The sequence below is a fragment of the Lathyrus oleraceus genome, chromosome 5, assembly GCF_024323335.1.
Source record: "Lathyrus oleraceus cultivar Zhongwan6 chromosome 5, CAAS_Psat_ZW6_1.0, whole genome shotgun sequence".
NCBI classification, from domain to species: domain Eukaryota; kingdom Viridiplantae; phylum Streptophyta; class Magnoliopsida; order Fabales; family Fabaceae; genus Lathyrus; species Lathyrus oleraceus.
The window spans coordinates 619,343,430-619,415,518 of record NC_066583.1 but is presented as its reverse complement, the minus strand read 5'-3'; the positions used below and the strand labels follow the sequence as shown (position 1 = coordinate 619,415,518).

The window sequence follows — 72,089 nt, the reverse complement described above, 5'->3', positions numbered from 1 at the left end:
CTTGAATACATCAGCCTTTCATCCACATGAGGGGAAACTACATCAGAGTTTGAGTTTTGCCAGGTATTATGCAGCGGAAATCATAATATAACTCAACCTATGAACACACACTTCACCATATCAGCCTCCAAGAACATACCAAGTTTGAATATGATTCAATACTAGCACAACTGTCCCACACAAAGGCCAATTGCCAATCTCCAGACACAGGTACACACAGTTCCTGTCATGAATAGTCCATCCACCTACTCCAAGGGACCATTCAGGTACATCACAGAACCTTCCATAGGTTCCAACATCAGTACTAACATAACTCCTTGCAAGATACCAGAAAGTATCACCCATGGATCTCATCCAGAAACAGAACAGGATGCCTGCTCTGATACCAATTGAAATTCTGGCGTAGTTAGAATTCAGATGTTCTACTCCAAGTCATGACATTTGATCCAACATTGTAACTAATACAACAAGACAGTTATACAAATTTAAAACCCTGTACTAAAGCACGCTTTCATAGTTGTCACGACATTTGCTACTATATTACCCTGGAATGGAAGAACACCTAGTTCTGTCCTTCTGGTACAAAGACACAACAGAGATCAAACACCACACTTACTTCTGTTGTGTTTGCACAGTTATCAGCATGATATATCAGTATTGATTTGAGCATCGCCTGTTACTGTATTCCAGTTTGCTGCCCTAGTACTCGTGTTTCCTAAACTAAAGGTCAAGCAAGTTAACATAATTTCCACATGTTAGGGAGCTAACAAATAGGCTATTTGTTAGGTTCATTAATTGTAGGTTAGTTGTTATTTTCCTGGATTTTAACTCATCAGTTGTATTCCTAAAAAGTAGCCTGAGAAAAATGCTGTAACAGAAAAACTAATTATCCTACAATTTAGCACAAGCTGTCAGGTGTGAATGTCACAACATTCAGTTTGACATCCAGAACATATACCTCATGCTGATTCTGTTATGTACCTGAAAACAGACTGTGCTAACTTTGTTGTACTGTAAAAGACTAACCAGTCTCTACTTCAGTATCAGCCTACACGAACAACTGTCAAGACATCCAGTTTGACAGTTTCACTATGATCCTTTGGCCAGGTCTATTATCCTCTTGAAGACCAGACTTAACTAAATACTGAACTGAGATCAACATGCCTATTATTCAGTATATGTTGTCAATGATGAATGTCAAAACATTCTGATTGACATTCAAACAGAAGGCTATGTACCAGGTCTGTTAGTATCTTGATAACAGACTGAAATACAAGCTAAGTTATGGCAGACAGGATTATAACATGCAGAAGGTAAACAAACACAGGAAATTGTTAACCCGGTTCGGTGCAACATCACCTACTCTGGGGGCATACCAAGCCAGGAAGAAGATCTACTATCAGCAGTATTAATTCAGAGTTAAACTCCCCCATTTACAACTCTTCACTTAATCCCTACCCAATGCAATCTATACCTAGGAACTCCTAGATAGAAACCTCCAGTTTCCATTCCTATCACTACAAATACAATGTAATGTTAAACAACTTGAACTTGCTTCACAGCTTCATTCAAGAACAAGCAACTCTTACCTACAGGCTTTGAGTTACAAATATTCTCAGCTTTGAACACTGAGAAACACATGGTAACCTTCCCACAGGTTGGGAGGTTTACCTCACACACTCCTAATTTTTCATTCTAAGAGGCTTACAAAAACTAGGTTACAAGATCCTATTTATAACCTAATCACCCAACTGGATTTGGGCCTTCAGAAATTGCAGCAAACTTCTTCTTTGCTGTTACAAAATCAGCAGAAACTTTCTGCTACAAATAAGGTCTTCAAGATTTTAGTTCCTAAAATCTCTCCATATATATCTCCATATTTAGAGCCTATATATTCTGATTGAGTCTTTAAGACCTCCACATGGAAGTTAGGATATTCACCAAATATCCTCACTAATCCCAGAATATATACTGAAATTACTTAATTCAGTTTTCTACATATGTGCGATGTCACAGGCATGATGTCGTGACATCGTACATGACATGTTGGTCCAGATGTTGAACTTCTTCAACCCAACATATTAAAACAACAGAGATTATTACATTATTTGTTTTACAAAATTAATGTCAATCCTAAGGTATTAACACTTATGGTCAGCTGGAGTCTGATTGGTGTGATTGGAGTATGTATAGGTATAACTCATAGAGTTAGTTGCCACTGGTAGGGATGGTGTATGTCATGTTGATACATTTGTGTACAATGCATGGATATGGGTGTGGAGTTTCCATGATTGTTAATTTGAGGGGGAGTTTTGATTAACCTCCTCACGTTTGGTCAGCCTAGGGTCTGATTGGCTGTTGACCTGTGTCACATGGGTTCTGGTTGTTGTGTGACACATATGCAAGGAAGGATTCATCTCTCTCATTCCTAAGGGTGAATCTAATCTGGAAGGATTCTCAAGACTGTTGAGGTGCTCACAAGCAGATGATGTTGACACAATTGGAGTATTTTCAAAGTATTCTTATGGTGGAAGTGTCTGAAAGGATAATTGGGAAAGGATTTAAGATCTATGTCTATTTGTGCCAAGTACAAGTATTTCATTGATTATCCTTGGAGCTCAAGATAACTGATGTTCTTAAAGATGTTGGAACATCTCTTCTTCAAGACCCTGTGCAGAATCCCAGGAAGGATAGTCCATTGGTTTATGATCTATCTATTTGGTGGCAGCAAAAGCATATGATCTCTGAAAAGGTTTCCTGACAAGAAACTTGTTTAGCCTTGGTGTGTACAAGAAGAAGAAGACATCATAGTCTTGATGATGGTTACTTGGATCAGTTTATTTCTGATCTAGGTAAGGAAGTGCATTGGCTAATGCACACTGTGGAGTTAAGAACAAGGGGCAGCATTCTTAACATCATGGAAACAACCTTGCCTTAGGAAGTGGAATCCTTGGTATAGCTGAAGGGGTAGTTTCTAACTGGTCCTTCTGAATACTCATGCATCAGAGTGTCTGATGTCTTTGGAGAAGAAGCAGGGATTCATCAAGGTGTGAGCTTGGATGACTTAACTGCAAACCTGCAGGATGGAGGTTGTTTACTCAAACTTGGTTCCACAATCAAGTCTATGAGAGAGTTGAACTCTTGTTCTGTGTAGGGAGGAAGTTCTTTCAAGTGGCAGAAGAAGGAGCTGACTTCAACAGCTAGATGTTAAAACACAATATTGTGACATTTGGTTCAACATCAGAATCTTAGTTGGTGAAGTGGCACATCAACTTAAGATAGAAGGGTCTACAGAGTTGTAGATTGGGTACTTCAAAAAGACCGTTCTCATTGCAGTTCTTTGGAGTTGCTGGATGGAGAAGATGTTACATGTTCATGTCTTAGAGAATCTAAGTGTTGTTTAACATGTAGCTTGAAGTTCAAGTCTCACTTGGAAGGTCAGAATATCTTTGGGAGAAGTCTGATAAACGTGGAGAGGTCAATAAGTGACATTTGACTTTTTCATATGAGGATTCATGAAGGAGGTAATCAACCAGTGGCATTTGGTCTATCTCAGAAGTGAGTTCGAAGAAGCAAGATAATCAACATATGGCAGCTGATTATTCTTGAGGAAAGTCTGAGACAAATTACTTTTGAGCAGAAAAGTAGTAAGTTGAAGGCAAAAAGAGGTGTTTTCTATTCATCTCTTGGAGCTTGTGGTAGGAGTTCTGAGCTATCTATGGAAGATTATCTCGTGTAATGGGATGAGAATGTATATGTCCCAATTTGTGTCTGGTTTCTTTTGAATCAAGCTGGTGACTCAGTGATATCTGAAGATTATCAGATGGTGTTCTTTGTTATGTTGTGAAGGATGTCCTAACTTATGTTAGAACATTTTGTGGAGTGGTTTTCTGTTCTGGTTAGAAGAGAGATTGACACAGAGTGTGGATGTATTCAGCCAAGAGGGTTGAACAAAGGGTGTGCTCTTGAAGACATGAAGATGCGTCTTATGTTTTCCATTCATCAAGTGGTTTGGGTTCTCCTTGAATCTGGAAGTTTGTAAAGGTCCAAGTTTGGGGTGTTGGATATGTTCATATGTGATCTCCATGTTTCAGGAGGAGAGTTGGTTGTTCATGACAGGGGGAGTTCTGTCGTTGCGTTGCAAGTAATCATCAAGCTTGTGGTCTATGTGCTCTCAGATAACTGGGTATGGCACCTTGTTAGTTATTAGGATGATGTGGTGTATGTCAAGGCTGAGTGAGCAGAAGAATGTCTGACCGGATGTCATGACATTGCCTTGGACAATACTGTTATTTCCTTCTGAATCTTAAAGTCATGAGGAATATGGATGTGGTGTGTCTAATTATGATAAATTAGAATAAGCCTGAGTGTTACAGTTGTGTGGTACAGGGGGAGTAACCATCTACTGGTGTTTGTGATTTTGGCTTTAATGGTGCCAGATGTCAAGTTTCTACTGGAGGTACGAAAGTGGTCTTAAGAAATGTTGATAGGAAGAATACATGAAAAATGCAGGCAAAAGCCACGTTGAATATTAAGACATCGCGTGCAACGTGTCTGACTGCATATATGGAATAGTCTCCATGCACTGGAACTGTTGTTTTGGAAAAGAAACAGTCAAGAGCTATAAAAGGTATTCAAAGATAGTCTGAGATTTTGTTGGTGATTCTCTGACTGTTTCTCAGCAAATATTAATGAATCTTGACCAAGCATTTATTCCTACCGTTAATTCCTAAGCACGGGCTGGACTATTTAAAGAATGTAACAACACTCCTCTTCTCACAAGAGAAACATTCCATTCCCTCTAAACCATGGGGTATGTTATGGTTTGGGCAAACTGCGCCTGGATCTGGTTTTGTGAAGGGTTCATTTACAAATGTTTAGCTAAAAAGGGGGAGAGAAATATTGTCCTGAGAATGTACCAGAAGCAAGCAAGCAAGCAAAATATGGTAGCAAACAGAAGTTGGCTTCAGGCACTAAAGTCACTAACTGTGTATACCTCTTGTGTCGTGTGATCTGAGTTAAGAAGACAGTTGTGTCTTGTAATCTGAGTTACATTGTCTATGTACTTAGCATTACATATTCTTCAGGAAGCCCTCCTGTTGAGGGGAAGGGTTGTGATGCAGCTGCAACTTGTACCTCTACTTCCTCATGCACACCAACTTTGGTGTTTGTGGTGGTGGAGATAATGACAAAGGCTTATTTGTTTTAGCTAAAATTTGCCAAAGGGAGAGATTGTTAATACCTTATAATTGGCATTAATTTTGTAAAACAAATAATGTAATCATCTCTGTTGTTTTAATATGTTGGGTTGAAGAAGTTCAACATCTGGACCAACATGTCATGTACGATGTCACGACATCATGCCTGTGACATCGTACATGTGTAGAAAACTGAATTAATTAATTCAGTATATATTCTGGGATTAGTGAGGATATTTGGTGAATATCCTAACTTCCTTGTGGAGGTCTTAAAGACTCAATCAGAATATATAGGCTCTAAATATGGAGATATATATGGAGAGATTTTAGGAACTAAAAGATTGAAGACCTTATTTGTAGCAGAAATTTTCTGCTGACTTTGTAACAGCAAAGAAGAAGTTTGCTGCGATTTCTGAAGGCCCAAATCCAGTTGGGTGATTAGGTTATAAATAGCATATTGTAACCTAGTTTTTGTAAGCCTCTAAGAATGAAAAATTAGGGGTGTGTGTGAGGTAAACCTCCCAACCTGTGGGAAGGTTACCATGTGTTTCTCAGTGTTCAAAGCTGAGAGTATTTGTAACTCAAAGCCTGTAGGCAAGAGTTGTTATGGTCTTGAACGAAGCTGTGAAGCAAGTTCAAGTTGTTTAACATTACATTGTTTTTGTAGTGATAGGAATGGAAACTGGAGGTTTCTATCTAAGAGTTCCTAGGTATAAATTGCATTGGGTAGGGATTAAGTGAAGAGTTGTAAACGGGGGAGTTTAACTCTGAATTAATACTGCTGATAGTGGATCTTCTTCCTGGCTTGGTATGCCCCCAGAGTAGGTGATGTTGCACCGAACTGGGTTAACAATTTCCTGTGTTTGTTTTCCTTCTGCATGTTATAATCCTGTCTGCCTTAACTTAGCTTGTATTTCAGTCTGCTTATCAAGATAATATCAGACCTGGTACATAGCCTTCTGTTTGAATGTCAATCATAATGTTTTGACATTCATCATTAACAGCACATACTGAATAATAGGCAAGTTGGTTTTTCTGCTTCAGTTCAGTATTTCAGTCTGGTCTCCAAGAGGATAACAGACCTGGCCAAAGGATCATTGTGAAACTGTCAAACTGGATGCCTTGACAGTTAGTCATGTATGCTGATACTGAAGTAGAGACTGGTTAGTCTTTTACAGTTCAACAAATTTAGCACAGACTGTTTTCAGGAACATAACTGAATCAGCATGAGGTATATGTTCTGACTGTCAAACGGAATGTTGTGACATTCATTCCTGACAGCATGTGCTGAATTGTAGGGTGATTAGTTTTTCTGTTTCAGTAATTTTCTCAGGCTATTCTTCAGGAATCCAACAGCTGAGCTAAAATCCAGGAAAATAACAACTGTACTACATTAAATGAACCTAACAAATAGCCTATTTGTTAGCACCCTACTAAGTGGAAATTAGATTAACTTGTTCAACCTTTATTTTAGGAAATACAAGTACAAGGCCAACAGACTGGAATAATGTAACAGATGATGTTCAAATCACTATTGAGATATCTTGCTAATTACTGTGTAGGAAAATAACAAAAGTTAGTGCTATGGTTGTTCTCTGCTGAGTCTTTCTACCAGATGCACAGAACTAGGCGTTCCTCCATTCTAGGGTGATATAGAAGCAGATATCGTGACATCTGTGGACGTGAGCATATTGGTACAGGGTTTAATTTGTATAATTGTCTTGCTGTATTAGTTACAATGTTGGATCAGATGTCATGACTTGGAGTAGAACATCTGAACTCTGACTACGCCAGAATTTCACTAATGATGACATTGTTTGGTATGATTCTGCATTGAGTAGTTTGGATATTATTGATAGTTGTGGTGAATTCTCTAATGTGCCTCTCATTGGTACGCAAGGAGGAATCAACTACAACCCTGCTTTGGCTCGTCGTCAACTTCGATTCCCCTTGAGACACAAACCTAATAACACCCAGTTAGAAGGTATTTTCTATCAAGAGGGTAAAGATCCCCAACACTTGAAGTAGAAGATGATTCATGCTTGGCACAATGTGCATAGGAAAGGAAGATCCGAGCTTGGTCCGTGCATCTGTGTAGCTTTAAAAGCTTACACTCTTTGGGTGAAGAAAAGAGCTTTGGAATTGAAGATGTCATATGCATGTGAAAGACCTATGTCTTTGGTTGTGGATGAACCATTAACTCTCCCTAACCAAGATGTAGAGGAGTTGGAAGACGCACTCGCCAAGATGAAGCAAGAGAGAAATATGTGGGAAGAGTGGTTCCATACTTTGAGCCGAAAGCATGAGGAGTTGAAGGTTGAGTCAAAGGACAAGGATGCACTTATTGAACTTCTTCAAGACCAAGCAATGAAGAGGCAGAGGGAGCCAGAGGGTTCATCCTCCTCTAGCATGCCTCACCCGTCCGGTGCTTCGAAGAAGATTGTTGATCAGCTTGTCCTTGAGAAAGCTCAGATGAAGACATCTTTTGAGTCCGAGATTCAACGCATCTGAAGGAAGTACGTGCCAATAGCCAGATCATCTAACACTGTTGCTAGAGGATCCTTATGATGATTAGTTTCCTTTTCTCTTGTATTTGTACTTTGGTTTATGAAATTGTACTCAATGTAATCCTCCCAAATTTTATGAATAAAAAGAGATTGTATGGTCAATCAAATTGTTATTATTATGTTTGCAAATAAAATAACATGTTCCTTGAAATTAAAACAATAAAAAACATTGCATTTCATGCATCATTTGCATAACAGGTTTTCTTCTGCCAGATGTCTTATCGATTATTCTTCTATGCTTCAGCCAAGCTGACTGACCGATACAACACTCGCACCAATCAGCCTAGAATCATGGAGCATTTAGAGCAAGAGAACAAAGAGTTGAAGGACGAGATTACAAAACTGACTACCATGATGGAGTCTGTTCTTGCTGCGCAGAGCCAGTCTTCACCAACACCTACAACTCCTCCCTAGAGGACTGTCATTTCAGAGGTTGCTACTTCAACCACTCATGTTTCTACTACTCAACCTGGTCCAACTATGCCTACTGGATTCCCATGGGGGATGCCACCAAATTTCATGCCTGAAGGGTTTGCACCCACTTTTGCTCGACATCTAGCCCGATCATGTATGTGCCGCCTCCAGTTGTTCATGCCTTACCTTGCATTGAGGATACTATTTACCATTCTAAGCCATCTGAGCGCCCAGATGTTTATGAGAAAATGGATGAAATGAAGGATCAGTTTCTTGAGTTGCGAAAGAAATTAAAGACATTGAGAGGAAATGACCTGTTTGAGAAGAGTGCTGCTGAACTCTGCTTAATACCGAATGTAAAGATCCTGATGAAGTTCAAAGTCCCTGACTTTGAAAATTATAAGGGAAACACTTGTCCACTTAGTCACCTTGTGATGTACGCCAGAAAGATGTAAACTCAAACTAATAATGACCACTTGCTGATTCACTACTTTCAAGATAGTTTGACTGGTGCTGCTCTGAGATGGTATATGGGGCTAGATAGTGCAAGTGTTTGCACTTTCAACGATTTGGGTGAAGCTTTCGTGAAACAGTACAAGTATAAGTGGACATGGCGCCTGATAGAGACCATCTGAGGTCTATGTCTCAGAAGGATAAAGAGACGTTTAAAGAGTATGCCCAGAGGTGGAGAGAGCTTGCCGCTCAAGTTAATCCTCCATTGGAAGAGAAGGAGATGAGGAAGATTTTCCTGAAGACCCTGAGTTCGTTTTATTATGAACGCATGATTTCTAGTGCCCCTAGTGACTTTACCGAAATGGTAAACATGGGGATGAGGTTAGAGGAAGGAGTCCGTGAAAGGGCGTCTGCCTAAGGAAGAGGTGTCGTCCAGTAGGAAATATGGAAGCGGTTTTGCCAAGGAAAAGGAAGGGGAAGTTAATGCAGTGTCTGTTGGGAGGCAGGGGAGGCCTCGTGTCAGAAGAAACCCTCAACCGCGTCGGCATCAACACCAAGTTTCATCAGTAACTTCAGTGTTTTGAAACAATTCTAACAATCAATTAATGCCAATTCAACAACAACGTCAATAACAACCGCAACAAAGAACCAACTACAACAACTACAATAATCAACAACAAAAATTTGAGAGGAAGAAGGTCTCTTTTGACCCTATTCCTATGTCATACGCCAAACTATACCCATCTTTGGTTCTCAAGAACCTATTTCAACCAAGAAATCCACGTCAAATTCCTGAACCACTTCCATGGTGGTATAAGCCTGACCTCCGTCATGTCTTTCATCAAGGAGCTCCTGGCCATGATATTGAGAACTGTTACCCGTTGAAGTAGAGGTCCAAAAACTTATAAAGAGTGGGATGATGTCCTTTGAGGACCGTGCGCCGAATGTGAAAGCCAATTCGTTGCTCGCTCATGGTAATTCCTCTGTCAATATGGTGGACGGCTGTCCAGGGAATTTTTGAGTGTTTGATGTACGACATGCCCGTAGGTCATTGGTGGAAATACATAAGACCTTATGTATAATCAGTGACTGTGAGCACAACCATGAGGGTTGTGCAATTTGTAGCGTGAACCCCCGAGGTTGTTTGCTTGTCAAGAGAGATATCCAGAGGTTAATGGATGAGAATGTAATCCAGATTCAACAGTCAAGGGATATAGATGATGTTAATGTAATCGTTCCAATGTTCAGAACCCCTGAGCGGGTCGTGATTCAGTTTGATAGTAGCAGCAACAACAACAACAGATCGGGATCGCCATTGGTTATACGGTTAGAGGGTCCCATCATGTATGCATCCGATAGAGTTGTGTCGTATCAGTATAATGCCACGATGGTGGAGAATGGTCAAGAGGTTCCATTTCCTATGAAAAATTCTATTGTGAATATAGCTGATATTGCAAAGGTGACCCGTAGTGGTCGTGTATTTGGTCCCGTCTTTCCGAAATAGGTGGTAGAGGCGACATTCAGTAAGAAGGTTGATGTGCCTGTAGTGAATCCGGTTAGTGCTCCAGTTTGTCAGTCTAGTGAATCCAGCAAGCTAAAGCCTAATGATGATGATGAGGTACTACGATTAATTAAGAGAAGTGAGTTCAATATGGTGGAGCAGCTGCTCTAAACCCCGTCAAAGATTTCAGTGATGTCCTTGTTGATGAATTTTGAAGCGCACAGGGAAGCATTGCAGAAAGTTTTAGAGCAAGCCTATGTGGAGCATGACGTGATTGTGGATCAATTTGGCCATATTGTGGCTAACATTACTGCTTGTAATAATCTGAGTTTTTGTGATGAAGAACTTCTCAAGGAAGGGAGAAATCACAATTTGGCACTACATATATCAATGAATTGCAAGGAGGATGCGCTATCAAATGTGTTAGTTGATACTAGTTCTTCTCTGAATGTACTCCCGAAATCAACTCTGTCCAGATTATCCTATCAAGGCGCCCCAATGAGGTATAATGGTGTGATCATTAAAGCGTTCGACGGTTCACGAAAAACCGTCATTGGCGAAGTGGACCTTCCAGTGAAGGTAGGTCCGAGTGATTTCCAAATTACCTTGTAGGTAATGTATATCCACCCTACCTATAGCTATTTATTAGGAAGGCCATGGATTCATGAGGCGGGAGCTGTAGCATCTCCTTTGCACCAGAAGTTGAAACTCGTAAAGAACGACAAGCTTGTCGTTGTTGGTGGGGAGAAGGAACTCCTGGTGAGCCATCTATCATCTTTTATATATGTTGAAGCTAAGGAGGAGGTTGGAACACCGTTCCAAGCCTTATCTATTACTGAAATGAAGAAAGTTGGGGCACCCATGTCTTCTTTCGAAGATGCTCAGAAAGCTATCGAGGCAGGTAGTACAGACCAATGGGGCCGTATGGTAGAAGTTGCAAAGAATAAGAACATGGCTGGATTGGGATTTCAACAAGGGCCATCCAACTTCAAAACTGAAGAAGTGTAACCGAGTTTCCGTATCAGAGGGTTCATCCATGGTAATGAACAACACTCAGCTGCAGTGATCGAGGGTGATGAAGATGAAGACTGCGCCAACTTTGTGACGCATGGCAAGACTTGTAACAATTGGGTTGTTGTTGATATTCCTGTTATTGTCCATCGCTCTAAGTAATTTGTTTTTCTTATTTTTAGAAAAAAAATCCTTCTTCTATGCCTAAGGGAGAAGTGGACATTGTTAGGCATTTTTCAATTATCATTAATAAAATACAATTCTATTCATCCACATCTATGATGTTTTATTTTTACTTTTTCGGGTTTGGGCCTGTGGCCCAAACAATTATGCTCCCTTGTATCAAAGCCGATACACCCTTGGGCTTCATAGTTTTTGCTTGGAGACCCATGTACCCAGTTTCATTTCAAACATTACATGTATGGGCCTGCATCCCCTAGTTTCAACTCCATTGCAGGCCCTTTTGAGTTTTTCTTTTTTAGTGCAATTAGAGTTAATCATCTTTAACTTGTTTGATTAATTTTAGAATTAAGAGTTAATTAGAGAAAATTAACTTGACTTGATTAATTAGATTTTAAGTCGATTTAATTAGAATTATAAGAAATATAATTAATTTTCTTTGAAGAATAAACATTAGTTAGATTTTTTAGAACTTAGTTGATCTTAATTAGGCCATGCTTAGGGTTTGTTTTGATTAGGGAGATTAAGGTGGTTAGACTAATTAGGATTAACATGATAATATGATTAAGCCTAATCTAGTTTGTAGTTAATTGATGATTAGTAGATATTTTCCTAATTGTTTCTTTTTTGCACATAATGACTATTTCACCCTCGGGGCTTATAATCTTGATTTTCTTATGCATGCTCCCTTATCTTAGGGCTTCACTTAAAAATATCCGATTTCATTTAGTCGGTTAATTCACTAGGTTTATATTGTACATAGTCTAACTAATATTTTAATCCCACTACTTAGTGTTGACCAAACTGACACTTTGGTCTACCAAATCCTTTGTAATTGTGTTGTAAGCCCCAAGTCTATTCAAGTAATCAAAAGACCCTTGATCACTTGATATGGCAAGTTCATTGCGTTTAAGCTATTGTGGATATGCTGAATCTCAGGAGCTCAAGACCTCAAGGTTCAAATGCAAGATCAAGACTTCCAGTCAACATCAATCAAGCATAGCTAGCAAAGTGGACTACTTCTCAAGCACTGCAAAGGTATTAACACTTGTCGATCATAATTCAAAGTGTGTGGCACGAGCCTTAAGTAATAGAGAAGGGATGAGAGTGTAGAATTCATATCCTCATTTTGAATATCCTTGGGTACAAGACGCTTGACCCAGTTTCTCATTGTATTCACCTCTATTCATAAACTTTAGAACAATTTGAATTATGTGATTGTCAAGTCTTCTTCTACAACAAGTAACACTACATCAATAAGATCAACACGCAGGATCTCCTGTCATTAACTTGTCAATTTTGATTCGAGTTGCGCGCTATGAGCCTTAAGAAGCAAAGAATGATGAGAGTGGAGAATTCCTATCCTTGTCTAGAATATCCTTGGGTATGGGACGCTTGACCCAATTGCTCAAGGTATTTGCCTTTGTTCATAGAATTTAGTGAAATTTGAATCATACAACCGACAAGTCTTCTTCTTCAAGCATCATATCATTCAATACTTCAATAGTGAAGCACCATTGCACATCAATCATTTTCTCCTCAATGAATCATTAATTACACTCTCTTTGACATTCAAATATCCGAATCAATTCACTTGTGATCAAATCTTGAAATCCTAATCAATCAACTCAATCATTGTTTGCCTTGTTAGTCCTCTTGTGCTTTGGTAAATCCCTATTCATTGTGAGCCTTATCAGGCCTCTTGTGCCTAGGCCTATTCTAGTTAATCATTATTTTCCTTATCAGTCCTCTTGTGCTTTGGCAAACACCCCAATCATTTGTTTGTCTTATAAGACCTCTTGTGCTTATACAAACCTCTTGAGATCTTTTGCCTTGTAAACCCTCTCGTGTGTTGGCAAATTATCCTTTATTCATTGTTCTCCTTTTGAGACCTCTCGTGCTTAGACGAACCATATAAGCTATTGCCTTGTAAATCCTCTCGTGTGTAGGCCAATCATTTCATAATCATTATTCGTCTTATAAGACCTCTCGTGCTTAGACAAATCTCTTTCCTTGTAAATCTTCTCGTGTGTAGGCCATCACTTCTTATTCATTACTCGTTTTATAAGACCTCTCGTGCTTAGATGACGCTCTTGCCTTATAAATCCTCTCGTGTATAGGCTGATCATATCTCATTTTCCCTGTGGTTGATTACCATCATTGGTTAGTATCACATTCCTTCTTGTTAAGAAACCTACCTTGCCTCTTGTCAAATCAATCTCGTTCCCTTTTGTTTCAGTCTTAGTAGGCTGAACTACGATTGCTCTAATTTTCTCATTGCACGATGAGAATACGCAGGCACGAGGGTTCAAATACTCCACGAGCATACTTATTCATTCATATCTTTCATGATCCATTATCTACCTTCAATCATTTGACCATTCACCCTAGTGACAATTCGTTTCTTTGAAACCAAAATATAGTTTTCTTTGGATATCCATATTGTCATACCCCAAAATTTGCCCGTTAATCTTTCAAGACATTCTTCAAGGCACTCCAACTCATTGTTCAAGGCATTGATCTTAAAAGAACAAAGACCCAGCACACAGGTGGCCAAATCCAGAAAATGGCCCAAACTGGCATGCTCGCTAGGCGAGCAACTCCTTCGCCTAGCGAACCCTTCGCTACGCCACTCGCCTAGCGAAGCTTGCGAATACCAGAAAATTCTGGGCTTCATTCTGAGCCCATCAGGTCACAAAAATTATTATAAATAGCAGAGCTTCATTCAGAAAAAGGAGGGAGGCAGACGGACAGAAACCCTAGCAAGGAAACCCTAACAGAAGCAACACAGCAAACCCTGGAGGCTAACCCAGAGAATTCAGAGCAACCCTCAAGGAAAACCTGAAGGAAACTCATCTGCACCAAGGTTACCTCCGCCCAACTCAATCCGGCGCCAACCCTAAGAGCGACTTGCCGATTCAAGGTTGCAATTCAGTTGCAAACAGGTTTGCATTACTATTACCGCTTTATGTTCTTAACTTGCATGTGGCATTATGATTGAATCTATAAAAATATCTTAAGTTTTTGCATGTGAATTTAAGTAGGTATGAATATCTTGAACGTTTAACCATGTAATTTCTGTAATGGATGCCATAGGGCTTAGAGCTTTCTGGAATTGTACTGTTACCAAAACCAGAACCCGCAGCCGCTCGCTAGCACATCGCTAAGCGAGCATGTAGCGAGTATTCGCTAAGCCTTCGCTAGGCGAGGCAGGGGCGAACGTGACAGTCGCTGATTTTTCTGTTCTGTTCTATGCTTATCTGATCTGTTTTATTCTAACCATGCGTTATTTTGCCTGACATTCCTACCGCTGTGTTTCTTTTGTGGTATAATTCTCGATTGCACCCTGATTTGGTATTCTGACCTGTTTGCTGAATTTTGTAAGGGTTCACATACTCCAGGAGAAGGTAGCTTGCTAGGTATTCCACTTTATTTGTGGGATACCCTTGTGGAGATTCACCCTAATTACCTAATTGATTATAATGTGGACCTAATTACCTAATTGATTACAACTACCTAATTGATTGTAAAATATTGCCTTTGAATATGTGATCTTGGACCTCTCTTTGTTGCCTTACGGTATTACGGTATTATGGTCATGTCCCGCGAATGTGGGGATACATTTAGCAAAGACCCTTCGATTAAATCATCATGTCCCTATAAAATAAATCATCGTCCCTCGGATGTTGCCTACGAATATATGATTTTATCCCTCGATGACCCGTTGTTGTAGCCTACGGTTAAATGATGATTGTCCCTTCGAATGCTAAAATATCCTTACAAATGTTGCCTTCAATGACCAATCGATGACCCTACGATGTCCCTTTTACATCCAAAGGATAAAATTACTTACTTCTCAATAGTAAGGACAGTTTTACCCTCATAAGGATAGGAAATACCCATAAAGACCTTGGGTAGGTATAACTCTTAATTGCTGACTCACAACCTAAAACATTTTTCATACATCACACTTTGCAAAACATCTACTAGAAAATCACCACTTGGTATACATTCATACTAGAATCATTGCCAAGTTATATTTTTCTAAACAACTTTCAAAATTAAATGAGATAAATACTTTGTATACATTCGGACAAGAATCATTACAAAGCTAAACTCTCTTTTCAAAACATTTTCTAAGCAGTTCACAAACACTTTTTCAGACAAGAAAAACATAAGTGATCCAGCAATTAAGAGCCCATGGATAACCATGGATACAAAGGGTGCTAACACCTTCCCTTTGTATAATGTACCTCCCAAACCCAAAATCTAATCAAGGTCTTTCCTGTTCTTTTCCACCTTTCCTTATTGGATAAAAGAAAAGTCGGTGGCGACTCTTGCTATCCGCGACATTTGCTTTCCAAAGCAAAAACACACCAAAAGTCCAGTTCACCGTATGACACATATACACCCTTTTGTGACCATATAGTGGCAATCTGCATTTGTACTTAGAGTTTTTTGGCTCGTACCCAAACATTTAATTCCTTATTTTTTAGCTAAGACGATGTTTCCCTCTATGGTATAAATTCCATTTCTTCTATAGATTCTAATGTATCTTGACATTTGGTTTCAAACTATACCTCTTCAGTCACTTGTTACCAAACCCTTCACTTTTGTGACTTTTGTCATTCACTCCATTCATTTCCATAATTCATCCATATTCTATCTTCATTCACTCTATGTGATATACCCTATCTTTGAGCCAAATACTATCTCTTTGAGCTCCATCTTGTGTCAACTTGTGAATCAAAAGTTGTTTGGCTCGTACCCAAACACTTAATTCTCCTTGTTTTCGGCTATACCATATAGTGACAGACGCTTCCGACTAGTCCACATATTGGTCAACACCAATTTTACTCTTGGGGTTCATATTTCACCCCTTTTTGGAGTTCAAAATACAATCCTTTGGTTCATACCATACTTTGATCAAAACTTTTTTCACCTCCCATCACTAGTTCTTTGAACTACGGAGCTCTGAATTCCTCGTTGCACTATAAGGATACATAGGCATGAGGGCCCCAATCCTCACCGAGCACTCTATCTATTTTCTTTCATTTCCCTTTATTTTTTTGCAAGTAATCTTTAGGTATAACACCTATTCGAGCTAGAACAATCAAAACGGTTCCCATGGAATACCATGGATGTAAGGGGTGTTAATACTTTCCCCTTGCATAACGACTTCCTTACCCAACATATCTCTTTCCTCCAGGTTTTATCGATGTTTTCCCTTTCCTTCGGGAATAAATAAACTTCGATGGCGACTCTGTTGTATGTTCGAGCGTGCGATACGTTCGGGTATATTTCCGCTAGCTTCACCTCAAAGGACCAATTTACCCTGAATTGGTCAAGTAGTTCTGGATTCATGTTGTAGCTTCAAAACTTTAAATCACTTCTTACATTTTGGGGCACAAGATCAACATTTCTGAGAAGTCCATAGCAAAATTTCTGGGAAGAGGTGTTTTGATATCCCAGCTAAGAGGGCTAAGTTGGATGAGATTGCTGTTATGATTTTCCAGAATAGAAAGAACTCTTTAAAGGCCAAGAATATGCACAACCATCTCAGAGTATGGTTCAATATTCTTCTGGGTTGTGTGCACTAGAGACCCTCAACAAACTCTTCTGACTACATCAACACATATCATAAGTACATGCTTTTCTATCTCTCTACTGGAACCAAGATGAACTTACCCTCAATCTTGTTCAAGCATCTAAGGGAGTTGGTCAAGGGAACCAAAGATGGAAGTCCAAAACCCAGAAAGTGGATTCCTCTGGGAAGGCTTATTTCAGGCGTTCTTTTTGAAAACAAGCGGGTTCAGACTTTGATAGATGTTGGTCTGACCAACGAAGTTAACATTAAAATTGGGAAAACCTTCGATGGGAAGAATTTGAAGAATATGTCTTTGATAACTATTGTCACCGATCCTTTAGAAGCTATGGATATGAATGGTGTTGCCTCCAGAATAATTCCTATGGAGGACTATCCAATCTTCACCAAGTAATATTCCCAAGGAGTTCTAGAGTCATAGATTGATGACTATTTAGCAACAAGTGTCGTTCTTGTAGCATACTTCTTTGAAGAGCCTCTAGAAACTACTTTTGATGTTTACTCTCTCAAGAGGAATAAGAAGTCTAAGTCAATAGGTTATGGACCCTCTGGAACAGTTAAGCCTCCATCCAAGGTGGCCAAGACTTATGATGTCTTTAAGATGTCTCTGGGATCCACACCTGAAGCTGAAGGTACAGGTTCTGGGAGTGCTAAGCTAGATAAAGTACCCACTGCTCAAAATACACCTCATGGTAAGTCTACTTTAGCTGAGATCTCTTTTACTTCTACTCAATCTATTAATACTACTTCATCTACTCCTCTACAACCTACTCCAATACCTTATGTATCCAAACCATTTGGAACCATCTCCAACCCCAAAGAAAAACAACCAATTATATTTGAAAGAATTTTAACTTTTGTACCTGAACCATCTGAAACCACTGTAGTTGAACCCCCACAAATTCCAAAAACACCTCTCTCACAAATTTTACACCAACATGTTGATATATCATATGACCATCCCATTGTTACAACCAATAAACAACCATATGAACAAACACAACCACCAGTTTCTGAAATAGTCCCCACAGAACCTCAACCAAATCAACCAAACAATTCCCCTTCTAAAAATATCCATACATCCTTCAACATTTTCATTCCTTAAGCTTGTGCCTTTCTAGAAGACACACCAAACACCACCAAACCACCAGCTGAACCTAACAAAATAGATGAACCTATTTGTTGATACATTCATGGAACACAACATAAACAATGAACCCTCAACCTATGATTCCTCATACCAAACCATTAACATATCATCTGATACTGAGAAAGAACCTAAACTTGTCATTGATCCTGAGGAAATTGATGATTTAGTTAGGTAGTTTGAGCTTGAAGAAAATGAGTGTCTACACTCTATGATACACGATTGCACATAATGTGTTAATTCTACTCAGAGTGATGCTGCTTGGGTTGAGTTTAGAAGATGGATGAACTCTAGTTCTTGGGAGCTGAGAGAACTGTGCTACAAAGCTGCTGAGAAGAGATTTCATGAAAAGATTTCTAGGGTCATGGAACCACTTATGGAGATCTTTACTCTAAAATATCCTCCCGTACAAGAAGCTGAAGAAGAGATAGTAGACACTCCTCCTCCGGAAACTTAGTTTGCAACTATTTATGGAACGAATTTAATGGTAGAAGTTGAACCCATTCCTCTTACGCTGAAGACTCTAGAAGAACTCAAGCAAGAGAATAAGGCTGCTAGGACTCTCCTGGATAAGCAAGAAGATATATTCAAGGAACATGCTCAAACTAACACGAAGATTGAAGGAATGCTTCAATTCATCTTGTCAAGACTGCCACCCCCAACCTAGAAACCAATTTTTTTAAATAAAATGTTGCTTTCTTTTCTTTTGATTATTTTTTATACTTTTTATTCTGTATATTTATCTTTCTAGATTAAATGAAATTTATTTGTCTTTATTTCTTTATCTTTATCTTTTCGATTAATGGCAAAGGGGAGAAGAGTGGAAACAATTTTGATATATTTATTTCCCTTCTAATCCTAAACATTTTTGACTTTGATACTTATTTTTAACATCTGAATCTAATTACTAATCTGGGAACTTTGATAAAGTTCACCAATGTTACTAAGGAGATCCATTTCAGTCAAGTCAACCATACGTTTCAGAAGTTTAGTTAATCAGACTATCCAGATCTTAGCTTCATGGTTTACCAGGCAATAACCATGCTTATATGGTTTTTAAACCAAGCTATGATACAAGCCAACTTTCAACCAGGATGTGATACAAGGAATTGAGAATTTCTAATCAAGCTCTGATACAAGGAATATGTCCCATCAAGATTTGATAAAATTTTAACGAAGTCTCTGATACAAGACATACTCTTGATAATCAGACTTTCTGATACAACACATTCTGATACATGAAGTCAACGAATTTCAAATCAGAAGAAATTTCAACTAGGCTTCCTCGCAAAGGGAAGTTATTACTTTCATGATGATTGAAAGATTTTGTGTATTAAAATTATTTTAGTCTTAAACTCAGAGGGAGCTTGCAATCCTAACTCTGAAGTTTTAAGTTGAGAAATATTATAACAGTATAAAAACTTGGGGGAGCTTACAAACCTCACTTTGATACTTTTATTTGATTAAACCAAGTAAAACTCGTTCATCAAAATATATGGTTTTGTCATCATCAAAAATGGGGAGATTGTAAGAATACGATTTGATTATGCATCTAGCCTTATGTTTTGATGATAAAAATACATAGACTCTTTGAGAAAAATTGTGTACCCTAATGATTTTTTTAGTGTATAAATACTAGATACAAGTTCTGACTCTGAAGGAATGACATGTGAAATCATCAAATTCTGAACCTAGTGCACTCTGACTCCGAGATGTGTGTTCTACAAGATAATCAAGCTTTGGACTACTCTACTCAATGCTTATGAACATTATTTATCTAAAGCTTTATGAATATGAAGCTTTTGACATTGTCAAGCTATGAAGTCTCTCACTCAAACAACTCTAATGAACCATGTCACTAGACTCTGAAGATCATGTTCTGATGAACGGGATCAATACTCTAAAGACCAAGTTTCTGAAGATTCTCTCAACCAGACTCTTATTCTTCTTCTATGCATCATTTGTCACCTCTCTATCAGAAGCCTCTAAATATTAAAGATAAGATCAAAAAGGTTTTCACATGAGAAAATCGTACATAATACAAGATCAAATGTTCCTTCCACTATAATGATTTTGTGGGAAAATATTATACTATTGTACCATTATGTCTCCCATTTTCATAGACAGTTATGAAAGGATACAACTATATTTATGTATTCCACTTCTACCCTCCAACAGATCTTTTCATTGCCTATATAAAGGAGTATTTGAAGAATGGAACAGTAGCCAAGTGCTAAGAATTCTAAGAGAATACCATTAAGTGAACATTACATATTATAAATATTTTTTAGAGAAAAGAAACATACACACAAAGAAATTTTGTTCATACTCTTCATATAATATACTTTGTGTGAAACACTTTGTAATTCATTTGTGTATTATGCTTTCTTAGAAAATAATTTTAAACACACTTTGTATGTCAATCTTTTTTATTGTATTTCCTTGAGTGACTAGTGTTAGTCAGAATTACTCAAGAAGAAATTAGGAGTTGGTATTTGTGTTTTAATCTAGTTTAGTTATAGTGGACTAAGTCTTTATGATAAGGTGAAATCACGTTGACGGGTGGACTGGGGGTAGCTTTGTTAACAGCGAACCAGGATAAAAACAATTGTGTTCATTATTTTTGTTCTTAGTTTTCTGTTTGTCTTTTTGGGTTGCAAAACTTTTAGTTCTTTAAATCCAATTCCCCCCCCCCCCCCCCCCCCCCCCCTCTTGTGTTTTCATTACCTTCATATTGATGGTTTAGGTAGTACCAATCAATCCTTATAAGTCTTACTTCAACCATGCAGTCTCACACCTGCTTAGTCTCATGATCCCTCTCATTTCGATGTGAGTTTGGTTTTTGCATAAAAGCCGCCAAGAGTCGCTTATTGTCATGCCTTATGTACCAGTGATCATTCCCCACATTCTTTGGCCTCAGATGTTACACTATCATCCTTCTTAATCTTTGGATCGACCTTTTTTTTCTCTATCTTGACTTTCTCACCCCTAATGCATGCATAGTCTTGTGCAAACATTGACACTAAATCAAGAATTTGTAACATCATCTTTCAAAGGCTTATATTTGACGTTAGGAGTATAAGACATTTCCACAAGCTTTTCTTACTCCTTTCTTTTGACTGCCTTTTGGCCGATTGGATGACGTGCCAAAATAGGTGATGATGGATTATATTCGTTGCTCATTGGTGTTTGTGGATTAGAAAATGAAAAATATGTTTCGGAAGCTGAATTTTTTTGTTATTTTTGTAGAAGCTTTGGATGAACCTATGAGCCATTTAGGCTCATATTTCAATAATCTCCATGCAACCTCAAATGTAAACCTTTCATTTTTATCTTGGAGATAGATATTATATGCAGCTTGCATGATATTGCTCTTGGAGCTCCCGTTTTGTTGTGTAGACACGACTTGTTTGAAGCATCCAAAAAACTTTTGAACACATGGATTAATTTTGTGTCATCGACCATTTAGTGTCATCGGTTTCCTCTCTTTGTAATTGATGTCATGATGCTTCTTGTAAGCTTTTCCAATCCTCTTACAAAAACTATCTCCTTTTTCATCAACCCTAACAATTGGATTCTTTGAAATGTTGAGTCGTGACTGAATGAGAACTCCATCCTCTTTTTGTTAGAGACTTTGTGTGGGTGTATTCACAACCGATGCATATGCAACTTCTTCACCGATTATAATAGTTTCTAATCTACGTTGAGTGCAAAATTGTAGTGTTTCATGTTCTTGATCATTTGATTGCACATCACTACTATCTATTTGAACCCTATGAGGCATAATAGGGTTACTTGATTGAGATGTAAATTGTTGATATTGATATGGATAAGATGGTGTATGATATGAGTAATTTCCAAAGTGTGTATAATTTTGTAGATTTGAGATAAAAGGAGAGTTTTGAAAATTTAAGTCATGGTGTGGATTTGAGATAAGAGATGCATTTCCAGAGTATGGGGTGCTTTGTTGATTTGGAATAGAAGGAGGACAACCACCATTTTGTATAAAATTAGACCAAGAGTTTTGTTGATTGGGATACATTGACAAATAAATATTTAAAAAACAAAATTAAAATGAGATAGAATCAATAGTTCTAAATTATACTAGTTGCGAATGAAAATTATAATAAAATGAGTGACCTATTTAATGTATTGCAAAATTTTACCATTAAGATGGGCGTTGCAATACATTTCTCTTTCTATTAGAAAATATAACTGTTGATTTTTTACTTCAAAATGGCACTTAATTTTTTTTACTTATTTAGTAATAAATAATTAAGTATTATATAATTGTTGGGAGTAAAAACATGTCCTCTAACTAAAAAAGTAGGCAAATATAGAAATGTATCTTATAGTCACTTTGATTATGGTGTAGGAACAATACAAAATGAACTAATATGCATGCTCTAAGAGAGGTTTTGGATCGAAACCCAAGCTAATACTACTACTATATACGAAGTATATATATTTGATTATTATTGATGAACACGAGTGTAATTTTCTAACTACAAGAAGCCCTAATTGATATAGAATCCCCAATTTTCTAACCATTGAATCCATAAAGAGTTCTTCCCTATCTCTTGAGAGTATAAACAAAATCCATCGCATGAATAGTTTTACGACGAGCGTGCTCAGTACAGGTAACAACATCACGAATCACATTCTCAAGAACACGAGTTTCTTCATAAATTAAACCAATAATATGTTTCACACCACCGCGTCTAGCGAGACGATGATCGTACACTTTGTTATTCTCTGAATGTCGTCTCTTAGAACCTTACGGTGTAATTTGGCTCATCCCTTTCCAAGACTCTTTCTTCCTTTGCCTCTTCCAGGCATGGCTGAAATTTTGAGTTTCTCTATCTTTCTTTCTTTCCAGTTTAGCTGAATGTGACTATTGAGTCTGTGAGTGTTTTATGTAAGAGAATGAAAATTTGGAATGTTATATAGGGTACAAATATGTAATTTGGATAGTTGGATTCGTAATGATCCGTGTGAGAGGAGAATTTATAATATGGAGTGTTGGATTTAAAGTGCTTGATTTTGATTGGTGGGAAGATTGAATGGCAGATTTAAAGTTATTATTCGTCTCTTGTCTGGAATTTGACTACTTGATCAAGTTTCGTGCCTTTTTCATTTTAATTATTATTCTCTCTGTCCCAAATTATAAGACGTTTTGAGTATGTCATACGAATTAAGAAATATAATTATTGTTGTATCAAAAAGTGAAATGATTTATGACTTTACAAAATTGTCCTTCATTAATTACATTAGAAAGCGACACTAAAGGAATAGGAAGAAGAAAGAGTAATAAATGGTAAATGGTATATTAGGAAAAAATTATTAATGTTGAATTGGAATTTTAAAATGACTTATAATTTGGAAAAATATTTTTTGAAAAGTGACTTATAATTTAAGACAAGAGTAGTACATTAGTATGATTATTTATTGTGTTATTCTTCTATCTAGATTTCACCCACACAAATCTTATCCATAATTTGTTGTATGACTCAAAGTTGAGTCAACTTCTTTCCTCACAATTGAGTTGACCTCCTAGTTGGAAGTTTTCGCCCATACGGCATACCACAACAAGCTAGTCATCATACCTCTAGTAGCATTCTTCATGACACGTAAAACTCAATTAGAGTTTTTGACACACATAGAACATATACATGTTTCATCTCATGAAAAATATGATTAACTTGTAGATTTACTTCAACAGACAAACTTGACCCATTTAGCAAATAATGAAATAGGTTCAGCGTTCTAACTATATCACAACTTCTAACAATGTTCACATTGGCCATACACCAATTGAATCCAATTCCTTAGGTATAGGTAATGTAGATAATGCCATTTTTTACTCTGCAAGTAATAATAATAATTGTAGTTGTTGGCTCATTGATTATGGAGCCAATGGTCATATCTTTCATTATTTGTATTTATTTGAATCTTTTTATCGTATTAAACCTATGAGAGTTTATTTACCAAATGGTAATTATGTTCAAGTGACATATTATAGTAATATCCAAATTTCCTAATCTCTCTATTTAAATTTTGTGTCAAAGTTATGTCAATCCTTGAATTGTACAATTAAATTCACACTTGATCATTTACACTTAATCAGGTGAATGGATTGTACAAGTTGGTGATGGACATCCAATCTTAAAACCAGTTTGTACAAGGTATTCTTCTTGATCACAAACATGTCAACATCACCAGTAGTGCATTTCCAAATCATTCTATCACTCAAACTTCTATATGGAATTTTAGGCCAGTATGATATGTCAAAATTGTATCCTTCTATTATAAATTATTATAAAAATAATTTGTGATGTTTTTCATTTTGTAAAACAAAAAAAAATTGTCGTATTCTATTATTTTTTCACATACTAATATCATGTTTTAACTTTTACATTTTGACATTTGGGGGGCCTATATATATTACTTATGTCCACGGACATAATTACTTATGTCACATGGATCATCTTATATATAAATTTGAAGTAGCCACACATGTTTTAATCCTTTGTTCAAATGATGAAAAACCAACACAATGTCACTCTTAAAACCATATGGACTAACAACGACCTTGAATTTTCTACGCGTGCAATGATAATGGTGCATGTAGGAATAAAAGAGTTCTACTAAATTGCCAATATTAATTACACATTCAATATTACCTAAAAATATGCATCAATGTAAATTGAACCCTTATCAGTACCATGAGAAGGTACTATAATATCACTACACCATATGCACTTCATGATAATACATTGTTGTGATTATTATTTGTTACATTGTTTTTTATGAAAGAAACAATAAGAAATCCCTACCACATTTGAAGCCTTCCTAAATTTCAAGATCTTTTTGTTAGAAAATTGTGATATCGATTTTTGTAGTTTGATCATTTTCGTTTTTTCTCCTTTGAATTGTGACTCTCGGTATGAACTTTCATTTTTAGCATAAATTCGTTTTGTTTTCTAAATGTTGGTGTACTTTGTGTTTGTTCCTAAGTTTAACTCCATGATAAGTAATAAAAGGGGTTTATTTTCCTTGAAATGTGCGGTGTGATGTTGTTGTATTTTAAAGCATAACCCCATTATCCTACTTAATTCATGTGTCAACTGCGTCTATTAATACTTCACATATCTCAATATATCTTGATTCATTAAGGCTTGCATATGTAATGAGATTTTTACATTATAAAACGCGCTTTTCAAAATTAATGTATGTCACAATGGATAAAAAATACTACAATACCTACTTCTGTAGTTTGATCACTTTCAATTTTTCTCTTTTCAATTACCAGTCCTTGGACGAACTTGCATTTTTAGCATAATTTTTTTCTCTAAATGTTGGTGTATTTTGTGTTTGTTCTTAATCCAATAATAGTTTATTCAACAAAACTTTATTTTTCTATAGTTTCATTTTGAATCCCATTTTTGTTTGTTGTAGCTTTACTCTACGATAAGTAATAAAAGGGGTTTATTTTCCTTGAAAGATGCAATGTAATGTTGTTGTATTTTAAAGATAACCCCATTATCCTCCTTGATTCACGTTTTGTTGACACAAGTTTAATAAATTTTTCTATTACATTTTTTTATGTAGAGAATTATACAACGCTTAATCAATTGCTTCTATTAATACTCCACATATCTCAATATATATTGATTCAGTAAGGCTTGCATATGTAATGAGATTCTTACATTATAGAACATGTTTTTCAAAATTAATGTATGTCACTATGGATAAAAACACTATAATACGTAAATGTGAATGCAAAATAAAGCTTCAAACTTTCAAAGATAAACATTTATTAAGAATTGGTTTCAATAAGACATAACACTCCAGAATCTTTCCTACATCGCAAGATTGTTCGGTTAGAATATTACGATATCAATTTCTCCAGTTTGATCATTATCATTTCTTCTCCATTTGAATTTCAACTCCCTTATATGAATTTGCAGTTTCAACATAAATTCATTTCTTTTTCTAAATGTTGTTGTGTTTTGTGTTTGTTCCCAATCAGGCAATGATTTATTCCATAAAACCCCATTTTTGTTGTAGTTTCACTCTAAATCTCATTTTTGTATTTTATTTTGCTCTGAATGGCAAGGTATAATGTTATTGTATTTCGTGTTGCTCTTTTATTGAAAAAATTTAGGATGGTGAGTGAGTTATTTTGTAGAGGACGTTCTGTTTTGCATAACATGATTTTAACTCTTTATGAATAATGAGATTGCAATCTCTTGTATATGATATGTCACTTAAAATCTAGCTTGTTTTACTGCTTTTAAGCTTTTGTGTTATTAATGTTATGCAAAATGGATTAGTATACTACTAAACTTTTCAGCATAATCTTTTTGTTTTATTGCTTTTGATGCTGATAACTAATCTATTTTATGTTATTGTTTTGGTTATGAAGATCCATATATGAAACTTATAAAATCAACAACAAAGAAAACTTTTTAAATTCCTTTAAATTTTACAAAGTAACATGAAACAAGGATAGAATCAAGAATATGTAAATATATGCAATCTATCAAAAGGATCAATATCACAATAGCATAATGTTTGAGCAGGTCTAGAGAAATTTTACACCAAACAATTTGAAAAATAATGAAAATATGAAAAATGTTATTTGGTTGTATATATACATAATATATTATTAACTTGTGCGTATTTTCTAACACGTTTTCTCACTAATTTTTTCCTTTCATGGAAACTTTTCTTTAATTCTAACTCAAAGTTCTTGTAGCAGGCATTCTTTTCAAAGCTTTCACTCCAAATGGATTTTCTTTACTCTGTCGCAGACACAAAAGAAATCAAAGAAACATTAAGTCACAAAACTAGAGAATAATTTTTATAAGTAAATGTATAAATTTTAGTGAAAAAGGGATCATTACCAATCGACAAGTTCCGGCTTGAGAATCACAGACGGGGTAATCATGAGGGCAACAACTTGAACCATCATCGCAACAAGTTGCAGACTCGGTAGGGCAACATCCCCATGCAAAGCAAAAGTTTCCATACTCAAAAAGGCAACAACATGTGGTTCCAGTTGAGCAAGAGTAATATTCATCACATACAGTTGAAGGCTTTGCTGGTGATGCGGGTGATGGAGGAGTAGGACCAGGATTGGGAGGGTTCAAACCCTTCTTGGTAGGATAAGATGCCATCATTGCGATTCCACACTTACCAGTATTATTAGTTGTTAAAACATTTCTCTCCAACCTAATGTAACCATTTTCACCCCATGATGGACCCCATGAGTTTCTCACAATCCAATAATCGGTACCGTTATCAGTTCCATATCCAACCAACACAACACCGTGATCAAGTTCAGTTCCACAAATGCCAGTAAAAACACCCTGCATCATTAAAAGCCAAATTTGTCATTTGTCACAACACTCATTTTTCAGGAACATCTCTGAAACAATGAAGAAAAAATTGATAAACAGATAGATAGATTACAGATTGGTAAAGTTGAAATGCCCTGCCACCAGCTTCAATGGCAACACTAATAGGTTGATGTGCAGCAGCTTTCTTCAAAGATTTCTCATCATTTTCAGGCACATCTTCATATCCATCAATAGATACCACACGAGCATTTTTCTGAAGAAAAAACATAAAACTCACATACATAGCTCAAACAATATGTTAGAACAAAAGACACACACATGTAAAAAATGATACAAGCATTGTTTCATAAATACCCTATTTATATCACATGTGTTTTCCTTAGCACGATAAGGATAATCCTCTTCGGTATCAATGCCGCCATTTTGCATTATAAATTCAAAAGCATTATCCATGAGACCACCATTACACCCCATGTTATAAGTTTTATCACAATCCACCAATTCTTGTTCAGATAAAGATACGAGATCACCAGTTACAATTTGGTTGATCCCTTCCACCGCACCAACAGTCGAGAAGGCCCAACAACTCCCTTAAAAAAATCATAAATTCAATTCAATATTCACACATGTTTCATAATATTCACAAACAAAATCAAACACATAACAAAAAACTCACCACATTGGCCTTGATCTTTGACCTGATTAACAGCACCTTTCTCTCTCCAATCAACAGATTCTGGTAATTCATCATTATCACGAAAAGCATAACGATTACTCTTCTTTGAACCAGATAACAACCCTTTGGATTTTCTACTTTTTGTACCCAAAAACATGGAACGATATTCCTCATTTGTGAGATCGGCAAACTTCGTGAGACCAAGCTTGTAACTTTGACCCTCCATGTTGTTGTGAGTTACGATAAACCGTAGGTTATCTTTGAAGATTTCGAATCTACTTTCTTTCTCACCTAATGCATTGTAAACCTTACCGTGTTTCACCAACCACGATTCATAGACTCTCATGAGGTGAATATTTGGTTTGGAAGCCTCGAGTTTTGCATCGTAATCGATGATGGACATGTCTAAGGAAAATGCAAGAGAAAAAAAAGAAAGAGAAATGATGATGGCTAGAGAAATATGAGCCATGATGGTGAGTGAATTGATGAAGGTGAACGTAATATATAATAATGATGATGGTGATGAAATGTGAAACAGAAACTGGTTTATATAAGGAGCAAGATTTGCCTTGTATGAGTGAATATAGTAACCACAACAAAATATGTGCTAGAAACAAGGGATGGTGCAAATTTGGCTTGTTTAAGGATATTGAATTTGTTTTGACGAGAATACAACACGTCAGAAAACAACAATTATTTTTTCGGAACAAAAAATCTACTATGTTTTGCATTTTTTGTTTTCCTTCTAATTTTAACTAACCTAAATTAGGTATTTGCTTATTTTTAGAAAAATAAAAACAAATCAAAATTTTATGAAAAATTAGAGTAATTGATCTTATTGGTTTAAAAGTATTCTTGTGAAAAAAAAATATTTGCATGCATGCATGTATCAACATTGGAGATCATGTATGGAAATGCCCAATCAAATAAATACTGCATGTGCTTTGACGTAAAACAACATTGTCATTTCCATTTCTATTTCAATTTATATTTATTATACAATAAGTTTCACATGAAAGAAATTGTCTACTATAATTCTATCATTTTTTAAACTTTCCACTACAAATTACTCCTCTTTTCCTAAGTGTACAAGATCATAATACCAATTAAATATACCAATTGAAACAAAATAACACAAAATCCATTGTTTCAACTAACTTCTCCTTCTTTATTTTTACATTTTATTTATTTATTCATAAACTAATTAGTATTGTTATCATGACCATTAAATATTTAATTATTTTATGACACATTTATTATTTCATCTTCTTCTTTTTCAATATTGTTTTCAAATTTTGTATTTTTCATTGCATATGCTTTCATTAATCATTCTTATTTCAAATATAAGGAATACCTATTTTTATGAAAATATTTTATACTATACATTATTAATATATCATAATCTATATAAAACTCTAATTATGAACTAATATAAAACTCTAAATGTCGAAAAATAAATCATAATCTATATTATCATAAGAAACATGAAATATGGATTTGAAGATCAAGCTCGAGAAACCAACAACTATTCTAATTAGGCCTTGAATGGTGCTAATATTTTAACAATACATAAGTTGAACTTAAACGAATGTAAAAACTAATTATCCATATTCATCATTTTATTTGTCATGTGAATATCTTAACACCCATTACAATTTTTTCAATACCAAGCATTCTTCAACAAACTTTGTATGCAATCAACGATTTAACAAAAAATACATACAACCTTTCTGGAGGGAAGTGAACGGTAAAATCCATAACATCTTCTTTTCTTAGTTTCTTCGCCTTTGCATACTCATACCACTAATTTCCTACAAACTTCTCCAATTTGTTTCGTCTTGCTAGGTGAACTTCACCTAAATACATATTTCCATTGTTATCATCTACTACCTCTATCAACCTATGTTTCCTATACAAAAAATTCTTCACAACGCTCGTGGAAAAATGTTGCATCATCCAATTTAAAATTCATAATACATATCAAAGTTTTAAAAAATTAACTTTTGTTACTAAAAAAATTATTTTATTACCAAAACATTTCTTTCTACCAATTAAACTCTTCAACACCACCACGTTCATCTTCATCATCACTATCTGAATCACTGCTAACCACATCAATATTAGGATCATCAAACTCACCCATCAACAATGCTAACATGTGGTTAATGCATTCAACCCCCTTCTAATTCTTCAGACGAACTGCAATAAATTAAATTACACCCGACATGTTACAAAATAATAATTGTAACCTTACAACCATAATCAATGAATAAATAACTTAACCCTTAAAGTTTACATAAAACTATGCATAAACACAACTAAAAGGGTTATGAATAAAAGCACATGAACTAAACAATGGAACAAATTGACATGCATATGAATAAACTAATCTAACATTATCCCGTGACTATGAAGTAATGCAATGATACCTACTAGTAGAAGAACTTGAAATGTGGGAACCATTTCTTGCATGTTGGCCTCTCATGGTTAAGAAGATGTGATGCAAGAAGAATAAATCTGTCATACCCCAATTTTGTCCGGGCATTTTTAAATTTTTATAAATTCAATTTCATTTTTCAATTTGCATCACCTGCATGGTATATTATGCATTTCATCATGAATGATACCTAAGATATCAGCCTGAATAATTCTCGAATATAAAGACAAATTGGTTAAATCATTCCTCAAATACGTGTAAAACCAGCGGGTGAAAAGTTTCAAAATTAAGCTTGCAAACATCAGTATTATTAATATATGGTTTGCGTAGTTTTATTCTGGTGTGTTCGTTATATTTTTCAACAACTTTTTTCAATCGCATTTTGATCTGTCTATGTATGTTTAATCGGTCAAAATTTATTTCAAAAATTAAACCAAACATTGTATTTTTCCGAGAGATTTATTTCCCGCTGATCATTTTAATGCATTCAGTTTATTTTTTTAAAAACATTTTTGTGCCAAGTTTTTATTATTTTTATTTATTTATTTACACTTTTTAGTAAAAATAATCGATATAATTATTTAGAATTATTTGTATGTTTTCTTTAAATTTTTATTGCAACATCTATTTTTTATCAATTTTTGAAGTCATGAGTTGTTAATTTAATTTATTATACAAGATTAAGAAAATGGCAAAAAAATATCCATCATTTTTCCATTTGGAGCATGCCACGTGGTCATCTCACCCCAAAAGAAAAAGTTTTTCTCTCCAACAACATGGGATAATTATCAGCTATACAAACCCACTTCCCCATTGCCAACTAGCAATCCCTCTCACAGAGTACATATGACAAAAGAGGGGAACATGGCGTGGACACACGTCCCATTGGCTAAAACACAACCTAGACACCTCTCACCCTCCAGCCATTCACAGATTGACATGCATCCTATCTCCAATGGATCTTTTCTCTAAAAAAAAAACAACCGCAACCATCTTTCCATGGCTTTTGTGACCCACGCCCTTAAAAAGCTCATCTTCTCTCTCTCACAGAAGAACCCGTCATCTCTTTTTTTCCTCAACATTCAAATTCCATAACCTCCTCCGTCAAACACACATACAACCCGACAACACGCACCACCATTACTTTTCCTCCCTCTTCCTTCAACTTCAACAAACCCAACCTGTGAATCACCCATTTGCCACCGTCTTCCTTCCTCCGGCGACCGCCGCGAGATTTTCCGACGACATACAACATCGCCACACACAACAACCTTCGTCGTCCACACTACCGTGAAACACCTACAATAACTGTCAACCTTCAACTTTTCTCCCAAATACCAATCGCTTTTGATTGAAGCATTCTCCGACTCGCTTCACCTGCAACAACCGTGAACTCGCTTCGTCGCCGCCCTCTTCTCCCTCTGCAAATCTGAATCTATTGTAGCAATCATCCAAGATCTAGATCCACCGATCAATAGCTACACCAGATCATTTGTTCAACCTCCGTAACAACTTCTACCTCGACACACACAAGTTGCAATCAACAGCAGCGAAATTAACATCCTCCCTCAAGATGACGTCGTCGAGCGCGATACTCTTGTCTACCACTGTTACATTGCACTCGTTCAATTTTAGTTCGGCATCTCCGAAATCAATGATTTTTCTCCTACGCCTCTCAAGGTCGTTAAATTGCTTGCTCTCTATTTCTCATCTCTCGATTCCAAGGAATCTGCTGTCTCTGGCATCAAAGAATGGTTCGCTGATCCTACTATTGGAAACAACGCTACCTTGAGACTCGTTACTAGAATTATTTTTTGTGTGAACAGGATTTCAATGAGGCACTGAAATATACTAATGTCGGCGGAACCATGGAACTGAATGCTTTGAATGTGCAAATCTTCATTAATATGCATAGGTCTGATTATGCCGAGAGACAATTTTGGATTATGCAGCAGATTGATGAGGATCATACACTCACTCAACTTGCCAACACATGGCTTAATTTGTTTGTGGGAGGGTCAAAGATCTAGGAGGCACATTTTGTGAGAAAGGAGACAAATCTATTGTAACTTCTGTATTTTCATTAGAATACGTTTTGGTCTTTATACAGACTCATAGACTTTAGATATTCTAGGAAACATGAAATATTGTAAATACTATTAATTTTGGCCACTGTCTTTTGACCTTCCAAAACTCTCCATTAACTTATTAATAAAAGCCCATTAATGATGACATTTAAAGTTTATTCAACAAAACTCCTCTGTAAACTTAAATGTTTCTTCTATTCATCATGCCTATCAACTTCTTGCCTCTGTCGAAGATTTCCTTTGATAGTGGTTTTGTGAAAATATCTGTTGCTTGGTCCTTACTTGCTACATGCTTCAATTCGACATTTCCTTCCTTCACGTGTTCTCGAATGAAGTGGAAGCGAACGTCAATGTGTTTGCTCCTTTCATGGTTTACTGGGTTCTTTGCTAACTCAATTGCTGACCTGTTGTCAACGTGTATTATTGTAGCATCTTTCTGTTCTAGCTCCATTTTACTCATCAATCTTCTGAGCCATATTGCATGACAAACGCACCAGGATGCTGCTACATATTCTGCTTCACATGTCGAAAGTGTTACTATTGGCTGCTTTTTAGAAAGCCAAGTGAATGCAGTATTTCCCATGAAAAACACATATCCGGAAGTGCTTTTTCGATCGTCTATGTCTCCGCACCAATCACTGTCAGAGTAACCAACCAACTTGTATTTGTCTGAATTCGAGTAAAACATCCCAAGTGACGTTGTTCCTTGGATGTACCTCAGAATTCGCTTCAATGCTTTCCAATGTGTGTAAACTGGCTCCTCCATGAATCGACTTACAATGCCTACACTTAATGAGATGTCTGGTCTTGTACATGTGAGATAGAGAAGACTTCCTACCAAACTTCGATATTTTCCTGCTTCGACACGTTCTCCTCCATCAAATTTCGACAGTTTTGTTCCTGGTTCCATTGGCGTCGAAGCCGGATTACAGCTTTCCATCTTATATCTTTTCAAGATTTCTTTTGCATATTTTTCTTGTGAAATGAAGATTCCTGTTTCTTTTTGTCGAACCTCCAGACCAAGAAAGAATCTCATCAGGCCTAAGTCTGTCATCTCGAATTCACGTGTCATTGTGCTTTTGAATTCTTCTATCATCTGATCATTACTGCCCAGAAAAATAAGATCATCAACATAGAGAGCAACAAGTAATACATTCTTTTCATTCTTCTTCACATAGAGGGCATGTTCGTACGGACATTGCTCGAACCCGTTCTCCTTGAAATATGTGTCGATACGTGTGTTCCATGCCCGCGGTGCTTGCTTCAGCCCATACAGCGCTTTCTTCAATTTCAGTACCTTCTTCTCTTCTCCAGCTTTCATGTACCTGAGTGGTTGTTCGACATAGACTTCTTCTTCTAGTACACCATTTAGAAAAGCTGTTTTGACATCCATTTGAAATATTGGCCATTTGAATTGATCAGCTTGAGATATGAGTAATCGAATTGTCTCCATTCTTGCAACAGGTGCAAATACTTCGTCATAATCAACTCCTGCTTTCTGTTTGTATCCCTTCGCAACAAGTCTAGCTTTGTATCGTTCTATTTCTCCTTGAGCGTTCATCTTTTTCTTGAATACCCACTTTACACCAATGGGTTGACTACCTTTTGGCAATTCAACTAGCTCCCAAGTGTTGTTGTGGATAATCGCCCTCATCTCTTCGTCCATGGCACTTTTCCACTTCTTGTCTCGTACTGCTTCTTCAAAACTGATGTTTTCAGCATCTGCCAAGAGACATACAAGGTGCACTTCACTTGTCGAATCATACAGATCTTGCAAACTTCGCATTCTGGGTTGTGTAGGTTCATCCTCATTGTCAGAATCTTCAAGTTTTGTCGAAATGTTTGATGGTACAGCGACAAATGATTCTTCAACTTCGACAACAGCTTCTGTCGAACTGTTCCAGTCCCACTTACTTGCTTCGTTTATTCGAACGTCTCTACTCACTATCACCTTCTTTCTTATGGGATCAAATAGCTTGCACCCTTTTGTTTTCTCATCATACCCAATGAATATGTATTTCTGACTTTTGTCTTCAAGTTTCGTTCTTTGTTGATCTGGTACGTGTGCATAAGCAACACTTCCAAATACTTTGAGATGAGAGACTGTTGGCTTCTGTCCGCTCCACGCTTCTTGTGGTGTTTGATCTTCTAACTTCGAATGTGGACATCGATTCTGAACATAAATGGCACATTGTACAGCTTCTGCCCAAAATTCCTTTGGCATGTTCTTGCTTTTAAGCATTGAACGAACCATGTCAAGGACTGTTCGATTCTTCCTTTCAGCCACCCCATTTTGTTGAGGTGAGTATGCTGCAGTTAGAAATCTCCTTATACCCTGCTCTTCACAATACTTCATAAAAGCTGTCGAAGTATACTCACCACCTCTATCTGATCGAACTGCTTTAATGTGTATGTCGGTTTCCTTCTCCACCATTACCTTGAACCTTTTGAACACCTCGAATGCTTCAGACTTTTCTTTCAGTAAATAAACCCATGTCTTTCGTGAGTAATCGTCGATGAAGGAAATAAAGTATCTTTTGCTACTGGAAGATTCTGGCGTGATTGGCCCACATATGTCGGTGTGAATCAGATCAAGGATATGCTTAGCTTGATATTTTGCCTTCTTTGGAACAGGCACAATATTGGACACCCACTGCGGATACTCAGCGGTAACAAGGAAACCGACATTGATCTACTTTTGCACTTCTTCTTTGATCTTTACTGCCATATCAGGATGAGTCATCCTCAACTTCTGCTTGACCGATGGGTATTCTGGCTTCAATGGCAATCTATGCTCCACAATCTCAGAATCCAAACCAGGCATGTCTTGATAGGACCAGGCAAACACATCTAAATACTCTCAGAGGAGATCAATCAATCCCTTCTTAATCTCTAGACACAGTTGAGACCCAATCTTGACTTCCTTCACATCATCTTCGGAACCCAAGTTGACTAACTCAATCTTCTCTTCGAACGACTGAATGAATTTTTCCTCGTGCTCAAGTAGGTGAGACAATTCATCAGATACTTCATCATCAATCTCTTCCTCAGCCTCAAACACAGGAAACTCAAAGTTTGGAGAAGGGGTAGGATCATTGTATTCAATGGGTTTGGAAACCAACATGCATAATGATTTGATATTTTGATTTTAGAGAATTGAATTGTGACCAAATATTATGCAGATGAACAATTATTATTTATTTATGTTTTTTGTGATTACCATTTTCAGAACAGCAAAAAGTAAAAATAAAACATCATAGATGTGGATGAATAGAATTACATTTTATTGATGATAATTGAGAAATGCCCAACAATGTTCACTTCTCCCTTAGGCATAGGAGGAGGATTTTTCTTAAAATAGTGAAAAAAAATTACTTAGAGCGATGGACAATAACAGGAACATCAACAGCAACCCAATTGTTGCAAGTCTTGCCATGCATCAGAAAGTTGGCGCAGTCTTCATCTTCATCGCCTTCAATCACAACAGTTGAGTGTTGTTCATTACCATGGATGAACCCTCTGCTACGGAAACTCGGTTTCACTTCTTCAACTTTAGCATTGGATGGCCCTCATTGAAATCCCAACCCGACCCTGTTCTTGTTCTCGCAGACTTCTACCATACGGCCCCACTGGTCTGTACTGCCTGGCTCAACAACTCTCTGAGCATCCTTAAAAGAAGACATGGGTGCCCTAATTTTCTTTTCTTCAGAAATTGATAAGGCCTGGAACGGAGTTCCTACCTCTTCCTCAGCTTCCACATATGAAAAGGACGACAGATGGCTTACTAGCAATGCTTTTTCTCCACCCACAATGACAAGTTTGCCATTCTTTACAAATTTCAACTTCTGGTGCATAGTGGATGTTACAGCTCCAGCTTCATGGATCCATGGCCTTCCCAACAAACAGCTATAGGCCGGGTAGATATCCATTACTTGAAAATTAATTTGAAAATCACTCGGACCCATCTTTACTGGAAGGTCCACTTCACCAATGAAGGTCTTGCGAGAACCATCAAAAGCTCTGACAATCACACCACTATACCTCATTGGGGCGCCTTGGTAGGATAATATTGACATTTGAAAATGCATCTTCCTTGCAATTCATCGATATATGTAGTGCCAGATTGTGATTTCTGCCTTCCCCAGGAAGTTCTTCATCATAGAAACTCAAGTTGTTGCAGGAAGTAATGTTAGCCACAATGTGGTCAAACTGATCCACAGTTACATCATGCTCGACGTAGGCTTGCTCCAACACTCTTTGTAATGCTTCTCTGTGCACTTCAGAATTCATCAGCAGAGACAACACTAAAATCTTAGAAGGAGTTTGGAGCAGCTGCTCCACCACATTAAATTCACTCTTCTTAATTAATCTCAATACCTCATCATCATCATTAGACTTCAATCTGCTGGATTCACCAGACTCACACATTGGAGCACTAACTGGATTTACTACAGGTACATCAACCTTCTTACCAACAGGCACATCTTCTACATTCTTCGAGAAAACAGGACCAAATACACAACCACTATGGGTCACCTTCGCAATATCGACAATATTCACAACAGAATTGGTTGTAGGCAACGAAACCTCTTGACCATTCTCTGCCATGGTAGCATTATACTGATATTGAACAGCTCTATCGGATGCATACGAGACAGGGCCTGCTAACCGTATTACTAACGATGATACCGATCTATTGACGTTGTTACTGCTGCTACTGTCAAACTGAATCACTACCCGCTCAGGGGTCTTAAACACTGGAACAATTACATTGACATCATCTATATCCCTCGACTGTTGAATTTGGATTACATTCTCGTCCATCAACTTCAAGATATCTCTCTTGACGATCAAGCACCCACAGTGTTTTACATTGCAAATTGCACAACCGTCATGGTCGTGCTCGCAATCACTTATGGTACACAAGGTACTATGCATCTCCACCAAGGACCTACGAACACGTTGTACATCGAAGACTCTGAAATTTCCTGGACAACCATATACCATATTGACAGAGGAATTACCATGAGCGGACAATGAATTGGATTTTACATTTGGCGCACGATCCTCAAAGGACACCATTCCACTCTTTACAAGCTTTTGTACCTCATACTTCAATGGGTAACAATTCTCGATATCATGGTCGGGAGCTCCTTGGTGAAAGGCACAACGGAGTTCGGGCTTATACCACCATGGAATTGGTTCTGGAATTTGAGGTGGATTCCTTGGCTGGAGTAGGTTCTTGAGAACCAAAGACGGGTAAAGCTTGGCATATGACATAGGAATGGGGTCAAAAGGGACCTTCTTCCTCTCGAAGTTTTGTTATTGTTGATTATTATTATTGTTGTTGTAGTTGTTGGTTCTTTGTTGTGGCTGTTGTTGACGTTGTTGTTGAACTGGTACTGATTGATTATTTGGAAATACTGGAATAATTGATGAGACTTGGTGATGATGCTGACGCGGTTGCGGATTTCTTTTGACATGAGGCCTCCTCTGCCTCCCTAGTGACACTGCATTGGTTTCACCTTCCTTCTTTCTGGAAAAACTGCTTCCATTCTTCTTGCTTGATGACACCTCTTCCTTAGACAGACATCCCTCTCGGACTCCTTCCTCCAACCTCATCCCCATGTTTACCATTTCGGTAAAATCACTGGGGGCACTAGCAAGTATTCGTTCGTAATAAAACAAACTTAGGGTCTTAAGGAAAATCTTGGTCATCTCCTTTTCTTCCAACGGAGGATTGATTTGAGCAGCAAGCTCTCTCCACCTCTAAGCATACTCTTTGAACGTCTCCTTGTCCTTTTGAGACATAGACCTTAGCTGGTCTCTATCAGGCGCTATGTCCATGTTGTACTTATACTTTTTCATAAAAGCTTCACCCAAATTGTTAAATGTGCAAACACTAGCACTATCTATTCCCATATACCACCTAAAAACGACACCATTCAGACTGCCTTAGAAGTAGTGAATCAATAACTGATCATTATCAATTTGCGTTGACATTTTCCTGGCATACATAACAAGATGGCTAAGTGGACAAGTATTTCCCTTATACTTTTCGAAGTCAGGGACTTTGAACTTCACCGGGATCTTGACATTCGGCACTAAGCAAAGTTCAGCAACACTTTTACCGAACAAGTCCTTTCCTCTCAATATCTTCAATTCCTTTCACATCTCAAGGAACTGATTCTTCATCTCGTCCATCTTTTCATAAACATCCGGACCCTCAGACGGCTCAGAATGGTAGATGGTATCCTTAACACGAGGTAGAGTGTGGATGACTAGAGACGGCACGGACATGACCGGGCTAGATGCCGACATGGAAGCAAAAGTAGGCGCAAACCTTTCACGCATGAAATTTGGTGGCATTCCCCACGGGAATCTAGCAGGCATAGTTGGACCAGGTTGAGTAGCAGCGACATGCATAGTTGAGGCAACAACCTCTGAGGTAACAGTCTTCTGAGGAGGAGGAGTTGCAAGAGTGGGAGAACAATGGTTCTGAGCAGCTAGAACAGATTCCACCATAGTAGTTAGACGAGCAATCTCATCCTTCAATTCTCGGTTCTCTTGCTCTAAGTGCTCCATAATTCTTGGTTGATTGACGCAAGTGTTGTATCGGTGAGTCAGCTTGGCTAAAGCACAAAAGAATAACCGATAAGACATCTGGCAGAAGAATCTTGTTATGCAAATGATGCATGAAATGCAATGTTTTGTTTATTTTTGTTTTCAAGGAACATACTATTTTATTTGCAAATATATGATAATAACAATTTGATTGACCATAAAAATCTCTTTTATTCATATAATTTGGAAGGATTACACTGAGTACAATTTCAGAAACCAAAATACAAATATAAGAGAAAAGGAAACTAACCATCTTAAGGATCCCCTAACAACAGTATCAAATGATCTGGCTGCGGGTGCGTACTTCCTTCGGATACGTCGAATCTCAGATTCAAAAGATGTCTTCATCTGAGCCTTCTTAAGGACAAGCTGATCAACAATCTTCTTCCAAGCACCGGAAGGCTGAGGCATACTAGAGAAAGATAGACCCTCTGGCTCTCTCTGGTAATATTCTTCTTAGTTTGCATTTTGTTACTTCTTGCCCAATACCCGGCAAAAGTACCTTTTTTCTCCTCAGTGGAGTCCCCAGGAAATATATCCTTGATATGTTCACCTTAACTGGTGAGAGATATCTTTTCTCCCCCCCCCCCCTCCGCAGGAGTCTATCCTTGATATATTCACTTTAACCAGTGACGTATATTCTCACTTTTGGTATTCTACCCAGTAAGAAGGTAGTTGTAATCCCTATTTTGGTTCCTCAGAGAGTTAATCCTTGATATGTTCATCTTAATCGATGACGGGTTTTCGTCTCCTTGTGGTTTTCTGCTCAGTAACCAGTAGTTGTAAATCCTACTTTTTCCCATGTGCGGAGTTTATCCTTGATATGCTCACTTTAACCAGTGACGTATTTTCTCTTCTTTGGTATTCTATCCAGTAACTGATAGATGTAATCCCTATTTTTACTCCCCTTTTCAGAGTCTATCCTTGATATGTTCATCTTAACCGGTGACGAATTTTCTCTTTGATGGTTTCTACCCAGTAACCGGTAGTTGTAAATCCTGCTTTGTCCCCTCGTAGAGATAATCCTTGATATGTTCATCCTAACCGGTGACGGATTTTCTCTCCGACAATTTTCTATCCAGTTTTCGATAGATGTAATTCCTCCCTTTTTGTTCAGTTGGTATATCCTTGATATGTTCATCCTAATCGATGACGGGTATCCTCCTTGACATTTCCAGGCAAGTCTATCCTTGATATGTTCATCCTAACCGATGACGGATTTTCTTCCTTGTTGAGTTTATCCTTGATATGTTCATCCTAACCGATGATGGATACTCTCACCCTTGGTCTTCTGCCCAGTAACTGGTAGTTGTAAATCCTATTTTCCGCACTCTTCCCTAGCAAGGTTATTCTTACCCAGTAACTAGTAATGAATACTCCCTCCTGGAATTTCCTCAGCGAGTCATCCTTGATATGTTCATCTTAATCGATGACTGATGTTCTCTCTGTCAGATCTTTATTATCTCCTTACCTAGTAACAGGTAGTAGATAATAAATTTCTGCTCCTCCTGTGTTGAAATTTTATTTCTCCCCAGTTGAGTTGAGTGTGCATTTCCTTAGTGAAATCGTTGTTCCCCTGCATGATTCGAGTACCTCAGTTTTATCCTGACTTATCTGTATCCCCTACAGATGTTTGTTTCCCCAACTGAGTCTTTCCATTTTTATATGGATATCCTCGAGTCCCCCAGTATTTTTAAGTCATGGTCTGGCCTACGCATAAGCCCCTTTTTATCCCCTCAGAGTCTTTGTCTCCCCAGTGAGCTTTCCTTATGGAATGCATTATGCTCCTGCGGATTTTCAGTCTCTCTGATTTCTTTTTACTTTGTGGCAATATTTCCCCACAAAGCATTAACTTTTGCATTCATATCATATGCATCATGAGGCCTCTTAGGGACCAAAATTTGTTTCTATATGTTGTTATTTAAACCCATTATATTGAGTCAACCTGAAGATTTTAACCTTCGCCTCCTCAGTTAGAATGTCCTTAAATAGGGGCAGCTGTAAGACCCCAATTTTGACCATAAGATCCCTCATGTAATTCCATCATAAGCATTAGCATTAGGATCATACCTTGTCATCCTCCTTACCCCTTTTCATTGGGTTTGTTTTGGGAGAGATACCCAAACACTTTGTGATTATATCATACTTGTATTTTATCATTTCACTAACCAAAATACCAAAAATATGTCTTTGTATTTGTCTAACTCTTTTGTAGGTAGGGCATGATCTCATTGATTCATCAAGATCACATCTAGGGTTTGAGACCCTCATGAACAAAGATCACAACCAAGAATTGATTCAATAATGATTATGAAAATCACATGTGAGTCCCAATGTTCTCTACATGTTATATTGATCAAGTTTTCTTCAAGAGTTTGAGGGTGATTTGCCTTGGAAACCCTAGTTTGACTATGTATCTTGAGTAACTTCTCCAACAAGCTATCTCACCAATTGATCAAATTTCTCAAGAGACACTTCAAATTTCATTATATTATGCATATGTGATCTACCATGAGCCAAGAAAGTCAATAGAATTGAAAATTAGCAAGTTGGTTGATGGTGGTTGGCCAGATGGATTCATCTGATCAAAACTGGGTCTCCCTAGACCCTATCTCCTACAATTTTCACCATATGAAAATGATTCCAATAGAAACCTTACTCTAAATGACATTCCATACAACTTTCATGTTTAGACCTAGAGCTAGTTTTTCTTGGAAAATCATTTTCTATGTTGAAACATTATAGGTCATTTTGTCTAAACCCTAATGTGAAAGTCAACTTCCCAAAGCCATAACTTGCTCAATTTTTATGAGATGAAATATTTACAAGTTGCAAAATCAAATTCAATGTGTCTACTTCAACTTTTATGTTTGGAGTGGGAGCTAATTCAACTTTTTTGAGCATGTGATATGAGGTTACATTATAGGTCACTTTTAACCTATACCATTGATCAAGTGATTTTCCAAACTTCAAAAATGCATAACTCTATCATTTCAAATCCAAATGACATGAAATTTGTGACCATGTTGAAGTTCCTTGAGAGAGCTACAACTTTGATAAAGACACTTTTCTCATTTGAAGCTCCTATGAAAAGTTAAGCAAGGTGGAATATTGAGACATATGGCTTGAGACTTAGAAAAATTTTGATATGTCAAATATTTCCAAACTTCCACCTCAAATTTCTCCAAGTTCCAAGCTCCAAATGAAAAAGTGTTTAACATGAAAGTTGTTCCTTTTGATCTCACCTTTCCAAAGAGCTTAAATTCATTCATTTTGGACAAGAAGTTCATAGGTTGCGCATGGCTTAAACAGGGTGACATCACTTGGCAAGGATCAAGCTTCAAACATCAATGTGCATTTGCCTTGCAGTCAAAGCTTATTTCAGAGCATCTGATATTCATTTGTGGACCACAAGCAATCATTTCATGGGACTATGCGCGCCCATGCACCATTGCATCACCATTTTCCAAAATTGGAAAGTGAATTTGAAGGTGCAATTATCAACCAGTTCAGCTATAAATAGAGCTTCAATTGCTCAGAATTTGACACACATTGGCGCCAACTTTGATCCCCCATTTCAAACCCTCACTTTGCAAAGGATAAGCCTGAATCTCCACTGTTTTGGAATTCAATTCTCCAGGAATCCATAGCTTTTTAACCATTCAATCCTTCTCCTGCAAGCAAGTGGAGTGAGACCAAGCACAAGCAAGATCAAGATCCATCGAATCCAGACCTGCATTGAAGGTATTTTCCAGAAATTTTGAACTCTTCGATTCTCTCAAATTCTTGCTCAATTCTATTGATTCTTTGGTTATCTGAAGTCCTCCCAATGTAGGCAAGAAGATTGAGTTTCTTTAAGGCCAAATCGAAGCAACTCAGTTCATGTACCTCAAATTTCAACTCCATGTATCTCTCAATATACTTGGAGTTGGAGTGAATGGAGGTCAGATTCGAGCCCAGTGCCATTTTTTCTTTAAGATCATGTCCTTGTTTTTAACTTTGGTGATGGTTCATGGTGGACCAGTCCGGTGAGGTCCATCGGAGAAGATGACCAGAGCTCTGGCTCCGGCGATGAGTTGGCAAGGCTCTGAACCACATGATCCATCCATTACGTTTTAATTTTGAGTGTTGGTCTTGATTACCAAAGTTGCCACGTGCTGACTAAGGTCTATGGTGGATAGCGCGCTCCTGGGCATCTGATCTGCCACCTCAATTAATGAGGGAGATCAGATGGTCCACGTATTTTTGTTTTTTCTGAATTTTTATTTTAATTGCATTATTTTTAATAATTCATATTAAATTCAATATTGATCCAAAAAATATGGGACTTTCACCAAAAAAATTCAAATATTTTTCTATTTCATATTCTGAATTAAAATTATTTTTTGAATCATTATTAATATTTTTCATGAATTAATTGATTTTTCATTTGTTTTTAATTGTTTAAAAATATTTTTAAATGTCCAAAAATTATGATTTTTTTCTCCAAGGTCCTTTGACCTTGTTTGAACTATGATAAATCTCATGGTCATTTCTTTGGTGTTTTGATGAGATTTTAGGAATTGGACAAACCAAATTTTAGGAATGATATTAATTTGGTAAAAGTCCTCATTTGACCAATTTGTGATTTCATTATTTCCCCTCCCACTTCATCTCATTCCTCTTCTTAATTCATCCATTCCATTTGGCCTATGACATCTCAAAGTCCTAATGCTAGTTGATTGAAAAATTGACATGAGTATGGATGAGATTAGGCCACGCCTTTTGCATATTTTTTGTGTGTGGTATGTTTCATGAGCATAGTTCATTATACTATGTCTCTAACATGCATTAACACCAAAATTCTATTGTCCGGCCTCAAATAGTTGTGATTTCTACATAAGTCCAATTACGATTGCTTAACATAGCGCTAAATTTGTGACATCAAAGGCATAAACATTCTAGTTAGTGATATTGTAAGTCTCCCCTCTTTCATGGTATTGTGTGAAAACTTGGCCTTCTTTCCTTCCTTTGGAAGATGTTTTGGTTCAAGGATCCATGCTTGTGATAAGTGGGTTGAGTGTTCTCCAAAGAATGTCTTGAAATGAAAAGCAAAAGCAAAACAAAACTAACTTCTAACCTACTAATTACTAACTTTTAATTTCTAGCTTTTACTTTAATGCAATTTACTTTTAGCACTCTATTCCATTTGCCATTGTTCATATCATTCTAATTGTTTATGTTAATGCAATCTTCACTTTGTCCATTTGGACCAAATTGTGTGATATATTTTGTTTGTATATACTTTGCTTGTTTGTGTGGTCTTTGACCATTAATGCACATAATAATAACAAAACCCCTAAAAAAACTTTTGAGTGGCCTGTTGGCTTGATCTTGGACAAATGGACTTAGAATCTAGGCAACGTCCTATGCTAAAGGACTTGGCCAATGCCAACATGCTGAAGAATCAAGTGCTTGCAATTTGAACTTCATATGATGCCTCTTTGAAGACCTCTCTAAGTTCATCTACAATTTGATCATTGTGAAGCTGTTATTTTAAACCTGTGAGGAATTCATCTGTTACATGGGCTATTTTGAAGAAGATCGTGAAATGGATAAGCTTGGATGAGACCATCTTTATTTGATGTCTTGCTCTTCAAGATGAGATAATTGTGCATTTGTGTGTTGTTTGATTCTAAAAAGTCCAAGGGAATTATGGGTTTCTATTGACATACTTGTCTATTGGATTGCTACCCATTTGGTCAGATCTTTTCAACTCTAAACTTTTAATTTTTGTATATAGGATAGTCTCTTCATCTTTTCCCCATTTCTTTAATTTCAAAATCTCTCCCTCCATTTTTTAAAATCTTCTTTGTGTGAACTACTTTTGTTCTAAACTTTGACCACTTTTTGCAAAAAGATAGAAACTTTGGCCTTATGCCATTGCATTTTCAAACTTCTTTTCTTAAATCAAACTTGTAAATAAACTTAACTATACTTGACTTAAACTTTCAAAAAGCCAAAAAGAACTAACTCATTCAAATCATTTTAGGCCTTTGTGCCTTTCAAACTTAAATTTTGTTAAAATCAATGTACCCATTTTGAAATTTGAATCACGAACTACGAGGTTTTGATCCCTCATTTTTATGTTGGTACGTAGGCACAAGACCGAAGGTCTTGTCAAACACAAAAATATAATCAATGAATTCTTTTCTCATCCCCCCATTCTATTTGTTTGTAAACATCACTTTGTACAAAATACATATGCACACAAAAAGGGCTCCCTATGAGTACATAGGACACTTTGGGTGCTAACACCTTCCCTCTGTGTAACCAACCCCCTTACCTGTGATCTCTGACTTTTATTAGTTTTTATTTGAAAACTTCTTACTTTTTGGGTTTTGTTCGTACTTTTTCCCTTTTCCCTTGGAAACAATAAAAGCGCGGTGGCGACTCTTGTTATTTGATCTCTAGTTTGTCAATAGCTTGATGATCATGAATTTCCCGCTACAGTGCTTACTCAGAGATGTTTGAGCTTCAGCAGCTTCTGGTTGAATAGTTACAGTGTGTTTTGCCTCTGATTCTTTAGCTTCTGATTATTTACCTTCAGATCCTGAAAAGGTAATTTCCAGATCTACAAACTTCTCAACTCGCTTTGACTTTTCAGATTCAAGCTTATCATCAAATTTAACATGAATTGATTCCTCAATAATTTATGTTTCAGTGTTATTTACTATATAGCCTTTAGAGCGTTCAGAGCATCCTAACATTATACATTTTTGTGTCTTAGAATCAAACTTGTTTAGATTGTCTTTAATGTTCAGAATAAAACATTTACATATGTTGTACCCCAAAATTTTCCCTCCCTTTTGCTTTTTCATCTAACCTATAATTTGAGATTCATCTATACTTATTTATAGTTCATACATGTGCACCATTCATCCATGATTAATTTTTACTAACAAACATCATAGATTCAAGATTTTGGTATTGCTCATCATGTGGAGAAACCTTGATTGCTGGATTCTTTGAGACCTTGATTCTTGAAGATTACACCATGGTATTCATCTGGGCATCCAAACCCTAGTTCTGGATCTTTGCTCCTTTGGCATTTTGTTGCTTGACCTCATGTGCATGGACTTGGCCTCTAAACCCTAATTGATAGGTGCTCATGGCCTTGGAGGTTGCACTTTGGTGTCCATTTCACATTAGAACCTAGTACATTGATCTTGAGATTGTTGAACCTTGTGGCTTGCTTTGAGGGGTGCGAAAACCTTTGTGTGGCTTAGGGCATTGATGCATTGCTTGTGGTGGAGGCCTTTGGTTGTTGAACTTTGACCCAGTTAAACCCTAGTCCTTGGCTTGTTATGATTGATCTAAGGCATGCTTATATCTCATTACATGTTGTCACTTCATCAATTGCCTATCTTGGTCATCACCTAGTCCGGGTTTCACTCATTGGCCCCTTTGTGTGTCAAGGTTCATTTATAATTAGTTGGTACAAGGATTCATTGTTTGTTTGGTCCAATCATTTCATAATCATTAAGGTTTCTTCATTCATTCATGGTACTTGTTTTCAATTGGTTGTTTGGGGAAAATGGTCTTGTGAATTCACATTTTTTGCATCGGTTCATTAGAACATTCACTTTAATTAGAAATTATGTATTGTGGCATAAGTTGACTTTTGGTCACCTGTTTACTTTTTGGTCAACCAGTTGACCAAAATCAACCATATTCCATGAGCCATTCTCAAGCGATTCATCTTTAATCCATGTCCATTTCAAAGGCTATGATCTATTTTCATGTTTAAAGTTTGTGCATAAACCTTTCTAAACCATGACCGTTCTTACAATGACACAAACTAAAGTCTTTTTTGAATCTTCAACCATTCAATTCATATGATTAAATCTATTCTAAATTCGAAACATTTAATACAATCCCATTCCAATTCATCATGTTTTCCATTCAATGTTCAACTTTCATTTCCATCCACCTAGTTCCATCATAAGCCATAAATCAAGCATTTCCAAATAACTTTCATCATTCCAATTTCCAAATATTCAAGTTCCATGCACTTGTCAAATATCCATAAACATTAATCTATGGCCTTACATTGAATATTACAAAGATTAAACCAAAAAATACAATTACAACTTAACATAACATATTTTGACTTCTAATCTCTTAATTCATGGCATATTTTCTTCAAGTCCAAGCAACTCATGGAGCATCCATATTCCAACTAAGTCATTGCCAAATTTCTTTCAAGCTCTCGCATTCCTTGTGATGGAATAATTTTTACTTCCATGAGCCTACAAAACAAAACCATACACACATTACTTAATTCAGATTCATAAATAGATAATGAGTTTTGGCTAGCATGGTGAAGTTCAAATAACTCAACAGTGATGTTCCAAGCATTGCCATCACCTGCATTTCAGGATCAAACACAATATCCTTCAAGCCAAATCAACCAAATGAAAAAAAAAACATGACAACAGCATACCAATTTCACAGCAAGTCAAGGACAATGCATAGAAACCAAGCAACTCACCATAGGAAAACCAGAACAAAACACGACACATCCTACTAAAATATTCCACTCATAGATAGAGTCCATACAAAAGATTTTGAATCATGTGCAAGCAGAGCTCGTGAATTGTCCGATGGCACACACCATTCCAAAACAGGACAATATGAATAACAAAGACTCGTGTGTTCATCATCGGCAGCATTTCGACAATTTATAACAGGGCCATGAACAAATTCATTATAATCAAACACATCAAAGCAAAACAGTTCATTAACCAACCTAGTTCATTGAATAATATAACTTGCAACAAACAGAAATGGAGCCAAACATTTTTCTGTTTCAATCTATTAGTTCACAATGTAGAAAACTAACCTAACTCCCATCCAACTAACATCTAAACCATTTATAACCTGAAACAGAAATAACTAACATCATAACTCAAGAAGTTACAAACTCTAACTGATTCAGATGGATAACTAACACTCTAACAGCATTCGCATTTGGTAACTAACAACTGAATTTTGATTGAATTTCAGTTGGATTTCACTCACATTTATAATTGATTTGATAACCGAAAAAAAACTATAAATATTTCACCTTTTTGCATCTTCAAGAGGATGGTTCATTCTTCAATCTTCATCATCCTTCAATCTTCATCATCCTTCAATCTTCATCATCCTTCAATCTTCATCTTATGTCAACTTCACTCGCCCTCAAACCGTCTTCAATCTTCAAATGACCTTCCAAGAACCACCATAACAGAACCTTCGAATCTCCCCCTTCCCTCAATTCTTCGAACCCTGCAGAATCCATCGGCCAAAATCAACAAGCTCCAAATAGAAGGCATCAAATAAAACAATTCGAAGAAAACAAAGCTTCCGAGGGAACTTCACAATCAAAACAGAAACAGAAGCGGAGGAGAAAATTGGGGAGAGAAATTCAAAGGCATTTTCTACCCCACCTTCATCGAGAATTCACCTGCATCATCCATCTTCATCCATCTTCATTATTCAACATCAACAACGCGTCGAAGCCGGTAAGTTCGCTTTAACCCACGTAGTTAGTTGTTAAATTCACGAGGCCTGAACTGTTGATGTGGAGCGTTTGCCTCTTCACGACCACCGTTTCGATTCCGCTGTGAGGAGAAGAGACTGCGTGTCGCAGCAACGAAGTTGACGAAGGTGGCGACGCGAGCTCAGCCGCGACGGATAGGCTCCAATACGTGCCAAACGGGAGTTGTGACGGCAACCGGAATCATTTAAAACATTAACCGTAGCTTCATCTAAGGACCTTTTAGGGTTTTTTCATTTTGGTCTTGAGACCCAAACATTAGAAAAATTTACTTTGTAACCCTCTACCATTCTTAAAAAATTCAAATTCCACACTGGTTTTAACCAATTTATCATTTCATTTTTACCATTTAGTTAAACTTTCAAAAATTACACATTTCACCCTCACACCAGAACTCCTGGGAAAAGACTTCCGGTATGTATTTTTTTCAAATTGAAAGACTTCACAAAAGATATCTGTAACACACAAAGTAATGAACCGGAAGTTCCGGTAAACAAAGTGACACATACCGGAACTCTTTGAAGAAGTCTTCCGGTTTGTGTATTATGTGTTCCGGAACTCTTTCAAGAAGTGTTCCGGTTTGCTTTTTTCTTTTCTTTTTTTTTTAAATTTTTTTTATTGTGGAGGAATGAAAAATCTTCCCCAAATATGTGTAGATACTTCTGATGCGTTTATAACGACTAAAAGATTTGGTACACGAGAAGAGGTGATCAGATGGATTAAAGAGGTTGGAATCGATAATAAAGTAACTGTTAGTATCAGTCGTTCAGATACTGAAACATGGAAGAGAGGGAGAAATAACAAATTAATATTTGATTATGATAAAGGTGGGAAACACAAGAGTATTGATAGTGGTATCCAAAGTGCGTCCAAGAAATGTGGATGCCCATTTAAAATCAGGTCGACTCCGGCAAAAGATGGGCCTGGTTGGAAGATTGATGTAAAATGTGGGTTACATAATCATGGTTTACCTGATAGATTAGAAGGTCATTCATTTATTGGTAGGTTGACTACAGATGAGAAACAACATGTCGCTGATTTGACAAAGAGACATGTACCACCTAGACACATATTGCTTTCCTTGCAAGACCGAGATCCTGAGAATATCACTCGGATTACGCAAGTATACAAGCATAAGAGTGTGATACAAAAAGAGATAAGAGGTCCTAGAAGTGAGATACAACATCTGTTTAAGCTTATTGAGGATGCAGGCTATGTCTATTTGAGTAGAAAAAAGGATGACTCGGAAGTTGTGAGAGAGATATTTTGGGCCCTTCAGTTAAGTTGTTGAATATTTTTCCGATTGTGTTAGTTATGGATAGCACCTACAAGACAAACAAATATAGACAATCTTTGTTTGAAATTGTTGGCATGACATCAACCGAGTTGACTTTTGCTGTTGCATTTGCGCATATGGAGTCTGAGCGGACAGAGAATTTTTGTTGGGTATTGGAAAAACTAAAAGAGTTGTTTGTGAAGAAAGACTTGTGTTCACAAGTGATTTTGACAGATAGAGATCTTGCTTTGATGAAAGCAGTTGAAATTGTGTTTTCCAGGTCGATTAATTTGCTATGTAGATTTCACATTATAAAACGTTGGTGTCAAATGCAAACAACATGTGGTGAATGACCTGCAAAAGACGATAGACACATTATGGATGGAAGTTGTTTGGGCTAGTGATGAGGTTGAGTATGGTCAACAGGTTGCATCAACTTGAGCAAGCATGTGTTGATCATAGTGAATTTATGAATTATGTGAAAGACACATGGTTGACTCCACATAGGCATAGATTTGTTGGAGCATGGATTAATCGAATGCTACATTTGGGTAACACAACGACTAATTGATACGTCTTATAATTTTTTATGTGTTATTTTTATATGTGATATTTTTTCTATGTATTTTTTATGTGTTATTTTCAATAATTTTAGGGTTGAATCTGCTCATTGGAAGTTAAAGTAGGTGTTAGGAAACAGTATAGGTGACATGGTCAAATGTTGGGAAGCTATGAATAATAACTTGAGGTTACAACTGGGAAACATTAGAGCTTCTTTTCAAAAGAGTTTTTACGAAGTTGAGCACGCGCACATAAGTCTCTTTTATGGTTATTTGCGTGGTTCCGTATCGCAAGCTGCTTTGAGACGTATTGCTGAAGAGTTATTGAGAGTTGATTATGTTGGAACTAACAAGCAAATATGTGGTTGTACTCTTAGAACATCTTATGGGTTACCTTGTGCTTGTGAGTTAGGAAGATACACACTAGGTGGTATACCGATACCCATAGATGTTGTTCATGTTCATTGGAGGAAACTAACTATGGAAGTTGAGTTAGAGGTAGGTGCAAATGATGGATCAGAGATGGATATGACTTGTGCAATGGATGAATTGTGGAAACGATTTAGGTCATTGGATGTTATTGGGAAAAGGGCATTAAAGAGTAGGGTATGTGAACTAGCATACCCAACAATGACTCTATTGTGTCCACCACCTGAGAAACTAAAAACCAAAGGAGGAGTGAAGAAGAAAGGAAAAAACCAGCAGAATATGATGTTTATAGGGACCCTTCGTATCATGAGTATGTTGATAAGGCATCTCAATCTTCACAAAGGCAATCTCAACCATCACAGACTTCGAAGAAGTTAAAATTATCAAAGAAGCAACCACAATTCACTCTTCAATTTCCTAATCATATTAGGTCATACATTGAAGATGTAGTTAATGTTGAATCAGATGATAATTGTGGATTTAGAGTCATTGCATGGATATGGTGAGGATGGTTGGCCAATGGTTTGCAGAGAGTTGGGGTTGGAAATAATAGACAAGGATAGGTCAACTTTGTATGACAAGTTATTTTCGAATCGGTTGTCAGAAGTGAGAGAATCTTTGATGATAAAATCCTTTGGTTCACAGCCACCTGAAAAATGGTTGACTCTACCAGATATGGGTTACCAGATATGAGTTACCAGATATAGGATTGCCTAAACAGACAAGTACAACATTATAGCGATTCGCTATCAAGTAACCCATATCTGGTAGAGTCAACCCAAACAATAAAGCATACATTACTTATTCCCTTTTTTTTATTTCGAATTGAATGTCATTTCGATTTCATTAACACAACTAACAATTTAACTTCTAACAACTTCCAAAATTAATATTCAATTACAGAAAGTTTGATATTTCAATTAACAGTTCATTATGGTTTTTACTAACTAGTTGATTGCAATTCGGTAAGTAATCAATAGGATTCTTCACTTTTTAACATTACGGGAACAACACATAGGTTGTGAGCAGTGGAGGTTCAGCCGGTGTTTCATGGCGTGAGGAGTAGAATTCTAATCCATAACTGAATTTCCAACAGCCTCTAAATCACGCAACCTGCAAAGACATAATGGAAAGCTAAGCCACTTTCAGAATTTTGCTTAAACACAAATTACTAGCACTGTCGTAAGCTCTAGAAGCAACAAGGTTAAGTGCATAAACATAGCAGTAAAAGTGTATTCATTTCAGCAGCATAGTTCAATAAGGGAGGGGAATTTTATGAACGGTAATTTGAATTTTCATCTCAAAGCAGAAATTTTTTCTAAATATTTTACTAACCATACTAGCAGAATTGCCACCACCCTGTATTGGCCAGAATCTTAATCCTTTTGTTGCTGGCCAAAGCTCCATTTTGGGGCTGGATCAGTTCTAAGCCCATTCTATTTATGCTTATTATTCTATAAATAATTACTAATCAATATTATGTTTAAGAATAATCATAATTAATTAGGTTGATTTAGAATCTTAATTAATTTAAGTGTTCTTTATGGAATAAATGATTAATTAGATTAGTAAGCTTAAATTAGGGTATGTTTATACATTGTTTTGACTAGGATGATTAGGATAATTGAATTTTAGTTAGAAACTTTAGGTAGAAATTTAAGTAATACTAGGCCTAATATAGTTTTAATTAAATATTAATTTTAGAAACATGTTGATTTTAGATTTAGAATTAGAATGCTAAATATGTTAATTAGATTTTGGTCATGATTAATGAGTTAATTAATTTTAATTGAACCTTGTTTGTTAGAAATTAGTCAATTTTTAGAATATGACCATTTTGTCCTTAGGGCTTAAAATCTTGGTTTTAATGCATGATCCCTTAGTGTTAAGGCTCCTAATTATAATTGTCTGATTAATTCAATAGGATATCATTGTACATATTTCAACTATTATTTTAATCTCATTGATTAGTGTTGACCAAAGGTCACTTTGGTCAACCAAATCCTTTGTAATCGTGCTGTAAACCCCAAGCCTATTTCAAGTGATCAAAAGACCCTTGATCACTTGATTTGGCAAGTTCATTGCGCTCAAGCTATTATGGATACGCTAAATCTCAGGAGCTCAAGACCTCAAGGTTCAAATGCAAGATCAAGACTTCAAGTCAACATCAATCAAGCATAACTAGCAAAATGGACTACATTCTCAAGCACAACAAAGGTGTCAACACTTGACAAGTACGATTCAAATTATAAGCTATAAGCCTTAAGTAATGAGGAATGATGAGACAAAGTTTCTCCTATCCTTGTCTAGAATGACTTTGCGTACGGGGCATAGGCCCTAGCTATTCAAAGCATTCGCCCTTATTCATAGGCTTTAGCACAATTCACATCAAATAATTGTCAAGCCTCTTAAATACAATAAACAACATGACATCATAAATATCAATAATCAAAGGCTTCTATCAACACTTGTCAATCATAATTCAAAGTGTGTGGCATAAACCCTAAGCAATAGAGAAGGGATGAGACTGGAGAATTTGTACCCTCATTCTGAATATCTTTGGGTGCGGGATGTTTGGACCGTGGCTCATCGTATACACCTTTATTCATAGAATTTAGCATAATTTGAATTACATGATTGTCAAGTCTTCTTCTACAACAAGTGGTACTACATCAATAAGATCAACACGCAAGATCTCATGTCAGTAACTTGTTAATTTTGATTCAAGTTGCAAGCTACGAGCCTTAAGTAATAAGGAATGATGAGACGAAGTTTATCCTATCCTTGTCTAGAGTGACTTTGTGTACGGGGCGTAGGCCCTAGCTATTCAAATCACTCGCCCTCATTCCTAAACTCTAGTGCAATTTGAATCATGCAATTGACAAGTATTCTTCAAGCAAATCTCAATCTTTCAACACCCTAATAGTGGAACGTCTTTTGCTATCAGCAACTTGTGGTTTTACACCCTCTTCCAACCAATTATTTACCTTGTGAGGTGTTAAACCTTGGCACGGTTCTTTGCCTTGAGAGTCGTAGACTATGGCATGTCTACTTCTCTTTGCCTTGTAAGGTGTTAAACCTTGGCTATCCAATTCAGTGCTTTGCTTTAAGAGTCATAAACTATGGCATACTTTGTTCTTTACCTTGAAAGGTGGTAAACCTCGATAATTCAGCTCCCTACTTTGAGACTCATAGACTCTAGCATATAACTTTCTTTGCCTTGTAAGGCATTAGACCTTGGCACCATTCTTTTCCTTGTAAGGTATTAAACCGTGGCTATTCAATTCAGATTTTTTCCTTGAGATTCATGGACTCTGGAATTTGTTTCTCTTTATCTTGTGAGGTGTTAAACCTTGGTTATTCAATTCAATTCTCAGCCCTGAGATTCTTAGACTCTGGTATTTGATTCTCTTCGCCTTGTAGGTGATAAACCTTGGCAATTCGATTCCTTGACATCATCAGTTATAAACTTTGGTAGTGATACCTTACGTTGAAGGTCATGCTCCTTGGAACTTATTTTCAGCCTTGAAGGGTGTTGAACCCTGGCAAATCAATCTCATTCCCTTTTGTTTCAGCCGTAGTAGGCTAAACTACGATTGCTTTGATTTTCTCATCGCATGATGAGAATACGTAGGCACGAGGGTTAGAATCCTCCGCGAGCATACTTATTTATTATTCATCCTTCCGCCTTAGGGCACCATTCATATCTTTCATGATCCATTATCTACCTTCGATCATAAACCGTTCACCTAGGGACATATTATTCCTTTGACACTGAAATACGGTTTCTTTGGAATTCCATATATACCCTTTTAGGACGATATAGCGATAGTCCGCAATTGTGCCTAGAGTTGTTTGGATTGTCCCCAGACATTTAATTCTTCTTTTTTGGCTCGACCATACAGTGATACCGTGTTATAGGCCCTCACTTATGGTTCATGCCATCTTCCCTTTATGGTACAAATTACATTTCTCCTATGGAGTTCAATACAATTTCACCTTTGATTTCAAGTATACCTTTCCAGTCACTCGTTACTAAATATTCAATTCTGTGACTTTGGTCACTTCATTCCATTCATTGCCATGCATTCATAATCTACCTTCATTCACTCCATGTGATATACCTATTCTTTGAGCCAAATGTAGTACTACTTTGAACTTCCTCTTGTACTTCCTTTGTGAACCAAAAGTTGTTTATGCTATAAAACCAAAAACTTAATTCCTTTCTTTTTCGGTTGTTCCAATACAGTGATACTGTGTTGTAGGCCCTCACTTGTTGGTTCATACCGGTTTACTCTTGGGTTCATCTTTCCACGCTTTTGGAGTTTAAATCAGATAGTTCTTTGGTACAGACCATACCTTGATCACAACTTATTTTCACCTCTCACCACTAGTTTTTTGAACTACAGAGCTCTGAATTCCTTATTGCACTATGAGGATACGTAGGCATGAGACTCCAATCCTCACCGAGCACTTTATCTATTTTATTTCCTTTTCCCTCATTCTTTTGTGAGTAATATTTAGATATAACACCTATTCGAGCAAGAACAATTAAAACGGTTCCCATGGAGTACCATGGATGTTAAGGGTGCTAATACCTCCCCCTTGCATAACTAACTTCCTTACCCAGCATATCTCTTTCCCCCGGGTTTTGTCGATGTTTTCCCTTTCCTCCGGGAATAAATAAAGTTCGATGGCGACTTTGTTGTATGTTCGAGCGTGTGATCGTTTCGAGTATATTTCCGTTAGCTTCACTTTCAGGTACCTAAAGTTTCTCTTAGCACCAATTAAGTGAGTCTCCCTGGGATCTGATTGGAAGCGAGCACATAAGCAGACACTAAATAAAATATCAGGTCTAGAAGTGGTTACATATAGGAGAAAGCCTATCATACCTCTGAAAAGCTTCTGACTTACCTTACTGTTTACCTCTTCTTTCTCCATAGTGCATGTAGGATGCATTAAAGTTTTTGCTTGCTTGCATTCTGGCAAGTTGAACTTTTTTAGAAGTTCCCTTGTATATTTGCTCTGAATAATGTACATTCCTTCTGAACATTCATCAATCTGGATTCTCAGAAAGAACTTGAGTTCTTCCATCAGACTCATTTCAAACTTTTCTTGCATTATCTTAGCAAAATCCTTGCACAACAAAGCATTAGCAGAACCAAAAATAATATCGTCAACATGAATTTGCACAACCAGAATATCATTCTTATAAGTTTTGCAAAAGAGAGTTGTGTCCACTTTCCCTCTGGTAAAATTATTTTCCAAAAGGAAGTTACTTAGTCTATCATACCAAGCTCTGGGAGCTTACTCAGACTATATAACAAGTTTTTTAGTTTAAAAACAAAGTCAAGATTTTGAGAACTTTCAAATCCAGGTGGTTGGTGCACATATACTTCTTCAGAAATATATTCATTTCAGAATGCACTATTAATATCCATCTGATAAAGGATGATGTTATGATTGACTGCGAACAAAATTAAAAGACGAATAGACTCTAACCTGGAAACTGGAACAAAGGTTTATGTATAGTCTATACCTTCTTGCTGACTATAACCTTGTGCTACCAGACGAGCCTTGTTTCTGAAAACTCCGCCCTTCTCATTGAGCTTATTTATGAGAACCCATCTGGTTCCAATAACATGGAAATCTTTTGGTTTCTGAATAACATCCCAAAATTTGTTTCTGGTGAATTGATTTAATTCCTCTTACATATCCAAAATCCATTCATTATCCATAACAGCTTCATCAATAGATGTGGGTTCTATCAGAGATACCAAACCTAGAAGAGACTCTTCAGAAGGTTTGAATGAAGATCTAGTTCTGACTGGAGCATTTTTATCTCCCAGAATCAATTCTTCAGAATGAGAAGTTCTTGGTCTACTCTTCTTCTGATGAGTTGGACCAATGACAACTTCTAGTTGAGACACTTCTGAGTTGTTTGCTTCAGTTTCCTTAACTTTTCCTTCTGAGTCTTTTTCTCCATAATCATTATCCTTGGATTCTGAAAGATTGATCTTGAAATCTCTAAATGTCTCAACTAGCTTTGACTTTACAAGGTCAAGCTTATCATCGAATTTAACATGAATTGATTCTTCAATAATTAGTGTTTTAGTGTTAAAGATTCTATAGCCTTTAGAGTGTTAAGAATATCCTAACAATAAACACTTATGTGCTTTAGAATCAAACTTGCCAAGATTCACTTTAATGTTCAACATAAAACACTCACATCCAAAAGAGTGAAAGTAAGAAATGTTGGGCTTTCTATTCTTCCATAATTCATAGAGAGTCTTACCCAGAATAGGTCTAATAGAAATCATGTTCTAAATGTAGCTAGTTGTGTTAACTACTTCTGCCAAAAAATGCTTAGCCATGTCAGTTTCTTAGATCATGGTGCGAGCCATTTCTTGTAAAGTCCTATTCTTCCTTTCTACAACCCCGTGTTGTTGTGGAGTTCTAGGACATGCGAAATCATGGGAAATGCTATTTGCATCAAAAATATTTTCAAAATGTTTATTTTCAAATTCGCCACCATGATCACTTCTGACTTTGACTATTTTGCAGTTCATTTCTATTTGCACTTGTGAGCAGAAAGTAGAGAACACAGAATGTGACTCATCCTTATGTTTCAAGAACTTTACCCATTTCCATCGACTATAGTCATCAACGATGACCAATCCATATTTATTTCCATTGATAGAGGCAGATTTCACTAGTCCAAACAAATCAATGTGCAGAAGTTCTAATGGTCTAGAGGTAGAAACAACAGTTTTCACTTTGAAAGATATTTTAGAAAACTTTCCTTTCTGACATGCTTCACAAAGAGCATATAAAGAGAAATTCGGGTTGGGTAAGCCTCTGACTTATCCATGCTTATTTAGCTGAGAAATCCTTCTCATGCTAACATGACCCAAAAGTTAGTGCCATGCCCATTGATCCTCATTAACAGACATTAAACATTTTACATTTTGATCCTCAAGATCAGAAAGTCTGATTTTATAAATGTTGTTCTTTCTCTTACCTTTAAAAAAGATTGTACCATCTTTCTGACTAACAGCCTTACATGACTTTTGATTAAAAATGATATCATAATCATTGTCACTAAGTTGACTAATAGACAAAAGGTTATGCATCAGACCATCGACTAAAATAAAATTAGTAATAGAAGCAACTTTACCGTTACCAATAGTTCTGGAGCCAATGATCTTTCCTTTCTGGTTTCCTCTGAAACCAACAAAGCCTTCGGGCTTAAGTTTCAAATCTTGGAACATAGACCTTCTGCCTGTCATATGTCGCGAGCATCCATTATCTAGGTACCGTGACTGGTGTTTCAACTGAGCTTCTAAGGATGTCTGCAACATAAATTATTTTATCCTGAGGTACCCATTATATGGGTCCTTTTTTGTTAGTTTTCCCAAAGTTTCTCACAACTTTGGATCTTTGAACAGAAGGATAATCACGGTGAATTTGTGAATGATACTTAGATTTTAGAACTGATTTCTTACCCTTTGTATGTTTCTGTGTTTGTGCATAAATATCAAGCTCAGTGCCAGCAAGCACGAAATGCTCACAGAGAGGTTTTGGTTTTATCTTATGACTTTCGTCAAGTTTTATAGTTTCTGTACAACCTAAACCTTTCTTTCCATTTCTACTAACTCCATAGATCAAAGAAGTCATTCTGCTTCTATCTATGCTTTTAGCCAGAAAGTATTGGAATACTCTATCATATCTAATAATGCAATCAGTACCAGAAGCTTCTGAGACTATTTCCTCCTCTAGTTTTGAAATTTTTCTTTTCAAGGAAGAGTTGTTACGTTCTAAAGAAAATACTTTTTCATTTAGAGAGGAAATATCTTTCTCAAGCTCACTACGAGTTTTAGAAGCAACTACTTGGGCCTGTTTAAGGTCCTTGTACTTACTTTGAAGACTCTGGTACTTTTTCAGCATTACAGAGAGACATGATTCAAGATCATAATGAGATAGGTTAGAAAATACCTCTTCAAAATCGAAGTCTGATTCTAATAATGACAGCACCTTGTCTTTTAGTTCTTAGGAACCTTTTTGATCATCTATAGTTACCATCAATGCAACGTTTGCTTTTTCTTTGTTAGTATCTTCTTCTTCAGATTATGAGTCATCCCATGTAGCCATTAGCCCCTTATTGCCTTTAGAAAAGTACTTCTTAGGTCTTCAGTCCTTTTTCAGCTTAGGACAATCATTTTTGTAGTGGTCTGGCTCCTTGCACTCAAAGCAGATAACTTCTTTTCCAGAACCTTGCTTCTTCTATCTAGACGAGGAATCAAAACAAACATCGGTCCTTCTGGATCTTCTGAATTTCCCTGGCCCATCTACCCGTGTTTCTAAAGTTTGTTGACCCTCTTAGAAATCAAAGATAACTCATCTTAACCATCTGAGTCTTCATCAGAACCTTTTGATTCTTCCTCAGCTTGATATGCTTTTGTCTTCTTAGGCTTGAACTTTAGCGCAACAAATTTACCTTGTTTATGAGGTTCAACTTCCTCAATCTCAATCTCATGGCTTCTTAAAGAACTAACAAGTTATTCAAGACTAATATTGTTAAGATCCTTTTCCAGTTTCAAAGTAGTTACCATAGGTCTCCATTTTTTAGGGAGACTTCTGATTATCTTCTTAGCATGATCCGCTGTAGAGTATCCTTTGTCCAGAACTTTCAGTCCTGCAACAAGCATATGAAATCTTAAGAACACAGTCTCAACTGTTGCACCATCCTTCATTTTGAATGCTTCGTACTTCTGGATTAAGGCCAAGGACTTTGTCTCCTTTACTTGAGGATTCCTCTCATGAGTCATCCTTCGATAGTCGAAAATGGATTTGGAAGAATCTCTGTTTGCTATCTTCTCATACTTAGTATAAGAGATAACATTTACCAGTATGATTCTGGCCTTGTGATGCTTTTTGAAATCCGTCTTCTATTGATCAGTCATATCACTTCTTGCTATATTATTTCCTTCAGCATTAACTGGGTGAACGTAGCTATCGACTACAAGATCCCAAAGATCAACATCGTAACCAAGAAAGAAACTTTTTATTCTATCTTTCCAATAATCAAATTTCTCACCATCAAAGATTTGTGGTTTTGCACAGGAGTGATCTCTCTCATTGTTATTGACAATGTTAGTAGCGTTAACAGCGACCATTGTTTCTCACACAAAACTGGATCGGTACTGAACATGGTGAAGTGTTGATAAATCTTTTATCACAATCAAAATCGGAGCTATGATACCAATTGAAGGTGTGAAAAACACAAGAAAGGGGGGTTTTAATTACGTTTTACAAAACAAAAGCTTTTTATCAACTCAAGAACACCACTTAAAAGATAATAACAAAGAGATAAAAACATAAGTATTTTTATCCTAGTTGCGCGTCATATACTCAGAATCAAAACTGGTTGTTAGAGCTACATAATATCAAACTATTAGGATACCAAAATTGTTCTCACACAAGTACACCATTAATATCATTAAAACTCAAGGTATAGATGCATAACCAAATATTGTTCTAACAGACACAGACCGTGCTGAGAGACAAATGTCAGCGCCCATACAAATTTTTAGAGGCTCCCGACTCGGTTTGGTCGTTCTACATGGCACGGACCGTGTTAGAACATGTAACACCCTAAAATATTATTAAAATTTTATTTAGGTGTGTAAGCTTCAGGATAGTAAGGGATTTCCCTTAGCCCATTTTTCTATGTATATACGTATTAATCTTATATGGATAAAATTGAACCTATGCATGTTATATGAACCCTTGTAATATGTGATTGCATATGTATTGCTCTACTGGATTGTTGATATGTATTTTTATAACTCATATTGATTAGATTGCATAGGTATTACTTTATTGGATTGTTAATTTGTGTTGTTATAATTTATATTGATTAGATTGCATATGTATTACTCTGTTGGGTTATTGATTTGTGTTGTTGTACTATGATTATTGACTTCTGTGATATGCAAATGAGTTGATGTTATGCAAATGTGTTACTTTTTCCCTTAGATGAAGGTTGATGATGGTTTACCTTTCATGAAGGATGACAAGAAACTGTTTTAGTGTTTATAAAATTACTTATGAAATATCCTCTTTGTAGGGGAAAGAGACTCCAGTTATGAGAATTTCTCAATATTTTACTAAGAAAAATATTGTAAAGTGTTGTTCATTTTTACATGTTCTTTAGTTTTTGTTTTTTTTTGTTAATGACCTTGATTAAGCAAAGATGAACCATATATTGGTTTTGGATACTGAAGATCGTTAACTGTTTAAACTTTGTTGATTGTTGATGGTAAAAGTTAGACATCTTCTCCGTCTCAGCCCATGCATCTTGTCCATAAGGATTGTGGGTTTGCTGGCAATATATTTCTGACTTCTATTTAAGCAGACCACATCACAGTTTGATCATGTGTTACCGATCTTCTATGTCCGACCTTAGATGTCACGATTCATCTATTTGGATGATATTATACCATGAGGTTGGAATTCATACAATTTAAAATATGTTACTTTTTTTTAGTTCAAGAATTAGATGAGGAGCCAAAATTATCAATTTTAAAATTGAGGAACCAATTATGTGAATAGGTACAAATGCGAGGACACAAAAATTTAAAATTAATAATTATAGAAATAATTAAATATCGTGTATTAGATGAGTCTAAGAGAAAACCCTTGAAAAAAACTAACAAAGAAGCATTCATACTAGTGGTCACGGAAAAAATCTCTTTTGTATACCATCTTTCATATGACATGACTTCTTTATTGTCCTCTAATTTTACGACTTGTCTAAATTTTTAGGTGGACTTCTTTTTTTCACCTATTTTCAATAAATTAAAATTGGTAAAATACCATTACTTCAATATTTTTCTTGATTGATGTGCCCTCTGATCATATGTGGTCTTGATTGTGATTAGAATGCTTTTCTTAGTCTGACTTATTTTTTCACGTGGAATAGTAATATATTCTATGAATTTGCTAACATTGTTTTATACTAAAACCAAACAATTCCTTTAAGAAACAAAAAAAAGAGGTTTAATTAAAAAAATTATATCCATTTCAAACAAAAACAACTAGTATATCAATAAGAATCGACATGGTTCTCTTCATGTGCGACACATGCAAAATATACAGATAATTTATTTCATGTTATTGGCAAGAAAATTCACTTCTATTAAAAAAAAGGAAAAAATCTAATATGTAACTTCAATCGCATCACCATCTTCAACAACATCCTGATTTAATATATATATATATATATATATATATATATATATATATATATATATATATATATATATATATATATAATTTAATTTTTTTACATTATATGCCTAAGAGTACTTAGATGTGGGATTTCTTCATTTACATCAATTGCATCATCACAAACTTCTATTGAATATATATATATATATATATATATATATATATATATATATATATATATATATAATTTAAATTTTTTACATTATATACCTAAGAGTACTTAGATGTGGGATTTCTTCATTTACATCAATTGCATCATCACAAACTTCTATTGAATGATTTAATGTTGATTATAAATTTTAAAATAATAATACTAATACTAGTAACAAAACTAAAACACAAAATATATGAAAATGTCCCCAAATCAAACAAAAAAATATATAAAAAAATAGTTAAATAAGATTTATAATTCGAAAGTGAAAGCAAGTTATTAAAACAACAAATATACTATTCTACATTTGGTCAAAGAATACTTACACGTGGGATTTTATCATTTACAACAATTACATTGTACTTTACAATGTGTCTAAGAGTAAAAACACAAAATATATGACCATGTCAAACACTTAAAAATAATAACTAAAAAATAAAAATTGTTGTATCATAATCGTTATACAGAAAAATATGGCATGCTGATAGCATAAGCAGCAAATGGCATCAGCGTCGCAATTGTTTAGCATATCATCACTCAGAGATGGAGACTGCCACAAAATATCTCCTTCCACATGCGTCAATGAAGATTATCATGAAAAGTGTCAGGAATATTCGTCCACCAAGTAATTTATCCATTATTTTTAATATCCATTATTTTTAACAGGTCACCTAAGTTAAGACAAGTGAGGGATCGACTATTTAGGCATCTCTATTCCATTTTGTTTCATTACCCTGCAATGAGAATTACAACAACACTTTCCATTCAAACATCATTTTTGCAGTGCCCATTGCATTGAGACTGCTACTCATCCATTACATAAGGAATTTGAAATGCTAACTATTACATACCCTCTTACACATTTAATATTAAAATTTGATATGTTATTTTTTTTGAAACTTCTCTATGTTTTAATATGGTTAATTCTCTATTGATCTTTAGATTTTAATATGGTTAATTTTAAGTTTTACTATTAATTACTACTTATACATTCTTTACTACAGTTCAAAAAGATATTAGTAACTTTAGATTTTTTGTTAATAATAGTTGCTTATACAAAGTACAAATTTAAAGAATAGAAAGAAAGATAATAAGAAAATTATAGAAAAAATAATATTAATGATTCATTAAAATTGTAAAATAAATTATAATTTGACATAATTTTTTTTCTTAAAAGCGACTTATAATAAATTTAAGATTTTACTATAATAAATTTAAGATTATACACCCGTTAAAGAGTGTTCTGTATTATAATACATATAATAATGGGAGGATGGGAGTGTAAGTGTGAGGAAAATAGTGATTTTTTAATAGTCAAAGAATAAAAATGTAAAAAACTAAAGTGAGAGAAAATATTTTGAATACATAAAATGAAAAATCTTAGGGACACAAAAATATAATAGTTTATAAAATAGCACCAACACTGAATTTATATATAACTTAAAAAATATCATATTTTTTTATTATTAATGAGATATCATAAGATAAAAAATAGATGAAGAGAAATTATATATCATAAAAATAATTAATATTCATAATTATCATCGTTTAAATTTAAAGTGGTGACGGATGAAATTTATAACTTCTCTCAAAAAGAACCAAACAATATCAAATATATGGAGTTATTTTACAGAAATCAGATAAATAATTAACACATTGTATATAAATTTAACATTAGTTACAATTTATAAATACTTTGTATTCACAATATTTATATTATTATTTGTCACATTACATGTATGACTCTAGAAGTCATATTTAAAACATGAAACATAAGAGAGTATGGATTCATTTACATTATATCGTGCTCTTATTTGTTGATATTCATAACTTCAAGAGTCATAGAGTCATACTTATGTGTGATATTTATGAGTATTCAAGTTCAATTATAAAATTTAAACTTAATCATGTATTTGGTGCAACATAATAAAAAATATGATATCATTGTGTTATTCTTTTATGTGTTTGGTATGTTCGTAATGATAGACCTTATAAAGGTGTATTTAATGTATATAATATAATAGATGTGATAAGTTAGGAAGTTGGATAAGAATATCTATTTGGTGACACATACTAAAAAAATATGAAGTCATTATGATATTGTTTTATTCTTTTGGTGTGTATGATAGGATAGACATAATAAAGGCATGTTTGATGTATATAACATAACATGATAGATGTGATAAGTTAGGAAGCTGGATAAGAATATCATCTATTTGGTGACACATACTAAAAAACATAAAATTGGGAATCAACTTATTTCAAAAGTAAGTTTTTTAACTTACTCTAAATCATAGTCATTGAATCGAATCGAATCTAAAAGTTAAAATAACTTTTTTTACTTAATTAACCATTAGATTAGATTCAATTCAAAGGCTATGATTTGGAGTAAGCTAAAACACTTACTCTTGGAGTAAGTTGGTCCTCTCTCTCTCTCTCTCTCTCTCTCTCTCTCTCTCTCTCTCTCTCTCTCTCTCTCTCTCTCTCTCTCTCTCTCTCTCTCTCTCTCTCTCTCTCTCTCTCTCTCTCTCTCTCTCTCTCTCTCTCTCTCTCTCTCTCTCTCTCTCTCTCTCTCTCTCTCTCTCTCTCTCTATATATATATATATATATATATATATATATATATATATATATATATATATATATATATATATATATATATATATATATATTATATATATATATATATATATATATATATATATATTTGGTCTTAAAAGGACTTTTTTAATTCATAAAAAAAGGTTATGTGATCTAAAATCTGATGGTGAACTTCGTTTAGGGAATTGATGTTCTCCTACTCCAGTCCAATGGTGAGGATCCCAATAAACACTCTGACACTTAAGTCAATAGCGATTTGAAGTAACTAATTTTAGGGTTAGAATAACGTGTGCCTAAATATGAGGCATTCATTAGGATTTTAGGGTTGAAATTCTAGAACATTCTCATGAGGACACCTATCTCGTTGGACGAATACCCATAGATCTTGAAGTTATGGATCCGAAGGTATGTCTTATCCTGAAAGGCATTTGAGATCTTCATTTTCAGGGGCATTTCTTAATTAGGCGCGTCGGTCTAAATTGGATAAATAGTCCCCGTAAGTCGAACTAGTGTAGTTAGGGTGTGAGTTTATTTTTGTTTATTCTTCTATGCATATGTCAGACTTCACACTCTTGGAATTGAATTTCTCTCGGAGAATTTACTTTAGAATCTTCCATGGAATTTATTCGGCTTTTAGTTTCTTTAATTTTTCTTTGTCGGAATGTGGAGATATTTGCAGACATTTAACGGATATTTGGTTGGCTTCTTGGGAGAACATGTATCAATGAAGGGTTACATCACCCTAAAAACTACGTTTGAGATAGAAGAGAATGCCAAAGAAACTCATGCCTTCATTTGCAAGCTTTGATATCCAAAGAAACTCTGAAACCATTTGAACCCAATACCTCAAAAAATCAATTAACCATTTCTTAGATTCAAGCTCTTTTAACTTCGAATCTTCATCCAGAGTCACTCATTGGCCCCTTCTGAAGCTAAATGAAGCATTGCTTTGGCTTGGAACTAGACTTCCAAATCCACCATTATTGATCTTCGAAGCTCCAACTAGAAAGGTAGTTACGAGTTAAATCTTTAAGCAAACAAGTTACCACACTCTTCATCTTGTTCCACTGATCAAAAGCCCTCTCTTACCTGAAATTTATCTTGTGTATTCATCATTTAATTTTACCTTGAAAAATTAAGGTTTTCTTGTTCTTGAGAAAATTCTCTTTGCTCCGAGCCAATTAATGGCTCTGAAGTAAAGAGACATGAACGATGATGTGTTAGGCAAATAAATTCATGCTTTATTCATGATGTTGCAAAAATATGGTTTAAGGTTGAAGACGACCATGATTCCCTCGTATTTTCTGAGTTTCGTTCCGAAATTCAAATAGCGAACCAATCACAAGGCAACACGTGTTTTTTTTCAAATTTCATTTGTCTGTTGTAATCTGGTGCTATGATCCATTGGTGAGCGTGTTTTGACTTTAAATCCCGACCACGTGATCTTCTGACTGGACTATAGTAATCAGATATGATGGATCAAACTTTTTCTCTTATTTTAATTTTGTTTTAATTTGTTTTTAGTTCCTTTTTTCTTTCAAAAAATATTAAAAATAACTCCTTAACTCTTTTTAATTCCAATGTTTTTATAGAAAATCTCTAAAGATATTTTTTATTTGATTTTATTTTTTAATCATTTTAAAAATAATTCTTAATATTTATTTGCTATTTTCTCTTATTTTCTTTATTATTTTTATTTCCAATTTAATTTTCAAGCATTTTTAAACATTTTGAGATCTAAATACTTATAGTTTTGTTGACTTTCTCGATTTTTCTTGGCATTTTATTTGATGTTTTGATGCCTCTTTGGTATTTTCCCTTTAATTTCCATTTTTTAAATCATTTTTAATGACATTTTTTGTTTGATTTTTGATGCACTTGATGTTTTGACTTAAGTTATTGACTTGGTTGATCAATGCTTCTACATTTCAAGTCATCCATAGATGGACTTGAGGTTGATTCAATCTTATTTGTTTCGAACATATGGATAAATGATCATTGGATCATTTTTGACACTTTGAATCAATGATAGGTTATTCCTCATTGAGCCATATGTTTGAGTCCCTTGATTTGTATGATAGTGGATCCTAAGTCCAACACTTGAGTTATGTCTCACTTTTACTTCATTCATCTACCCTCTTCTTTCATTTTGACCATTGTGTCACATGTTTTAGGAGATTAACTTGTATTAATTCTCTAACATGTCTGACACATAAATTGTTATTGACCGACCTCAGATAGGTATGGCTTCTACATAAGTATATTTATGATTGCTTAACATAATACTAAATTGTCCCGACACAATCAATTAACCACTAACTCTCACCATTAATCATTGACTTTACTTCATTATCATTTAATTCTTGTCATTTAATTCAAGTCATTCACTTTTATGCCTTTACTTTATGCAATTTATTTTTATGTCTCATTACATTATTCATTTTGTATTGATTATCTTGTCTTATTCATCTTATAATTCTTATATTATGTTTGATCTACTTTACACCATCTCAATGAATAAAAACATGATAAAATGAAATGACTTTATCCTTAATAGCTAAGCTTGTCCTAGAGTGATAATGCCCATACTTTGGAATTTGGACTTTAGACTTAGGACCTGAGGCCTTTGCTTGATCTGGAGTAATGTGGGACTCAGTGACCTTGGCCCTTTTGACTTGGTCCTACTATTGAAGTGTTAAACTTATGGCTTTGTCATCTTATTTATGATTCATTTTCCTTATGTCTCTGCTTATCACATTCATCTATTTAGGTTAGCATACATTAGCACACACATGGCTCTCTCTTGGGCTACCTAACCATGAGACTAGGCTCAGTACACTCTTACACACACATGGCTTTCTCTTGGGCTACCTAACAATGAGACCTTAGTTTAGTCTTTTCCTGATCATGCATTGTATTTTTCTATCCATCATATTCCCTCTGATTTAGCTTAATCAAATTATATTTGATCAACTAGATCGTATAACTTTGCACATATTCCCTTTGTCTTTGTTAAGTGACCATAAGCCTCTTGGTCACTTGATGTGACTTGTCTATGATACTTTGGATCCTCGTCCTCTCAAAAAGGACAAGACTTCAAGCACCAATGAAGGCACCAATCATCTGCCTCATCTCCACAGATCATCCTTGTGATCCTGCTTCAACAATTTGTCAAACAATTGACAAGGATTGCATGCCATGAGCCTTAAGCAATAGACAAGGGGTGATAGGGAGCATTCCTACCCTCATTCTTAATATTTCGGGTATAGGACGAATGACCCAGTTGCTCAGAGTGTTCATCTCTATTCATAAACTTTAGTGCAATTCCATTCAATTCACTGTCAAGTCTGCAACTAGCCCATGTGGCTCCTCTATCTCTCCTTTTGGTTTAAACACCATTGCAACTTTCCTTTTGGAAACACCTCTTAGGTTAATACCCTTCTTTCCTTGGTTTTGACACCACAGTTTTGGTTGACACCTTCATTGGTTATATACCTCTCTTTTGGGGTGCACCTTTATGGCTAACCCCCTTCTTTTCTTGGTTTTGACACCACAATTCAGGTTGACACCTTCATGGTTATATTCCTCTTTTGGGACACACATTTATGGTTAACCCCCTTCCTGTCTTAATTTTTACACCATTCCCTTACCATATCAATCCTAGTGCTTTGGTAAGATCCTTGTCATTTCAGTCCCAGTGCTTTGACAAGTTCCTGCTTTTTCCTTCCTTACCATGTCAGTCTCAGTGCTTTGGTAAGCCCAATTTTTGGTTTAAACACCACCCCCAATCATATCTTTTCTCAGTCTTTGTCCTCCAAATTATGGAGCTCTAACTTCCTTATTGCACTATAAGGATACGTAGGCACGAGGATGCAAATCTTTGGCGAGCACTTTTATTTCTTTCCCCATTTCTCTCTCTAGTTCCACGAACTACGAGGCTCTGACTTTCTCACTGCACTATGAGAATACGTAGGCATGAGGGTCATAATCCACCTTGAGCACTTTTTTTCTAACCCATTTTCTATTTTACAGGTACATGAAGATAGAAACACCCATTCAAGCAAGAGCATTTAAAACAGTTCCCATGGAGTACCATGGATGTGATGGGTGTTAATACCTTCCCCTTGCATAACCGACTTCCTTACCCGTTTCTCTGTTTCCCTTGAGTTTTATCAATATTTCCCCTTCCCTTTTTTGGGATAAATAAAGTTTGGCGGCGACTCTGTTCTATGTTTGATCTTGCGACGCGTTTGGGTGTATTTCGTCCGGCTTCAATTACACACCCATCAACAACATGTTCTCACACCAAATCATGATAACATTTATACAGTCACATCTAATCATCATCATTCTGAACAATCAACTACACATGAAATTATGTATGCAAATTTACTTATCATACATGCAGTACGATTCATGAACACTCAGGTTCATCTCATTTCCGATCCCCACCATAGGACCAGAGCGCACTAAACTTTTACCATCACCATATGTAACACTTCACTGATTCCCACATGAAATTATCTACTCGCTCCCGATCCCCACCATAGGACCAGAGCACACCAAAGTCCATTACCATCACTATAGGTAAAGCTTCACTAATTCCTTACTAGAACTAGATACTCTTTCCCAATCAATACCGTTGAACCAGAGCACACCAAAACTAGACCGAAGTCTATACACCATGATACATGACTCTCAACAACATGCATTATCACAAAAAGGTTCACCAAAAGGACCCCCATACACATCTCACAATTTATGCATCACATCATTCATCATACACAACAATTAGTTCATGTTAAACCATCAATAAAAAACAACAAACAACAATTGTAGTGGTAAATTCATGACCATTAAGCCATGGATAAACTTAACGTCAATAAAACCAGAGTCGCCACCGCGCTTTTATTGTTTCCAAGGGAAAAGGGAAAAGTACGAACAAAACCCAAAGATAAGAAGTTTTCAAATCAAAACTAATAAAATGGCAGAGACTATAGGTAAAGGGGTTGGTTACACAGAGGGAAGGAGTTAGCACCCAAAGTGTCCTAGGTACTCTCAGGGAGCCCTTTTTTGTGTGCATATGTGTTTTTGTACAAAATGATGTTTGCAACAAATAGAGTGGAAGGATGAGAAAAGAATTTATTAATTATATTTTTGTGTTTGACAAGACCTTCAGACTTGTGCCTACGTACCAATATAAAATGAGGGATCAAAACCTCGTAGTTCGTGGTATAAACTTCAAAGTGAGTGGATTGCTTTTAACAAACAAAATTTAAGTTTGAAAGACACACAAAAGGCCTAAAAAGGTTTGAATGAGTGTTATTTCTTTTTGCTTTTGAAATTTTAAGTCAAGTATAGTTAAGTTTATTTACAAGTTTGATTAATAAAAGGAATTTGAAAAGGCAATGGCAGAAGGCCAAAGTTTCTAATTTGCAATAAAGTCTAAGTTTAGAAAATACAAGCAAAGAAGATTTTTAAAAGGAGGGAGAGATTTTGAAATTAAATAAGTGGGGAGGAGATGAAGAGACTAATCCTAAGCACAAATTTAAAAGTTAAGAGTTGAAAAGATCTGACCAATGGGCTGCAATCCAATAGACAAGTATGTCATATAGAAACTCAAATTTCCCTTGGACTTTAGAATCAAGCAAAATAAATACACAAAAAGCAAGGTGGAGAGCAAGGCATCAAATAAAGATAGCCACATCCAAGCTTAGTAACTCCATGATCTTCTTCATAATTTCCAATGTATCAGATGAATTCAAAGGTAGGCATTAGGTACAGGTTCAAAATAACAACTTCAATATGATCATGTTGAAGATGAACTCAAATGGATCTTCAATATTTGTATCAAATGAAAGTTCACTTCATAAGCACTTGGTTTCATGAAAGTTGGCATTGGCCAAGTCCTTTTGCATAGGGATTGTTGCCTAATTCTAAGTCCAATGTCTCAGATCAAAACCAACAGTCCACACAAATGTTTTTTAGGGTTCTTGTTCTTATTATGTACATTAAGGTCAAAAGACCACAAACAAAAACAAGTATATACAAACACAATATATATTCACAAAGTATGGCTCAAGTGAGCAAATTAAAAATGACATTAAAGTAAACAAATTGAATGGTATGAATAATGGCAAATGAAATAAGACTTGAAATTAAAGTGCATAAAAAGTAAATGGCTTGAAATTAAATGTTAGTTGTTAATTGATTAGAAGTTAGTATTGCTTTTGCTTTTGTTTTGTTTAAGTCATTCTTTTGAGAACACTCAACCCACTATTCACAAGCATGGATCCTTGAACCAAGACATCTTCCAAAGGTAGGAAAAAAGGCCAAGTTTCCACACAATACCATGAAAGAGGGGAGACTTATAATCTCACTTACTAGAATGTTATGCCTTTTGTGTCACAAATTTAGCGTTATGTTAACTAATCATAATTGGACTTATGTAGAAGTCACAACTATTTGAGGTCGGGAAATATTTTTTTTGGTGTTAATGCATGTTAAAGACATAGTATAATGAACTATGCTCCTAAAACATATCACACACAAAAAGAATATGTAAAAGAGTGAACCTAATCTCATCCATACTCATGTTGATTTTGCAATCAACTAGCCTTATGATATAGAGATATCATAGGTCCATGACATGAATGAATAGAGAAGGGGATTGAGATGAAGAGGGAGGAATAATGGAATCAACACAAATTGGTCAAAGGAGGACTTTTACCAAATTAAAATCATTCATTCATTTTGGGAGATGAAATATACATTTCATCAATCCCATAAATCCAATGATTTTAACTCAACAAAGTCAAATCAACCTTGACCAAGATCCAACAATACAAGTCAAACTCAACAAGTCAATATCAAATGCTCAACATAATTTATTTTGCATTTAAATAATTAAAATCAATTAAAATATGCATTAA

At 35.9% G+C, this 72,089-nt stretch overlaps 1 protein-coding gene, 1 long non-coding RNA gene and 1 pseudogene across 2 annotated transcripts; 1 reads left to right on the top strand and 2 right to left on the bottom strand.

Annotated features, from left to right (window-relative positions):
• Nucleotides 1–26,696: 26,696 nt before the first annotated feature.
• LOC127087136 (probable cysteine protease RD21B) lies at nucleotides 26,697–28,618 on the bottom strand. The gene is made up of 5 exons (XM_051027993.1): nucleotides 28,118–28,618; nucleotides 27,796–28,031; nucleotides 27,554–27,694; nucleotides 26,986–27,450; nucleotides 26,697–26,883 (listed from the first exon to the last, which is right to left on the bottom strand). Exons 1-5 carry the CDS (start codon nucleotides 28,584–28,586, stop codon nucleotides 26,818–26,820), a joined length of 1,377 nt encoding a protein of 458 aa, XP_050883950.1. The 5' UTR covers nucleotides 28,587–28,618; the 3' UTR covers nucleotides 26,697–26,817.
• Nucleotides 28,619–30,871: 2,253 nt separating this feature from the next.
• LOC127082455 (coatomer subunit epsilon-1-like) lies at nucleotides 30,872–32,584 on the top strand (annotated as a pseudogene).
• A 14,683-nt stretch (nucleotides 32,585–47,267) lies between these two features.
• On the bottom strand, nucleotides 47,268–49,101 carry LOC127087135 (uncharacterized). The gene is made up of 3 exons (XR_007789788.1): nucleotides 48,739–49,101; nucleotides 48,375–48,577; nucleotides 47,268–47,556 (listed from the first exon to the last, which is right to left on the bottom strand). It is a non-coding gene; the product is annotated as an uncharacterized LOC127087135 (long non-coding RNA).
• Nucleotides 49,102–72,089: the final 22,988 nt, after the last annotated feature.

Coding starts and splice junctions, on each gene's coding strand:
- LOC127087136 (XM_051027993.1), bottom strand. CDS start 28,586: ATGGCTCATATTTCTCTAGCCATCATCATTTCTCTTTCTTTTTTTTCT. Junction 27,451..27,553: donor CATTTCAACTTTACCAATCT/GTAATCTATCTA, acceptor TTAATGATGCAG/GGTGTTTTTACTGGCATTTG. Junction 26,884..26,985: donor AAGCCGGAACTTGTCGATTG/GTAATGATCCCT, acceptor TGTCTGCGACAG/AGTAAAGAAAATCCATTTGG.